Source organism: Opisthocomus hoazin, chromosome 15, assembly GCF_030867145.1.
Source record: "Opisthocomus hoazin isolate bOpiHoa1 chromosome 15, bOpiHoa1.hap1, whole genome shotgun sequence".
Lineage (NCBI taxonomy): Eukaryota > Metazoa > Chordata > Aves > Opisthocomiformes > Opisthocomidae > Opisthocomus > Opisthocomus hoazin.
Window position 1 is genome coordinate 22,200,301 of NC_134428.1, and position 64,985 is coordinate 22,265,285.

At 54.9% G+C, this 64,985-nt stretch overlaps 2 protein-coding genes across 2 annotated transcripts; both read right to left on the minus strand.

The window, feature by feature from the left end:
• Positions 1–26,005: 26,005 nt before the first annotated feature.
• Positions 26,006–51,172, minus strand: FBXL18 (F-box and leucine rich repeat protein 18). The gene is given in 6 exon segments (XM_075436596.1): positions 26,006–31,965; positions 43,745–43,963; positions 46,839–48,379; positions 49,277–49,477; positions 50,956–51,144; positions 51,146–51,172. Coding segments are annotated over 6 exon segments (2,334 nt in total). The 3' UTR covers positions 26,006–31,808.
• Positions 51,173–56,242: 5,070 nt separating this feature from the next.
• On the minus strand, positions 56,243–60,562 carry ACTB (actin beta). Its single transcript, XM_075436364.1, has 6 exons — positions 60,465–60,562; positions 59,348–59,476; positions 58,805–59,044; positions 57,839–58,277; positions 57,350–57,531; positions 56,243–56,993 (listed from the first exon to the last, which is right to left on the minus strand). The coding sequence occupies exons 2-6, from the start codon at positions 59,468–59,470 to the stop codon at positions 56,850–56,852; spliced, it is 1,128 nt and encodes a 375-aa protein (XP_075292479.1). The 5' UTR covers positions 59,471–59,476; positions 60,465–60,562; the 3' UTR covers positions 56,243–56,849.
• Between the last annotated feature and the right edge of the window lie 4,423 nt (positions 60,563–64,985).

The window sequence follows — 64,985 nt, forward strand, 5'->3', positions numbered from 1 at the left end:
CGCCCACGCATGCCTCCCTCCATCCCAGCACAGCAAAATATTGGCTCCCATCCCATCACTTAACGTCAGGTCTGCATCCAAACCCCCTTGGGTAGAGCAGGGCAGAAAACCGCACGGCACCATCCCCTTTACTCCACAAAAACAAGCGTAACAACAGCCAAATCGGGTGATACGGTTCCCCCCCGGCACTGGAAGGGCACCCGTGGGTGTCCCCTGCTGACGGTGGCTCGGCCGTCCCCACCGATGGGTACCGAGGGAACGAGAGCAGCATCCCGGAGCCAAGTCAGTCCTTTAGGTCACGTTAAAAAAAAAAATCAATCACAGCTCTTTGCTCCTCTTCAGCACGAGCTTCTCATTGCTGCGGGATGACACATGCCGCCCCCTCCAAAACAAGGCGCTTTGTTATGATTCTGTTTCCAATTTGGGGGTTGGAAATAATTTTCCATCCCGGCTTCCAAACTAAACCATCCCAAAAAATAAAATTTCAAAAAAAAAAAAATACTAATCTGCTTTCCAGAGCACAGCGGCGGGGTCGGTGCTCTGGGAGAAGAGGGTGAAGGTGTGAAGAGTCAGGAGGGAAAGCTGGTGGTAGCGAGCACCGAGGAGCATCCCTCTCCTTGTCCATTTCCAAGAAAAAGCATTTTAAAAAGCCAGTTCAGTTAAATACAGTGAAAAATCTGGGAAGTGGCGCAGTGCTGGGAACCCAAAGCGTAAATCGGCATCCTTCACCGTTTTGGGTGTTTCAGCCCAAATCTACCGGTGGATCCTGCTCGCTCCCTACGAGGTGGCGAGGAGCTGAAGTGAGATCCCGCTTCACCCCACCCTGCCCAGCCCTGGGGACAGCTGGGACACCCAGAAACGCCCCACCTGACTTACACCCCAGCCCCGTCACCCCAAGGCTGTGCCGCAAACCTCGCCGAGAGGCGTGCGGGGGGGCCCGGTGCAGCCGGCGGCACCGGCAGGCGTGCCGAAACCAGCACCAAGGAGCTGGCGCGGGGCGGTGGAAACGCTCCAAGCTTCCTCCGCTGTTGTGTAAGAGCCACTCAAAAATAATAATCCCTCAAAAATTCAACCCTGGGAGCGCGACTGGGCTGCTTCCCAGGCGGCCGCCGGAGCGTGGTTTGCAGAGCCAGCCCTGCGCGCATGCAGGGGGGAAAAAAGTGCCTTCAGGTGACCAAGCTCCGCGGGAAGGTCGGGATCCCAGATGTTTTCATACCAAAAATCTTCAAGGAAAAGAAAAAAAAAGAAAAAAGGCAGAGCGAGGCACGGAGGCAGAAACACCCGTCATGCCGAGCGGCAGCTAAAAACAAGTATTTTTCCGTGAGTCACCAGTGGAAAGACCAGATCAGGCGTCCCACGGGTGGGCTCGGCCGGAGCCATCCCCATCCCCGTCCCCGCCATGCCAGGGAGATGCTCGGCCGGGGGATGCTGCGGGTGCAGCCCCGGGCACCTTCGCTGCGCCGATCCCAGCCCCGGGGTGCCAGACCCTGCCGGGGGGCTTTGCCAGTGCTGCCAGTAAAATCGCTTTGGGGTCACGCTGGGATGGACTCAGTGGAAAGCCCCAAGCGCTGAGGGCCTCCGGGCGCGGGGCCGCATCCTGGCTGTGCTCAGACGCGGGGAGCGGTGTTCGGTCTGTCCAGCGGTGCAGGATTTTCCCCATTCCCCTTTTCCCGGCCACCGATGTCTCACATGGAGACCCAACCTGCGCCCTTCACCGTGGCCTCGGGGCTGCTTCGCCGCCCGCCCGCTGTCCCGCGAAACCCTCGGGGACGGAGGGAGGCAGCGGCGGGGGGAGAAATAAAACTAAATAAAGAGACGGCGAAGGAGCAACCCTGAAACAAACAGGTTTGATTTATCAGTGGTGGGAAGGAGGCGAGCGTGGTGAAAGGCAGCGCGGGAAGTCCCGGGGATCGTAAATCCCACCGGGAGCGGGTAAAGCCGACGCGCTTCCACGCGCTGGGAAAGCGGGAGGTTACGGGGAGAGCGGGAGGTTACGGGGAGGGCGGGCGGGTAGAGTTTAGGGAATCTGGGGTGGGGTGTTTTTTTTTTAGGTTTATAAAAAGGCAGCGATGAAGGGGAGGCAACGCCGCAGCCCCGACCGCCCTCCCGGGAAGGGACGGGATCGCATCCCGGGGAGGGCTGGAGCTCCGTCCCGTCATCAGCACCCGCAGAAGAACAGCAATACCGGCTGTGTTGTGGGTACAGAAACGGCACGTACTTGTTGCTGGCTGGGTTTCCTGGCAGCCCCCAGCCAGGATTTGGCTGCGCAGGAATTTGGAAGCTGCCTTAAATCTAGACAGAAATGAGAAAAGGCTGCGAGCGACTTTCTGAGCAGAGTTCAGCTGCAAATCTCTGCTCGGTGACGGCTCGGAGCAGGGCAGCGGCCGCGGCCGCCCTCTCCCGACGCACGGGGTTAGGGATGGGATGGAGATGTGGCTGTCAGGGCATCGCATCCCTCTCCATGGGGTCATCGGGGAGGGCTCCCCGGCACCCCCAGACCCCGCTGCCTCCCTCCTCCCCCTCCCCAAAAAGCCTCCTCAGCCACGATGCACCTCAGCATCCAACCCTCCGTCCCACCTCCCCCCGCCGAGACGGCCCCGACGATCGATAGCGCCGGCATGAAACCCCATAAATCCAGCTCACCTTCTCCCCAGGGCTGCCGGCGGCCGCTCCGGCCCCGCGGATGTGCTGGCTCAGCTGCGGACCAGCGCCAGGCTTCGCCCTGACCTTGAGAGTGACGGGGCGGTGATGGCATTGCTGGGAAGACCCACGGTCGGCGGCCGCGCTCGCTGCTTGTTTTGGGGGTATCGAAGAAGAAAGGGGTGAAAAAAGCGGCAGGAGGTGCTGAGCGCTCTAAAAATAAGGAGCAAAACCGCAAAGAAATTAAAAACCACCCCAGAGGCTCCTCTGGATGCTTGGGAAGGTGCTTCCCTACCTCCAGAGCGCTACACGGGTGGCTGTCCGCATCCAGCATCGGTGCTGGGGCCATCTCAGCTCCACACCCCTCAGGAGTCCGGCGCTGGCCCTTCGAGCCCCCAAACCCACTTCCAGGGACCTGCCTGCTGCCTCCTGGCTCCTCGTATTCACGGGAAATTCGGAGTTGCTTGGGAAAAGCCTTGCCCGTGCCGGGGGATCACCCGTATCTGCTCACGAGGGCTCCCCGCCCCGGGCGAGGGTGCTCCCCCGGCCGCAGCTCTCCCTGCAATAACCGGGACGGGAACAGCCGCACCAGCTTCAAGCTGGGAATCGGTGTAAACCACCACCATTCCCAACCCGCTCTGGTTTCCCACCCGGCGCTCAGCTTCCCGGAGACGTCCCCAGTGACAGACAGTACCCATCCCCGCGTCGCCGGGTCAGGCTCGGGGATTCGGGTCACCCCTCGTCCCGGAGAGCCGAGGAGAAGTGGCAAGGCGCTTTCCACCGTGGTGACTTTTTCTCTCCCTCAGGAGAACATTTTTAATTAACGTCGCCGTTACCCCACACGCTTGCTGTCTAAACAAGACCTCTCCTCGGTGGTTTCAACGGCCTGAAACCACGCACTGTCATTAAGACGTCCGGCGGGGCGAAGAACCGGCCTCGCAGTTCTGCCGGGAGGCAACGAATATGCTCTGGATACACCCCAAAAAAACCTCGGCTCTGTGTTTCCCAGCTCCCTTCTCACTCGGGGTTGGAGACCGACGCAGGGGACCCTGCGCCGTGTCCCCTCGAGTCCTGATGCCTGCCCTCAAGGGACTCTCCTGCCTTCTCGCCCCGGAGCCAGGCTCCAGCACCATCCTTTCCCGTAGCACCTGGGACGCGTCACTCGCCATCCCAGCTAGGTTTGAAATATTACTCCTTTAACTCCCAGATTGGAACCTGCAGGGGAAAATCCAAGTCTGAGGGGGATGGGATCCCAGCCGCGGCACTCCCTATTTTTCAGGCATCTCACTCGGCCGCTCGAGCATCGTCGCGGGAAGCAAACGGCTTTTCCATATTGGGCTGTGGCTCGCGCTGGCTCTCGCTGCCGGAGAAGCCCGTCAGCGTTGGGAAAGGGGCTCGGCTTTGCTGTGGTGGAAAGCTGCTTTCTCCACAAAACCTCAAAAAATGATTTCCGTAAGAAAAAGAGATGGTTTGGGATGACTGGGGGATGCTCATCAGGGATTCAGGGCTGGCTTTGGCCCCCCATCAGCCAGCGTAGCCCCCAAAAAAAAAAGTCATTTTTTCTAACGTTTAATAACCCACTGGGAGGAGAGGCGGGAGGGGGAAATCCCTTCGTGCCCTAACTTATGCGCAGACAAGAAAATGTCGTTAAACTAAACCAAACAAACGAATCAAGAGGCAAAGAGAAAAAAAAATCACATCAGCCTGAATCATAAATCCCAGAGAGGAGTATTTACAGGCTGAATTGCCAAGTGCATGGAAACTGCAGCGAATCCGAACAGCAGATCGCCATAAAGGCAGACAACGGCCCTGGAAAAATGCTTTGATTAGGATCTGGGCAGCATTCAGCCCAGATGTTCATTTGTCAATGAAAGAGGGATGGGGGGGAGGTGAGAAAGGCTTTAAATTAATCTTTACAACTAGAAAGGAGCTTGTAATACACACCATATGGGGAGCAACGTCCTTCCAAGCCCCTCGCCGTCCCCCAGCCCGGCGTGGCTGGAGGCAGGCTGGGACCCCCCCGGCCGCAGCGCATCCTCCCCGGCCCCCCCCACCATTTCACCCCCCTGTTTTCTCCGCACACCGAGCACCCCGTGAACCCGAACCACTCGGCTCGTCCCTCTTCCACATGTGCTTTTTTTTTTACCGTGAACAAAACAAACCTCAATCCCACTTATAGCACCAGCTCTCTTTTATTATTTCCCCCCCCAGACCCAGATACCTGCTCCCCCCTCCCTCCACGATCCACATGTGGTTTCTTTTTAACCCTTCTGAGATGGGGGGTGGGGAGGGAGCGAGAGGAGGGACGAGGCTGTTTATTAAATGCCAACCATTCAAATTAATTCCCCTAATGGACTCGCCGACATCACGGTGCGCATTTAAATGAACGCTTTGTCATATTTCATCGCCAACCTGCAGCTCTCTGCAGAGCAAAACTGCTGGAAAGCGACGACAGCGACAAACCTGCCAAGAAATAAAGAAGAATTAAATACGAATCCCAAATGCAACACGGGGGTGACGAGGGGGGTCCAGGAAACCCTCGGAGCGTGGCAGGCGGGGTGCGAGCGAGACCCTGGGCAGGGCAAAAAGAGCCGTGCAACGGCCGCGGGAGCTTCTTGTCCGCGCGGGAGGAGGAAAAAAACCTCCTGCTGCTGGGGCAGAAGGGACCAGAGACCCCCCGCCCGGACAGAGTATTCTGTCCAGTGCTGGGCTCCCCACTTCAAGCAAGATGAGGAGCTACTGGAAAGAGTCAGCGGAGGGCTACAAGGATGAGGAGGGGACTGGAGCATCTCTCCTATGAGGAGAGGCTGAGGCAGCTGGGCTTGTTCAGCCTGGAGAAGAGAAGGCTGAGAGGGGACCTTAGAAATGCCTCTAAATATCTGCAGGGTGGGTGTCAGGAGGATGGGGCCAGACTCTTTTCAGTGGTGCCCAGCGACAGGACAAGGGGCAACGGGCACAAATTGAAGCAGAGGAAGCTCCAGCTGAATATGAGGAAGAATTTCTTCACTCTGAGGGTGACAGAGCCCTGGCCCAGGCTGCCCAGGGAGGCTGTGGAGTCTCCTTCTCTGGAGATATTCCAGACCTCCTGGACGCGGTGCTGTGCAGCCTGCTCTGGGTGACCCTGCTTGGGCAGGGGGTTGGGCTGGGTGACCCACAGAGGTCCCTTCCAACCCCAAACATTCTGTGATTCTGTGACAGAGACCCTCTGCCAGGCCGGCATGAAGCCACTGCTTCCCAGCTGGGGTCAGGGCTCCACCAGAGCCCTGGGGAGAATCACCATGGTGGGGACCAGCCCCAGCAACCCCCTGCTCCGCCGCGGGGACCCGGGGAGGAGGCAGACCCCCCCCACCCATCCCCCTGAGTGATGCATCCCCCCGGCTCCCCGACATGGGGGCTGATGGCGGAGCTGCCCAGCTGGCATCCCAGCAGCACGGGCTGGGATGCTGAAGCCCACCCGCTCCTCGGCAAGTGGCGATGGCCGCAGAGCCAACCGCCCTGGCTCCCGGCAGAGCATCCCCTCTGCCCTGGGACACAGGTTACTCGCCTTGGCCGTGGCTTCCAGAGCTCCCGGTTCCTTCACCAGCCCGACGGAAAGCCGGCGTGCGTACACACACACACACACGCTCGCTTGCTCCAAGCACCAGCTACCTCGCGCTCGCATCCTCTCCTCCCATCTTGTTCCCTCTCTTCCCCACCCCGTTACGAGCTGTCGGGGGGATTTCTTTCCACTTTTGAGGGTCCTCCTGCTTTTCTCCATCCTGCCCTGCTCGGCTTCCTCCGGGGCTGGAGGATGAGGAGGGGCTGAAGCCACCATGCTTTCCCCCACCACGATGGCCAAGGGAAGGGGGGAGCGTTGTGGTCCGGGATGGGGACGCGGGTGGTAGCCCCGGCTGCGGGTTCGAGTGGGCAGGGGAGCAGAGGGAGCAGCAGCGGCGGCGAGCGCTGGCAGCCGGGTCCCACCCCGTCCCCCACCGAGGGCTGAAGGTCACCGAGCACTGACGGCCGAGCAAGCAGAGAGGACGAGAGCAGGCGCTGGCCGGCGGGCTGCGGGCAGCAGGTGGGATGCCGGAGGAGCAGAGCTCCGCTGCTGTGGAAGCAAACGTTAAATCGGATCCGGCTGGTGCTGTCTGAGCTCACGGGGCTTCAGCAGCACAAGTGGGAGTCAGGGGGAGGAAACGGCTCGCGTCGGAGGGGACCACCGGAGCATCCCAGCATCCCAGCAGGAGACTGGGCTTAGGCAGACACGGGAGCTGGTGCTGGTCTTCCACCCCAGGCAGGGCCCCGGGCTGCAGCAGCGATTTGGGGCTCCTCAGGCACACCCGGAGCGAGTGGCTGAGCCCCGGCCCCGGCGCAGGGGCCGTTCAGACGAGGGCTCGCGCTCGGTGACGCCCGTACGCAGAGATTTCTTCCCTACCTCTGTCCTTTCACCCCTGCGCATCTTGGAGCACGGGCGCTTCATGCCCCTGCTCCTGGGGGACCCAGTCCCGTCCCCCCCAGCTCATCCCTAGACCACCAGGGCTGGGGAAGGGAGGGGACACCACGGGCATGGGATGCTCACGGCCCATCCCCAGCCCACAGGGCTGGGATAAGACGGAGCCGGCCAGAGCGAACCAGCCCAATGATGCACCCGGAGAGCAGGGGGTGGACGGGGGGACACGGCTTCCCCCCGTGTCCGTTTGTCTGTCCCTCCGCTCTCCCACCGGCGTGGCAGCCCCTGCTACAAACACAGGCTGCGAAAACATTAATAATCATCATTATAACAGCCCTTTCATTTTTTTTCAACGTGAAAATAAACCGGCGCGGTTTGCAGCAGGTTCTCATTTAGGGAAACATCTGGAGTCAGTGCTTCTCCCCCGAAGGGCAGTGAGGGGTTCAGAGGACACCAGCCCTCACGACAGGGAGGAAGAGGAGGAGGAAGGAGCTGATTGCCCTGTCCTCCAGGGAAGGGGTGCAGCACGTTTCTGTGCAGCATCTGCTACCTGGCCTCAAGTGAGCAAAGCACCCTCACCCCAGGTATGACGGAGGCAAACCCCCCCAGCACGCCGACCAGGAGAACAGCCCCTCCAGCTCCCAGAAGCTGTGGGTGCCAAGCAGGTCCTGCTGATGCCCGAGGTCCCCTCAGGGCCACGGGGACACCCGGGTTTGGCTGCTGGGAAGGACCGTGGGGACTGGAGGGGACTGGAGGGGCAGGGATGCCCCTGGTCCCCTGGGCTGTGGGTGCATGGGGAAATGGGCTTACAGAGGGGAAGCCCACCTGGGGACAGGGGCTGGTGGCACAGCCCAGGCAGGGGTCATCATCCCTTCTTCAAAGTCCTTCGGGACCTTCTTCCAGGTCCTCCGAGGGCCCCAGAGCGGGAGCATCCCCCCAGCCAGCAACACCCACGGAGCAAGGGAAGCCCACCCTGGCACCCCGGGGGGGCTTGCAGGGGAGGAAGGGTCGTGTCCCAGCCTGGCTCTCCTGGCAGGTCCGCAGAAGCTGGCAGGACCCTCACGGGGTGCCTGAGCAGGACTGCGCCCCGGCTGGCCTGTGTCCCCGTCCCCGCACCGGCTGCTATGGCATCTGCTGGGAAACCCTCCATCCCCGCACAGCCCCACGCCATGACCCAGCCCCACTCCCATGCGGAGCCCGGGGGCTCCCAGCTCCATCTGGGGCTCCATGTTTCCAGCCCCAAGACCACCCTGCTCCCCTCCAGCTCCCATTCAGACACCTCCACACCGCCTTCCCCACCGCCATCTCTGGGCAAAGCCCCCAAACCACTGCAGCCAGGGGAGGGGGGAAGCATCCCCAGCACCCAGGCTCCCTGGGGAGGGGTCCCGGTGCTCCCAGGAAGACCAAAAAGCTGAAAAACCTGCTCTAAGGGAGAAAACGCTCAAATCAGGAGTGGGGGTAGGGATGGGGTGGGGAGGGGGAAGAGTTGTTTATCTAGAGCTGATTTTGATATTCTTCTTTCAAATATCAGCAGGATGCTGAGCCTCGCCTCATTATGCAAATAGAAGCAATTAGAGCTCACCCAGGCTCTGCCCACGTGATGGGTTTATGGCACTCGCAGAAATCCTTCCCGCTACATGAGGGGAATAACAACAGCTCCCCTGCACCGGCTCCAGCCCCGCCACGGCCGGGAACGCGGGATGGTTTGGTAAGGGGAGCCCCGGAGTCGGGACAAGCCCCCCTCATCGCCACCCCCGGGGCCTTTCGAAGCCCTGGGGAAGGGCTTTCCCAAGGAGGAGTCTCCTCATCTTCCACGGAGACACCAGCCCCGCCGGCAACAAGTCCTCACCGGCTCTTGGGATGGGAGAGAAGGGGGAATGGAGGGAGAGAGCATTGGGATGGGAGAGAAGGGGGGATGGAGGGAGAGAGCATTGGGATGGGAGAGAAGGGGGGATGGAGGGAGAGAGCATTGGGATGGGAGAGAAGGGGGGATGGAGGGAGAGAGCATCGCTGGGAGCGTCTCTCAAAAGCCTTTTTGTCCACCAAGTCAGAACGCCAGCCCCCAGCCGGGCATCGCTACAGCTACGCTTTGGGACCGGTGTCCGAGCAGACGCGCTTTGCTGAATGCCGGCAGAAAGGGGCAAAGCAAAAAAACACCTAAATTCCCTGAATTTGGCTTAAAAAGCAAAGAAAACCCACCCAGCCCCAGTCCCACCTGGGCTGCAGCGGGATGCCGGCGCGGGGGGCTGGTGGTGGGAGGCACAGCGGCGGCTCCGGTCCCCGTCCGGCTCTTCACCTCCCCGGGGGCACGCGCCGACCTGCCGGGACCAGACACGGGAGCGTAAATCAGGCAGGACTCCCATAAATCCATCATCTTCCTCCTGATTTACATCAAGGTAGCTGGGACGATTTATTCCCAGTACCTGCCTCGAGTTTCCCACCCCCAGAAGGTCACATATAAAAAAAAAAAGACAGGCTCTTTGAATATTGATCTTTCTCCTAAAACTTTTTTTTTTTTTACTTTCCCTCCTCTTTTTGGATACAAATGGAGATTGATGAGCCCAGGCAGGCGGCTCTGCACCTCCGAGGGCAATTTCTCTCTGTGTTCCCGGGGGGAGGAATGAGCAGCGGGATGCCCAGGAGCCCTGCTCCGCAGAAGCCGTCACCCGCGGCCCGGGGAGAGCTCCCAGGCAGCTGGTTCAGCCCGGAGGAGCTTGCTGCGAGACATCGTCACGGACCCTTTTCCAGTGATACCGCATTTAAGCCAGCGAGCATCCCGCAAGAACCCCCCCTGGCCTCCGTCCCTGTTCTGACCCCATCCCCGACTCCATCCCTGCACCCACTGCTCTTCCCAGGGCTCACAGACGGGAAGAGCACCCAGGGAGCCCTTTCCACCTCCCCCATCTCCTTGCACGGCGAGGCAGCATGCGACCGCCGCGGAGAGACGTATTTCTGCAGCCACTTTGCTTTGGGAGCGAGACCCCGGTGCCTGCCCTGAAGGATGGACGTGGAGGAGCCGTGCGCCATGCAGGCACCCGCAGTGCGGCTGGAGCTGCCTCGGGGTGCCCCCACCCCAAAAGAGACACTCGCTCAGAGCTTCTCCGTGCACTGGAAACACTCAGCGGCACCGTATGCGACCCCAAACGCAGCCATGAGGACCCTCCTTGGTGCTACCACTGGAGCATGGGGTCCGGCTCAGCCGTCGGCTGCAGCGCTCCAGGGCCGAGCTGCCTTTTCCTCAAGGACCTGATGCTCTCCAGACCTTCTCCCTAAGGTGCAGACAGGGGCTGGAAAGGGGACACTGATCCTGCAGGCAGGCTGCTTCGGAGGGACTCCTGCCTGCACCGCTCCATCAGAAAGATGCCTTCACCTCCCAGCTGGACCCACACCAGGGCTTGGCCACGCCACGGGGCAGCAGGATGGCTCCAGCACAGCCAAAAAAGAGGAGTCAGCTCCCGACAACCCCAGGGCTGGGCACACAGGCGCCTCTGCCCCATACCTGTGGGTCCATGGAGGAGCTGCAGGCAACGGGAGCTGGGAGCCACAGGGAAAGAGCTGAGTCAGCACCAGGAGTGTCACCCCCAGCCAGGCCATTTGGCAGGCGAAGGTTGGGAGGGAGCTTTTCTTCCATAACAGGGTCGAGCGAATAATTCATCGCGGATAAATAATTCAGCAGGAGTTTAGCCTTCCTGGGGCAGCGGATTGTCTGCGAGCTGTTAGCAATTATCCCGTATTTACTTGCGATCCTGAATTTTTAAGTTGAATTATTCAGACAAGTCGTTGTTGAGCCGAGGAAAAGCCCGGGGAAAGAAGGCGATACCTGAAACGACAGGAAAAATCATCGTCAGGATGAGCCCGTGGCTCGGGAAGACACGGTGTTGTTATGATTATTTAAGCATCCGTAGCGCAAGCAATACCCGGAGCTGCACCGGGCCCCGGGGCCGGAGGCAGCGCAGAAGCCAGCGGAGGGATGCAGAGCAGGCACCGGATCGTTGGGTTCCCACCACCCAGCTCCACTTCCAGCCAAGAACCCCTGGACATCCCCGGGTTTTCTGTCTCCTACCAGCAAACGCATCTGCTGGGAGCTTCGTAGAAGAGGACGCCGAAGGAAAGACAGCGTGAGCAAAATCAAGTCAGATTTCTCTTTGGATGAGTATCTCCAGAATCGTTTTAACGAGGCGTCTCCTCGGTGCGTTCGGCAGCGGGGCTGCTCGGTGGCCCTTCCACAGCCACCCAAGCCCACCCGCACGTGTCTCAGCCCACCCGGAGCCCTCAGCCCGAGGGCTCGGCCCCTGCCACCACACGCGAACCAGCGCTGTCCCGCGGAGACGCTCGGAGAGGGTCTTGGGTGGGAAATCACCCCAACATGGACAACTCAAGCGAAAAAAGAGATTTTCTTGAAGGACGAAGCAACGCTTCCAGCAGCAGAGGAGCAGGATTGCAGGGACGCAGGGAATGACAGCGGCAACAGCCCCGTGCTGAGGCTCCTCGGGCTCCAGCAGCTGGACCCGCTGCTGCCCGTGGGCCGGCTCTTCCCTTGGCCACGGCAGGAGATCCTCCACGGCAGCGATGGCACCGGCTCCTGGCTCTTGCCCAGGCAGCTCCGTCTGCTTTCCATTCCCAGCAGAAGAGACTGGTGAAGGAGAAGACTTCAACCACGCGAGGCAGCCTGCCGCCTTTCCCAAGGCACAGCCACGGATGCTCAGCCAGCGGTCGGGCTGGAATCACCTCTCTCGAACAAGAAACAGCGATAACCTGCCCCACCGCAAGCTACGGGACCCCTAAACCTCTCAGCTGCAGAGAAAAGCTGGGCCGGTGACTCCTGAAAAGACCCAGACATGCTGAAAAGTCTAATAATCATAACAAATCAACAAATAACACATAATTAAAATAAAAATGAATAATAGATATAAAATAAAATAAAGAAAAAATAAATAAAATATATAAAATAAATAAAATAAAAATAAAATAAAATATAAATGTAAATAAATATAAATTATTAAAATTATTACTATAGTTATTATGTATTATTATGTTATAATATTATTTATTATTCTATTATATATGAAATTATTATAAATTAAATAGAAATATAAAGAAATAAAATAATAAATAGATATAATAATAAAACCAGACACTATCTCATAGCTGGATTTTTTAAGCTCATCTTGTGATTTTAAGGGTTTAACTCACGTTTACCGGCTCCGGAGGGCTAGCAACCCAGGAGCCCGGGGCTGGTGGCGACTGTCCCAGCAGCGTGACCGAGGGTCCTTGTCCCTTCCCGCGCTGGGGAGCGGCTTTGGCAGTGCTGGCGGCCGCTTCCCCGCCTTCCCAGGGCCACCCTGGGGACCACAGCAGCTCTCAGTGCCCCGGGAGCGGAGCAAACCCCTCTCCCAGCTCCCTCGGAGCACTGGGGTCCCAGCCCACGCCACCGCTGTCCCCCTCAAAGCACCTCCCCGAGCCGGGAGCTTCAGCAAACTCCTGTCCTCCGCCCACGGCGACTTTGGATGACTCTGAATTAACAAACCCCTCTCTCCGTGAGCCAACCCCGCCAGGCTCTGGATCAATGAAACAGGTAAAAAGAAGAAAAGCCAAAGAAATGTGCGTGACTGTTCCCTGATGGAAGTTCCTTCGCACACAAGGAACACATCTCCTCCAGCCGGGCAATAATACACGTTTCTTCCATTTTCTTTTGAATTTCTGGTCACGCTTTAAAAATTATTTTTTATAAAATAGAAGGAAAAAAACGTGATCCCCCAGGGAGATGCTAACTGGGCAGCACAGTCCCGCGGAGAGGTGTACGGGGAAGAAGGGGGTACCAGCCCAGTGCAAGCTGCTTTCTGGGCTGCCAGTGCCCACCCAAAGGAGGATGAGGCCCTCAGGAGAGTCTTCCCACAGCCTAGAAGGGACTCGCTGGTGGGTGTCACAAGCTGCCTTCCTCCACTTCTCCCTCCTCACCCTCACCTGGCTCCTGCCAGCTCCGAGGACATGCAGACAAGTGGTCCCCAGCCTGCAGCCAGCTCCATCTCAGCTGGCACAGCCCCTACAGACGGCGTCGGTGAGTTAATCCACCTGATTTTGCCCCAGATTTGACGAGGGAGTGATTTATCGCACACCGCGGACTGGCAGGGGTGGCAGCAGGCAGGCAGCATCCCTGGCACTGGGAACAGCCCCGGGGCTCAGGCTGGGAAGTCCGAGACAGTTCCCTCCTCCCCGCTGAGGCTGCCCAGGTGCCTGCATGGGGCAGGGGCTGGGCGGGAAGGCTGGAGGAGCCACGGAGCGCTGGGAAGGGGAGCCAGTGGCCAGGAAGGGCAGGTGGGGACATCGAGGACCCCCCGACCAGCTCACACCAAGCATATCTTCAGGTGTCAAGTGGGTTGTTGGGTCATGCTTCTCCGGCGCTTGCCTGGTCTCGCTGTCCACTGCCTTGGCTGTATCCTCTTCCCTCAGGGTACTCTTTGAAGGACAAAGAAGGCGTCGCCATGGATTTTTCTCACCAGTCTTCCTTACTGGAACCCACTGCAGAACAAGCAGGGGCCTCCATCTTTCCTGGTGTGTCACTCTGTACGATGGCCACCAGCTCCTGAGATCGCGTCCTGCCACGCCAGGTGGGCATCCCGAGCTGTGTCCCGAGTGCCTGCTGCTGACCAAGCGGGAAGGCCCAAAGCCCACGGTCAGCCCACGCGCCCTGCAGGACCCTCCAGGTGGATGGCAGGAGGAGCCTTTCCTAACAGCAAGATGAGAGATGACCATTTCCAAAGACGACTCCTAGCTCCGTCCCACGCAGATCACGCTTGCTCAAGGGTCCTTCCCGCTTACCAACTCTTCCCCCTCCACCACCCAAACATGATCCACCTCTTCACCTCCAAAACTACCACTCCTCCTCTTCCTCTCTGCCATGTTCCCATTGCATCCACAGAGGCTCCTGGCACCCACTGCAACACCAGCCTGTGGAGCCTGAGCCCAGGCTGTGACCATCTTCACCCAAACCCCACCTCGAGGGTTGGTTGTTCTGCTCCGATGCTGGCTCTGTGAAGGTCGTTGGCTGCCGGGAAGGCTGCCCAGGAGCGAGGACAAAGCCACGTCACAAGCTGTGGTAGTGGGGACGTCTGCCTGGGAAGAGAGTAGGGGACAAGACCCAGAACAACCACAGAAGCAACCTCAGCATCTACCCCACCGCCTCACCACCTGAGCCAGGGGCAGCCCGGCTCGGCCCTTTCCCAGGGCTGGGGTCTTCCCTGCAGACCCCTCCAGGGCAGAGGCTCCCGTTGATGCTGAGGGATCCCACGGGATCTACTCGGCCACCTGAACACAGCCAGGACCGGGGTTGGCACCTGGTGGTTCCTCTGCCGAGTGCAGGAGCTGCAGGAATACACCATCCGGGAAGGAGCCTGTGGTGTGTTGGGGAGCAGCCCACAGCCCCGGGGAGACCTGCCTCGTCCCATCCCATCCCGTCCCATCCCGTCCCATCCCACCCCAATCCGCACGAGCCAGCTCATGAAGAATGCCCCGCGTCAGCGTTTCGCCAGTGATAAACAAGGGAGGAATGTGGTGGCTCTGGGATCTGCCAGGCTTCTCCATCGGAGAGGAAAAACGAGGGCTCTGCAGATGCTGGTGTCCTCGCCCCTGCCAAGGCTCTCCCTCCGCCATCGCCAGCCTGGGGGTGACAGCAAGGGCACCCAGAGCTGCCTTCCAGCTCCTGGCCTTGCTCGGCCCCGAGGAGGAGGAGGAGGGTGATACACAGCCAGGCACCCTCAGCACCCCGGGATGCAGGGAGGGGTACAAATGGGGAAAAAAAAAAAAGGGAGCTTTTCTACAAAACCCAGCTGATGTGCAATGATAGAAAAGGGTGGGGGGAGAAAAGCAGCAGCCAGGATTTCGGAGAACAATGTGGGGTGAAAAAAAGGAAAAAAGGGAGGAAGACAGACGAGCACGGCTGAGTCGCCCATGGTTGTCAGCCCTTTTCAGGGGGAGGGCGGCGGGAAGGTTAGTGATCAGCCAGATCTGAAAGCAGACAAAACTATTTCCACATGCCAATAAAACCCCGAGCACGAAGGGTCTGCAGGGCTCTGGGGCCCCCGCGCTGCCTCTAAAACAAAACAGAAGAGCAGAGAAGCTCACCCAGGCAGGAGCTTGCACATGGAAGGGAGCGCAGCGATGGCATCTGACCTTTCCTTCCCCATCACCCTCCCTCTCCTTGCCTGCCGCAGCTCATCCCCCCCGGGACTGCTGGGTCTGCATCAAAGGGACACATGGAAAAGCAACGGGGCAGCGCAGGCATCGCTTAGTGGGACCGGTGGTGCTCATGGGGGTCTGAGGTCTTAGTGGGGCCAGGGATGCTCCCACATGGGTCTGAGAGCTGAGAACCTCAAACTCATCACAGAATCACAGTATGGTGGGGGTTGGAAGGGACCTCTGGGGATCATCCAGTCCAACCCCCTGCCCAAGCAGGGTCACCCACAGCAGGCTGCACAGGACTGCGTCCAGGTGGGTCTGGAATATCTCCAGAGAAGGAGACTCCACAGCCTCCCTGGGCAGCCTGGGCCAGGGCTCCGTTACCCTCAGAGGGAAGAAGTTCTTCCTCATGTTCAGACAGAACTTCCTCTGCTTCAGCTTGTGCCCGTTGCCCCTTGTCCTGTCGCTGGGCACCACTGAAAAGAGTATGGCCCCATCCTCCTGACACCCACCCTGCAGATATTTACAGGCATTTCTAAGGTCCCCTCTCAGCCTTCTCTTCTCCAGGCTGAACAAGCCCAGCTCCCTCAGCCTTTCCTCACAGGAGAGATGCTCCAGTCCCCTCATCACCCTCGTAGCCCTCCGCTGGACTCTCTCCAGTAGCTCCTCATCTTGCTTGAAGTGGGGAGCCCAGAACTGGACACAGTACTCCAGATGGGTCCTCAGCAGGGCAGAGCAGAGGGGAAGGAGAACCTCCCTCGACCTGCTGGCCATGGTCCTCCTAATGCACCCCAGGATCCCATTGGCCTTCTTGGCAGCCAGGGCACACTGCTGGTTCATGGTCACCTTGTCACCCACCAGCACACCCAGGTCCCTCTCCACAGAGCTGCTCTCCAGGAGGTCAGCCCCAGCCTGTACTGGTGCATGGGGTTGTTCCTCCCCAGGTGCAGGACCCTGCACTTGCCCTTGTTGAACTGGTGTCTTTGGTAGGCTCCAACACGTGGGGTTGGGGAACAGAGGGCTGAAAGCATCCCTGCTGCCACGAAGCCAGCCCTTCCCAGCAGCTGAGCCGAAGCAGTCCCCTCCCCGAGGAGGCTGATGGCCCCAGCCCTACCCATGCTGAGATGGGGACATTCTCCAAGCCACAGCTGAAAGAGACCTGCTCCCACCTGTGTCCCGCCATGTGGTGACCTTGCCTGAGCCTTTAACTCGCCCACAGCTTAGTCACCGCAGCCGTAAAACCTGGTGCAATCACTGAGACCTTGCCAGAGAGGAAAGCAGCTGCCGCCCAGAGCCGCCATAAATCACCGCACCACCGAAAAGCGCGGCACCCCCCTCCCCGCTCCCCGGCCGTAAATCTGCAGGAGCAGAAACCGGAGCAGCTTATCGGGAGAGGCCACATCGCCGTCCCAGCCCAGCTCAGCCCTCCTGCTGGCCACACAGGTCCCCCCACCACCCTCCCACACCTCCCCGGGCAGAGGAGGGGGATGCCAGGTTAAGATGAACGCCCAGCAGCACTCGCAGCCGTATCGGCCAGGCAGCAGGCACCTGGCATGTCCCCCAGCCCCGGTGTCGTGTCTGCCTCCATATCTCCACACCCTTCCTGCCACTCGGGTGGACGATGGCCAGGATTCAAGGCCAGTCCTTCAGCCTGGAGAAAACCTCTTCATCCTTAGGCCACCTCCTCAACAAGCAGGAGGACCAGACAGCTGGGAAGTTTTCCTCTTTGTTGCAAGGGTTTAAGAAACCTTGGACACCTCAGTCCTACAGAAACCTCCTGTTCTCTGGTGGGCACAGCAGCCAGGACCGAAGGGCAGCGCTGCCATCCCCTCTGGACGTGGGAGCGGAGGCCATGGAGGAACACGTCCAAGGACACACCAAGTATGGTCCTCGTGTACTTCAGGCACATTCGGACAGTGCAGGGTTTCAGTTCAAAAGGCAGCCTGGAAGTCACTGCCACACCGATCTGCGCTCACACGATGCCAGCGCCCATCTCTCCAAGAAAGGCTTCACCTTCGCTACGTTAAATAACAGCGCAGAAGAAAAATTGGGCATGGGTCTGTGCCCTGCCCCATTGCCCCATCCCACCGAGGCAAAACCGTCAACTCCAGCTGCCCGGAGCTACCTTCCCCATCCCATGGATTCCACAGGTTTCACCCGAAAGCAACCAAAACTCATCTGCTCCAAAACACTCCCCCCGCGCCTCCACTCCCATCCTCCCTCCCGTGCTGGTGACCCGGGCGCTCTTCTGCCCAGGTCCTCCCGGCGTGCCCCTCACCGCAGCATCTCCACGGCCAGCAGCGAGCAGCAGCTCTCCCGTTTGCCCTCTCATCCTTCCCCAGAGGCAGCAAAGCGCCTGCGTCCGTCTACACGCACCCTTCAGCACGCAGCAGCCCCCGGTTAAGGCCATCTACTCATTCCAGCGTAAATCAAGGTTTTGTGAGGTGCTCGCTTCAAAGATGGCATCTTGCCCCGAGAGCGGAGGGCACTGACTTGGCGGTGGTCTGTGATCCCAAGGTGCTTTGTGCTCCTCCTCACCGAAGAAACATCACCATCAGCATCACCACAGATCATCTGCAAATGCCCAAACCTGCCCGGCGCGGCACCCAGAGGCCAAGCGATGCTCCCTGCACCGCAGCGCATCCCTCCAGCCCCGACCAGCACACGGGGCTCGCTGCCGCCCGGCTGCCCATCAGCCTTGACCTGGCCTGATCCAGGCACCAGGTGATGCTGGTGGGAAGGAGAAAGCAAACTGGGAGTCACGTGGCATTCCCAGAGGACCAGAGCACAGTGGGAAGACCCTGAGTGTCTCGGTCTTCTTCAAAAAGAAGCAGCTCCCGGCAATGGAAGGAGTGATCGCATCCTACTGCCGAGAGGTGTGAAGGGCTGCCCACGCCACCTTCGCTCCAGTCTGCTGCAACTTATGAGTCCTTTGAGTCACGTACACTTAAATCTTTCTTCAAGTCTTTCAATGATTTCTTTTTTAATCCGAGACTGTAAGCGGAGCTGGACTCCCGTGGTTAATCCAGCGCAGGGTGGTCCCACCTGCTAACAGAGCTCCACGGAGGCACCCAGTCTCCATCGCCTCCGCACCCCCCACCTCGGTGAGCTGCATGTGGTGTGTTGGCCATCAGGAGCAGCCGGCTCTTACCGTGCACGTCTTGCGGCCCAGGGAAGGTGGTACGGACCCTCCTCGGTAAGGGAGATGCGCAGATGTGACCACCTCCACCTCCAGCCCAGAACGTCGAAGGAGGTGGCTCAAGGAACTGCAGGATTTGGATAGATGTCAGTGAGATGAGACAGGCGTTAGTGAGATTTGAGCGGTGTCACAGCACATCACATGAGATGTGACCTCCATGTCACTTGCACATGGAGGGCAAAGGCTGTCCCCACCATCAGGAAAGGGGAAAGCAGCTCCAGGGAGCAATGAAAGATTGCTAGGCCAACGTCAGTAGTAACTGGAGGCTATCAAGCCCATTTAGAGAGACGCTGTGTAAAGCAAAAATACACGTGGGACCAACATTTTGTCACCTACACCTACAGAGAGTAAGATCTTACTGGATTTCCCCAGTGTCACCTGGCTTTCTTGAGAAAGGGAAGATCAGCCCTGGGATCACAGCTGGTCCTGGCACAAACCCAGATGTCCGCAGCAGCAGCTCTGAGAGGAGCCAGTGGCCCCGGGGAACTGGGTGGCCCCAAGGAGCAGCGTGATGGAAGGGAGGTGACCACCAGCAGCACAACGGGGAAGGTGATGCGCTCAGCGAGGACAAATTTTGGGCATTAGAAGGCAGCGTGCATGGAAAGTACTGAGGCAGGGACAGACCCAGGTGTGTTGGGACATCAGGAGCCGATCGAGAGCCACTGATGGGTCAAAAGGCAAATGCAATTTTAAATTTGAGAAGTATTTTCAGTGAAGGCAGAGGAATACAAGTGCTGTTAGACTAGACACTGGGGGAACTTCATCTGAAAGGCAAATATTTCAAGGGGAGTAAAATCTTGCGCAGGGCAGAAGACCTCATCCAGCTGAAGGTCGGCACTGACCCAAGAGGAAGGGTACAAACCAGTGTGACCTAAAGAGGGTGGGAATTCAAAGCCTGCTCCCAACCATCAGAGCAAGGAAACGCCGGCACAAACCCACCTAAGAAAGGCAGCCGTGAAACACGGCTCAGAACGCAGCAGGATCCGTTCCCCTGACACGGTCACCACCAATAACAGGAGATGACAGTCAAGCCGGAGCCTGAACCCTGCTAGAAATGAAGAGAGACGCGTTCTGATTAAAGCAACTGGGTGCCCGGTTAAAGCCTGATTGCAATAGGCTGCTCCCGCGTTTGCTGACCAGCTGAGCCGTGCCGCTGCGGAGCTTGTAGGGCAGGGGTAGGGTTACGCTGGAAATGGGAATGTTCCTCAAAATCATATGCCCTGATCCCGAAGGAGTCAGTCACCCTCCCCACGGCAAACAAGCCTGCAGAAGTCAACAGGACAAGAAAGAAAACGGTAATGAGAGATTCGGAGTTTGAAGGTACCACCGAAAAGCAGGTCCTAGGTGCAGAGAAACATTACCCTGAGTCTTACAAGAATAAAACCTGGCGCAAACATCAGAGCTTCTGCAGCAGGCTGGTGAAAGCCCTGCCCTTTCCCACCACCCTCGGTGGCCCTCGCTTCTCACCCAGATGAACCTAGTGACGTGCCATACCCAACATCTGCAAACCATGGAAGAGCTGGGAGGCTGGAGACACAAAACACCTTGTCATCACTGGGCTCCCCAGTTCAAGAAAGATGAGGAGCTACTGGAAAGAGTCCAGCGCAGGGCTATGAGGATGAGGAGGGGACTGGAGCATCTCTCCAACGAGGAAAGGCTGAGGGAGCTGGGCTGGTTTAGCCTGGAGAAGGCTGAGAGGTGACCTTAGAAATGCCTACAAATATCTGCAGGGTGGGTGTCAGGAGGACGCGGCCAGACTCTTTCCAGTGGTGCCCAGTGACAGGACAAGGGGCAACGGGCACAAACTGAAGCAGAGGAAGCTCCAGCTGAACACAAGGAAGAACTTCTTCCCTCTGAGGGTGACGGAGCCCTGGCCCAGGCTGCCCAGGGAGGCTGTGGAGTCTCCTTCTCTGGAGATATTCCAGACCCGCCTGGACGCGGTGCTGTGCAGCCTGCTCTGGGTGACCCTGCTTCGGCAGGGGGTTGGACTAGATGATCCCCAGAGGTCCCTTCCAACCCCCACCATTCTGTGATTCTGTGATCACGCTGGGGACTATCAACTACCATCACGAACGTGGTCTGTGGAGCTCCGTAGGGCTCACGTGCCTTCAGCCCATGGGCTTCTGAGAAGAAAGCTCCGATCCCAGAAGGGACCTCAGGAAGCCACCCAGCTCCATCCACACCATGGCAGAATCTGATGCACCCCAGGCTTTGCTGGCTGGGAAGTGCTGGTGCGAAAGCCGTGCTGCGCACAGCCGTCCTGCACAGCCACTGCCCCCCTCGAGGGAATGGAAACCACCGCAGGGTTTTATGATGGCATTAAACTCAATGTTCCAAGCACCTCTGGTAGCGCAGGACCTGCTCAGAAGGGTTATTCCAGCCTGAAGGGCAGATTTACCAGAAACAAATCCAAATGGAGAAGCAGCTGCCGGGCTGTTTGCACACCTGCCAAGAAATGTTGAGGCCTCCAGCATGAGAGGGGCAATAACTTGTTTCTTCCTCTCTCCTTTCTTTTTCCTAGTAAATTAAAAATAATAATAATAGCAGTGAACTCCCCTTGGCTTTATCCTCTCCCACCAGAGCAGACTCAATTAGCAGCTTCCCTGGGTGGCAGAGGTGTGGTTTGCTCCCAGAACGGGACGCATGAAGACGTAGGGCAGCGGGAAGTTTCCATTTTCCCCCCGACCAAATCCCCCTCCGCAGCCATTCCCACCGCTGAGGATCAGATAAGCTTTCCCACTTCGCTTCCTCATGACCAGGTTCGGGTGGCACAGTGGTTTGGCTACAGAAGCCCTGAAGACACGTTCACCACCAAACTTCTTTCTTCACGCGAAGTGGATGCCGTCACCCATCTACGAGATGCTCTGCAAGCCCAAGCACCCCCGAAACGGTGTTGGTACCCACTGGCTGGGCACAAGCTGCTTCACAACCGGAGCCGGCAGCTGCTGCCGCTGATAGCCAAAGTGCCTCAAAACATCCCAGGCTCAAAATGAGTTCCCCCAGTACTGGTGGGCAGCTGAAACCTGAACAGGTCCCGTATCAGCAGCGCCAGTCCCCAGCGCGGGACGTGGCTGGAACCTCGTGGCATCCAAAGCACTCGGCTACAGCCGTCCCCATCCCGGCACCGTGCCCCACACGAGGGGCAGCTACCACCCCCCGCAGCGGACCCCAACACGCCAGCCGTTCCCTTTCCACCCACGTATCGTCCCCCCGATGCTCTCAGACGGGTCCTCACGCCGCTTCCCGGAGCCGAGCTCCCGGCGAGGGCTGCTGTGTCCGCGCGGAGAGGCAGCGATGCTCCGCGCCGCCCACGCCAAGCCCTCCGCGTCCCACCATTTCTATTTGATTCTCTTTTAAAGGGGCTGGAACACAGCGCGTATTTATACTTCAAAACAGCCTGTTTGTGTAATTGCCCAAAAAATAATAAAAAAAAAAAAAAGACACAAAACAACCCTGCTACAATGACTAATTAGCTTGCTCCTGCCTCGTACCCTGTAAACAAATGTATTTGTAACCAATTTGCAAGCACTTTGCATAAGGGGCCCAGAACACTCGTGCCTGTTTGATGCATTTTGACATTAATTTGATAATAGCGGCTTAACAAGGAATCCAGGCTCCCTAGCTATAAATATGCTGCTTTTCCACTTCCTTTTATCTGCGCAGCGAAATAATGTTGTTTTTCCCCCTGCTGCAATAACCACCATCCAGCCCTTTCATGAATGCCCTTTATGTCCTTTAGCATTTGCAAGGCTTTTCTTTTTTTTTTCTTTTCCTTCTCCTCCTGGAGAAAGTAAAAGGGTTTTAACAGTTGTATTTTTAATTCCTGTTCATCGGGGGGAAGGAGAAGAGAAGACAGCGATGGTACTCTGATAATGCAGCTTCCAGGAGACGGGGACGAGAGACTTGTTTGTTCAGAAATACTTCTCCATCCGTCTGTGCTTCATAGGAAAGAGAAAGCTCATTCTTTTCCTCCTCTTCCTCACTCACCGTGGCTCTCCCTCTCCATTCCAGCCTTTTCTGGCACACCAGAAAGCAAATTCAAGCACAGTGAAGTGGGAACAGGACACTGGGGTCCACTCTGATGCCAGCCAGAAAGCCATCATGGGCCCCAGCCCCAAAGAGTGGCACTACAGGGCCACCCCACGCCAACCTCTGCTTGATGGGACAGTCCACCCTACCACGAGAACCACCATGTGTCCCATGGGACAGCACAAAAAGGGCTGGATCACGGGGACTGAACCGGGGCCACAGCTCGTCCGTGCCCTGAGGACACCATTCCTCCTCTCCTGCTTGTCCCTCCCAAAGCTCTCCCCGTGGTCAGAACCTCGCTCGTGTGGAAGTTCTCACTCACGCACGCGTCCTCCACCTCTACCTCGCCTGTCAGCCCCCAGGCAGAGGCTGGCTCTGGGGCCTGGGAAGTAGCAAGCACAAAATTACCACCTTGGAAATCATCAGCTATGTCCTGCGGCCACAGAAGAAGCTTCTGGGAGATGAAGCAGCTTGGCCTTTTTCCTCCACACTCCCTTCTCCCCTCCTTGGAGCCAGCGATGCACAAGCTGCTCCCAGACTGATCCAGGGGGTGAGAAGTCGCACTCAGAGCACAGACCCGTAGGACCTCTCCTCCTGCCATCCCAGGCCTAGAGACCTCCCAGATGAGGTCCCAGCAGATGGAAGGACAAGCGTTCACGCTTGCAGGCTGAGAGCAAGGGTCTGGGAGGTGTTTTCTCCAACACCCTGCAGACCTGCCCCCTCTGAGGTGCTCCCACCCAAGAAGCATCGAGTGCTGAAGAGCAGCTGGTGGGAGATAACGGCTATGAAAAATAGACCAGGTGGACCGGCCCAGAGAGCAGCATTAGCGTTCATCCACACTTCCCGTTCTGACCTGCAGTGCTCAGCTATCCAGCACCAAGAGACTCTGCAAACAAGAGGACCAGACCTCCAGGCAGAAGAGGACTGGACCATCTGGTCCATTAAAACGTCCTCCCCAAACCCTCAACTGCAGCTGCTTCCCATGGCTAGAGATGCTGCTGGTGCTTCGCCCCGGCCTCCTCGCTGAATCTCCAGGACTTCTTCACACCCTGAGTGCACCAGCCCCCGACGCTGACATCCCTCTGCCCACCACGTGCAGGCTGCAGAGCTGTGGCGTTGGCCACAACCTGCTGCTTGCCCAGCGGGCTAACACTTGCTGCCCAGCAAGCCCAGTTAAACCAAGCAACAAAAAGCCAGTTGGGCAGAAAACGGAGGCAGAGAAGCAGGGAAGGGAGCAGGGGACAGCCGCTGCCCCGCTGCCCAGCACTTCAGCAGACGGGGGAAATCATTAACGACCCCGACCCACGTGTGCGAGGTCGCCTTTCCCCTTCACACGGCAAACAAAGGCACGGCCTTGTTCTCCACCAGCGGGTCCCACCCCACTGTCCGCACACAGTGGGGTCTGGAGGGTGAGGAGGATCTGGGAACTGTTCTCCGAGGTCTGTGCCTCCGCACGCTGCCGCTAGCCCAAAGCTCTCCGACAGCCCTGGGACTATCGAGCGTCTCCGGAGGCGCAGGGCTCCAGCCCTGCTGTCACCCACCCCCACTGGGAGACAGCAAGAAAGGAAAGCGAAAATCCACAGGGCAAGCCGGCAGCCTTCACAATTTCACAGTTTTCTTCTCTTTAGACCCATCTCACGTTGCCATGACCTGGTTTGAGACACTTGTCCAGCCTCCTTCTTCCCCACAGCAAGCAAAGTGCCTCTTGCCCCATCTCCCCGACTCCCCCTTGCAGGGATCAATGCTCTGTTTGCCCAAATGCTGGCTGTATGGACGAGGGCAAAACACGAAACACACCGAGACACTCAGCCGGCTGCAGATCTCAGCCCCGCTTCACCGCTCAATCCTTTCACTCTTCTGCTGCAGTTCTGCCTCCTGGAACCCAAGTCGTGTCCCTCCTTGCCAACAGATAAGCTAGCAGAGGGCACGAGATCGGTACCGAGCGGGAATTGGGCTGCTCCGCGTGGGCCTTCCCCGGGTTTCCTCCCACTGGCGTATCGTATCGACCACGGCCCTGCCAGCCATTTCCCCCTTAAGTCCTCCTCTGGGATCGTTAATGCCGAAACCCCGCGGCAAGCCCCGGCGATAAGTTGGAGGCTTAGCAGAGTCCAAAAGCACATTCTTTCCTCAGCCTCCTCCCTCCTTATCTCTTTCCTCCCTCCCCCAAAACCACGTTTAGATAAAAGTTATTGGAACAATAAAATCCGTAACTTAAACACAAGCGCAGGAGGGACGGAGGGAGGGTCTACGCTCCGTGCCCTGCTGAGCAGACCTGCCAGAAAAACAACACAGAGCCCGTGTTCCTCTGCGAAACAAAACCCAGTGCGGGACCTTGGATCACTGCGGGGAGCGACTGCAGCCACGTGCTTCGCTGCACTCCCGCTACAACTCCTGCACAGACACACTCACCTTTCCAAAACTGATCACACGCCGATTTTGAGTCACCTCCTAGCGCTTCGCTTACCTGGGGTGAGTCGATTTGAGCACGTGGGTACACCAAGCCTTTTTTTTTTTCCCCCGTGAAGCTGTTCCCAAAGCCCATGTCGCTGTCCTGCGCCCTAGAGACAGCAACACAAGAGACAGCTCAACGGGACACACGTTTTCCTGAGCACCGACCAGCCTTCGCACGCAGGCAAGCCCAGCGGCTGGTGCTGCCCCAGCGGCAGCGTGCGTGGGGCTGTGGTCCAGCACATCAGTCCCACTCCCCTCCACCCCTTCAATATCTGGTGGCAGTTCGCTGTCACCCACCACCACAGCCCTCTGGGATCCAAGGACCGCAGCGGCCAGGGCTGCAAGGGCAGAGCTGCTGCTGCTTCATCACGAGCAGCCCGTGCTGCCCGCTTCCAGCACAGCAGCTTCCCCTTCTCACAGCCGCGGCCGTCCCAGCTCAGCTGCACCCATGCAGTCATGGCGGCACTAACAGGATTTTGGCCTCCCCAGTTCACATTTAATCAGACCCCTGATTTCAGCCCTTGGCTTCAGGCAAAGAAGTGGTGCAGGTCCAGATCGCTGCCCGAGGGTCGGAGCGGTCAGAGCAAGGCGCGGGTTGCAGCCTTGGGCTTCTCAGGGAAATGGACCTTCTGCAAGTCCCCTTGGTTCACCTACCAAGACTTCTGCAAGTCCCCTTGGTTCACCTACCCAGGGATGAGGGTTGTTTTGTCCCACAGGAACACGGCTCAGCAGTCCAGTGCTCGGAGATCCATGGAAGAAAAGCATTTCCTAAACACAAAGTCGCTCCTCCTCTAACGTGCAGCTGAGCCCACGGCCACAAGCACCACGGTGCAGGGAGCGGCATCCGCAGACCTGGGGGGACAGGGCTGTAAACCCCACCAGCGCTCCCCACGGGTGACACTTCCACAGCTCCCAGTCCAGACTGGGGCTTCACCCAGGCACAGCCCTGCCCACACACCTCGCCGCAGCAGCTCACCTCACCTCGCTCAGACTTCCGATGTGACACCACAGCGTGCCTCCCAGGAGCACGGCTTCGGTTTTCCAGGGAAATCGGAGCCAGGAGGCAACGAGAGAGACCCGGTTCGAAATCAGTTCCACTCTTTATTGGAAGTTTTACATGCCACCAGCGCACATGAAGGTTGCACACTCAGAATTCGACTCACTACTAGAACACAGGGCCGGATGCAAACACAAGCGTCAAACGAGCGCACAGACGGAGGAGCCCAAACCCAGGAGCCTGTCGGCCGTTGCTGCGCCGCGTCCCGATGGCACTTCAGGCGTCAGAGGCCCGCCCGTGGTTTCGAGGGCCACGTTCCTTCGCCATCTCCGCGGCCTTGGGTCAGACCGGGGTCTTCTCTCCCAAGGCAGCACCGTTTTCTTTCCACAGGCTGAACAAGCAGTTCTGGTGACATCTCTGCCAGAACCTGGGGTGTTGGGAGACCAACTGCCCATTTAACGCTTTTCCGAATTCCCCTTTCTATCAATGCCAGCAGTTTGTACAACAAGAAACAATTTCCACCCGCTGTTTCTAGGGAGAGACAACAGAAATAGGGACTCTTACACTGACATTTTATTTTCAAAGAAAGTTTTGATAGAAAAACATTTTCCCCAGCAGCCTTGGGCAGGGAGTTGCAGCTCCCACTTCAAAGGACAAACTTCAAAACCAAATCCAGTGTCCTAATGGTTTTGTGCTACATTACTTAATTGTCATACAGCTAATTAGCAACGCCTGATTTCACATTCTCTGTACATAGATGAAGTTCACAAAAGAAGGGGCTACTTAAAACAATAAATAAAACAAGGCACCAGGCAGCCAGACTCCAACAACATTAACATAAAACGTTACACTTTACCATTTAAAAAACTGAAATAAAAACCCCATCATGATTAAACCTATATTGATCTCTCTCCCTTCAGATCTCAGAGCTTTGAATCTCTGCAAGGAAGGGGGGGCAGAACGCAACGCAGGAAGCGGGGGCTTAGCCTGCACGTCTGTGTATGCATTTCGCCAGCGTGCAGCAGAGATCTTTAAAATTCTAATTATTTCCCCATCACCAAGTAAGATCGGGATCAATAGATGGTACAAACTGACCCCTTTCCTCGAGTGTCAGGGGGAAATTAAAAAAATAGAAAGGGGAGGGCAAAACCAGCGCGTCAGAGGTCAATGCCACAAAACAATAGATATTGATGTCTCCATTCATTTCAAACAGCGGAAAGGTCAATGCCTCCCTTGCTTCATGTTTTATGGCTGAAATCCTGCTGCTAACAGCAACAATGTTAGTAGTCAGACCTCATCCATCCTTTTTTATTATTATGATTATTTCTAACCAGGTTAGCCATTTTGAAAATTTGACGAAAGCTGGGAAGCGGCAGTGGGGGTGGGGGGGAGGGCAGGAGGAGAAGAGGGGAAGCTGCCCTGGAAATTAATGGAAGGGATGGTTTCCATTAGTTTTCGAGCCCGCCTGTCCCCCTACCTGTGCTCCAGTTTGTCCCTTGCTGCCCCCTAAAAAATGAAAAGGGCCTGAGGCAACATCCCTTCGCTATTAATCATTATTCCCCGTACAACCTCCCAATTGGTTTCTATGGAAATGATTCTCCTGCCAGAGTGCCCCGGCTGCCTGCGCATCTGATCAGCGAGGCAGGAGAGCCGCGATGGCAGGAGGGCTGCCTCTGCGGCAGCTCGCCTGGCTCCCCGCACAGGTCTCCCCGCAGACGGGGGACGGGAGCTCTGGCTGGACGCTCTCCGCTGGGACCGGCCAAGGTGGGATCGCACCTCTCTAAAGCAGATGAAACAACTCTGCTGGCCCGGTCAACTCCGCCAAAGGAAAAGCCCCGCGGTTCTGCAGTCGCGGGGGGAAACCCCATCCCAAAAAAGGGCTGCTGGGAGGAAGCACCCGGCACCTTACAACGCACAGTCCCTGTTCCTGTACGCTGCCCCGGGACTATCACGCCTCCAGAGATCAGCAAGGAGCGGGGACTGATCCTGCTCTGCTCCCCTGGGAGCCTCACGCCTCGGCAGAGCAGGAGGTATCATGCAGACTGCAGTGAGCGGGGCCGCTGCTCTGCTCCCCTCAGCCTGCGTTCGCAGCCCCGACCCTGCCCTCTCCTCCCATTGCAGCATCACCTCGCTGGGGGGGGAGAGCGGTTCGCACCCCCACAACCTCCCTTGGGCCCTTGCACAAGTGGGGAAACTGAGGCTGGGTCTCACGGTGCGTGTCTGGCTTCCCATTTGAGGCCCATGACACGGTCCTGCTGTGCCTCCTTTCACTCCCATCTCTGCTCCCCCTGCTGAGCCATCTCCCTGACAGTCCAAGCTCTCCTGAAGGGAGCAGCCACTAGCACACAGCTCCCTTTCCAAACTGAGCAGCGGACATGCTGCCATTTTCTAAAGAGACCACGACATCAGCTTTGCAAAACAGCTGAGGAAGCAATCTTCTAACCTACAGTCCTTCCAAGAAACCTCCTGAAACGCTGATGACTTGGGCCCACCAAATTCCCCCCACCAAAACCACCGTCACTCTTCAAGTCTAGACCCTCCCAGCCCGCAGGAACCAAACGCCACGTCACTAAACAAGGCTTTGGATGCTAGAAAACCAGCAAACAACTTCTGATTTTACCCATTAATGGCACTTGCCCCAGAATATCATTCTCCCAAAGAAGCATGGACACCTCGTTAGTGGTCAAAGCAAGGATTGCTTCTGCAGTCCCCGAAGATCGGAAGTCTGATTTGGAGTGCGGCAAGAAACGCGCCAGCGGGGACTGGGAATCCTGCAGAGGCAGCCCCTGCGAGAAGGGCACCTTCTGTGATTGAATTAATTTATTTTAGACTACGGACAGTGGCATCAGCAGGCTCAGAGATCACCTCATTAGATGCTCACAGATAGCGGGAAGGAGATTTCTGGAGAGATGGGGACAGAGACCCGAGAAAAGGAGGGGGAATTTCATACTAAATAAAAGCTAGGAACAGAACGCCCGTCTCTCCGTTCTCCTCTCCTCCTCTAACACCACATGCCGGAGTCTCAGCACTGAGTGGGCTGCGAGTCCCATATATTGCTCTGCTCAGAACATATGGTGCTATGTTTAATAGCCCAGCTCTGCCAATTGGGGACTATTAGGGTGGGTTCTTTTCCCAGTGTAAATGTTGCAGAATATAAATTGTAATTAACACCGATGCCAAAATAGCACTTAGAGAAAATAAGCACATTATTAACATCTGGTGAATCCTGCCTGGAGTGCAGAAGCAGCGGAAATTCTCACTCACCATAAGAGGATTTGTAGTAGAGGCATCAAGCATTGGCCCGGAGTTGGGGAGTGGGGGGTGGGAGGAATTTTTAGCTTTTTATCACTATTTCTGGTCCTGTCTTTATTACCTGTGAGTGATCTTTCCTAGTCCCGATTATCAGGGGTAGCATTGCCATCAGAGCTTCTGACCCGCCGTGAGTACAGATGTCTAAACATCATACCCAGGCAACAGAATAACGGCGTTATAAAACATGCCTGATTGCCTGCTCCGATCTAGCGAGACAGGAGGCAGACGGGTATGGCTTTGCCAAGCAAAAGGTCCGAGCACGGCACGTTTCCTCAGGTTACTCTAACCCCCAGGATCCAAGGGTTAACCCCACCACTGAGCAGTCCCTTGTCCCCCAGCCCAGGTTTTCCAGCGGGACAGGAACAGGCGAGCTGGCGGTTCTGCCAAACTCTTGCTGGTGCCACAGTGTGTACGTGGAGGGGAAATCCCTGCTGAGGGTGGGAATGGCCAAGCTGCTACAGCATGTACCAAGCGTCGGGATCCCTCGCAGGACAGAACACTGAGTATCAGAGAGCTGGCTCCATACCCTCAGCCTTCCCTCTACCCTGCCCTGAGGCTAGAGGCACAAGGAGGAGAAAGCAGCTTTGCTAACGCTTCCAACAGCTCCCTGCCTAACGGTCACCATGTATTCCAGGATGGAAACACGGACAAAAACTAGGCAGAGCTGAGGTGGCTTGAACTAGCCAGAGCAGCGGCTCGCGTTTCTGCCAAAAAGTACATCCAATTTGCTGAAGTGAGGGAGGAGGAGAGAAGAAAGATGTTGGAGAAGGAGAGAGGGATTCAAACAGGCGAGCAGTATGACAAGAGGTAGAAAGAATGACCTCGCTGGGAGAGCGGGAGAGAAAACAGTGGCAGGATGCCAAGAACAGGGCACCAGCTCCTCGCACTCACCCACACGCTGTCCAACTTCAGGCAGAGTCTCAAATGCTTCAGGAGCGCTCGCAGCTCGGCTGCAGCCCTTCCCAGAGGAGCACGAGCTGGCCTCACCACCTTGTTACCGGCTGCAAACCAGAGACCGCTGCTGGCACCCTGTCCTGAGTGGGGAAGGGAGAGAAACTCGGGGCAGACAGCAAAAGCACGCAGGGGTTAGTTTTAGCAACACACAGACTTGTGCTAGCAGAAGGCTAACATTAACCTGTCTGTTAACACCGCAACCTACCTGAGCACAAGGGTTACCACAGTTTGGCTCAAGATTTACAGGAGCCAGACAGACTTCCAGGCAGGTTCACACCCGACTGATGGGAAAGTAAGGAGGGAAAGTCCTCCAAAGCTGCGAGATGCATTTTGCTCTCAAATCTATCCCATCGGATCAGGCTTCCTACGAACCGCTGATGGCAGAACACCGTTTGGGAGATGGCATCTTGTGTAGGAAATGCTGACAAGAAGATGGGGACATCATCTTTGGACGACTCTGGGTCTCCCCAGAGAAGCACTGCTCAACACATTTGGGAGTGTTTAGGAGATTACAGGTGGAGAACTTCAGACAGCTCCAGCTGATAGCTGTTTTGCAGAAGACAGACCCAGTGCGCTACCACAAAGCACTCCAGCGAAAGGGAAATCCGACTGCCACCCAGCAACGTCACTCCAGGAATTCATAACTTGGCTTTTGGTACAGCTGTCTGATGCTTTCAAAAGTGCTCAGTAAATAAGGCAATATGAAAGTGATCCAGACCACTACTGACGCCTGAGGAAGTTCTGTGGAGCAGAGAAGCTGACTGAAATCACACTGTGAAAATACCTCATAACATCTCTAAAATTAGCATGAGCTGAAGGCATGGGATCTAAGGACAGAACTGGAACACTACATTCCATCGACACTGCAGGACAGACTGCATTTAAATCAGATCTGAGCCTCAACTTATTCACAGTAGGCACCATCTACCCTAGGACAAGGATTTCCAAAAGAGCTGAGAACTTCTTCCACCAGACCAACCAATGGAAACAGCAAGAACACACCATGGTCGAGGCGCTAATGACCTTAATCTGTTATTCAAAAATAAAAAAAAAGAATCCTTGTGGTACTTCTAAATAAAAAAAAAACCTTTAAATGCCTGTGATTGCATGTGTGTCACTACAAAGGCATATTTTGTAACACAGAAAAGATGTGGTGCACTTCAGTTTAGCACCACATTTTTGTGCATCTTAGCTGGCTCAGACTTTCTACTTTGCCAAAAACAGACCGAAGCAAAGAATGATTTCCACCAATATCACAAAGCACACTGCCAAAGTACACAGGAGCCCTTGGGAAATACACCAGGCGACACAGGGGAAAGAGCACTGTTAAGTCAGTTTCTCTTACCTTTCACTTCAGTAAAATAACAAAGCAATTCATATTAACCGCAAGGAAATACTCATCAGATTCCAGAAGCCTTTGAGACAGGGTTTTCAGATGCAAGCAATATCCAACAGATGTTTCCCCACTGCAAAGGACCAGCTTTTTTTATTTTGCAATTGCACCTATTTAAAGTGATTGTACAGCATCCAGTGAGCTGGCCAGAAGCTGAAGATGGGGATTCCAGGCCAGCAAGAAGCTGTTTCACCTGTTCACGTCGACTGACCTCTCTGTGCCGTGACAGTCACCACCACAAGTTGGGAGGTTCCTCAGCCACTCTGCTTTTAAACAAGGTAATTTCATCCAAATGCCGCATGGGGACATCTCTGATGACCTCTGTCAAGTCCTCATGAAGCAGAGGGAAAATGACAACATTTAATGCAGGGCGGTCCGCCTGGAAACTAAATCAGAGACAGGTTATCAGCCGAGGAGAAACACAAATTCTCCAGTGCAAGAGAAGGGGATTGCAGGGATACAGATCATGCAGTGGTGAGGGCAAGGAAGGGTTGTTCAGAGGAGGCAGGAGGGGCAGCTGGAAGTCCTGGTCTCCCACTCTTTTCTCACGTGTCAGCACGGAGAGCAGGCTGGGCTTGCACTTTTCAGTGGGTCTGTTGAGCTGGCACATGCCCATATTGGGCCTAACATGGGGAGGGAGGAAGAAGTTTTAATAAACAAATAAATCAATAAATCACAACATACAGGTATTCCTAGAGGACCAGACACCCCAAGAGCTTTGCCCAAGCTGGGTAAGGTGCTCAGAGGTAACAGTCTACACCACCTACAAACCAGTGGCAAGCTGCAGAGCCATTAAGAAAACCAGGCCAGCGCAGTGCCAGGCATTCCCTCCGGGCCGAGCCTGGGATTATCACTCCGGGCTGGGTTGTTCTGTAGCAGAGTCTACGCTCTGCAATTAGAGCAGAAGCAAGCTTAGAAAGCTCAGATCTGCAGATAAGCATTTCACACACACACTGCAGCCTCCTTTTTAATCCAAGCTGCAGAAAACCTGTCTTGGCATTACAGCAATTTTACCCTAAAAGAAACACACACAAGTATCCCTGTTTGCCACTTGAATTTTGGGTTCCAGTTTCTGAATCTACGGTCGCAGTGTTTTGGTCCCCTCTTAGAGAAACCTGCATTCTCCTCCTGCCCTCCCAGCTCCTCTTGCCAACATCACACCACCGGGTCTGCCTTCCAGCACCTTGCAAGCGAGAGGCCTGATACGACAACATAAAAGAGGAGCAGCAGGGTGATAACTACAGAGCAGAGGAAGAGAACAGCAAAAGTTAAAGCCATTTATACAACGTGAAAAGAGCCATACAAAAAGAGTCCAAGTCCCCATCAGCAAGTACTCTACATGACAGCAACCTGGTGAGTAAGAGAACATGGGGAAAGAGAAATAGTGTTACTCAGTGTAGCAATACACGAGTTCAGTCTTTTAAAGCTGGGAGGTAAAGGGAAGTTACGCTATAGCTCGAGTTACACCCTGAAGATTAAAAGACTTGTGACTATTAGCCCCATGCCACCAAGAAGCTTCCTCTGAACCGTGTGACAGGGTTCACTATCACTCCAAAGGAGGCAGAGTCAAACCAGCAGCATCAGTCCCTTGAGGCTGAACCAAGTTACGTTGGGTCGAAGGAGGAGTTCACTGCTCAATAAACTTCTCTTCCACAGATGTGTGTCTGGAAAATTCCCAGCTCATCTCTAGCACCAAAACGGACAGATTTCCATGAAACAGAGAGGGAACAGCTGGAGATTTGGCTGCTGGAAACACACATGAAAGTCCCAGGTAGCAATACAGCAGCTGAAGAAAAGGCCACGAGAGACTGGCATTTCCCAGGGAGACAGCAAGGATGTTCCCATCCACAAACAACTTGGAGTAGAGCTGCCAAACACGTAGCAGAGGAACTCCCGTTCAAGGACAGTTGCTCAGTCCTGGTGGGTTAAATTAATTTTCCTGAACCCAAGTAGCTGCAGGAGTAAGGATTTCCAGCATCAAAACTACCCGGGGCAATTTCGTGTCTTTCTGCATCACAGACCTGCCCTTCATGCCTCATGCCTAAGGGCTGGTGGAAAAGGACACTGCTCCTTGGGTGGATCTGGGGGCTGGCGTAGGAGCTGAGCAGCTCCTTACTTCCACAGTGCTGCCTACAAGAAATCAACCCGCAAATAACCGCTGATATGGGAGGCAGTTGGTAAAGTCTGCAGTGAAACTACATAAAATACAGCAAATGTTTCTTTGATAGTCCCTCCTCTGCCTCAGCTCTTCATGTTTCTTATCCAACACCACAGTCCTGCAGAGAAAATCCTGTTAATAGACCAAGTTTACTGAAGTTCAGCTAAGAAGAAACAGCCATCTCCCCGAGGCAAAGAAACCTCTGCTTCTTTCTTTATATATAGACTCTCCCAAATTAGATCTGCATGCTGCCTTCTCGCCATATACAAAATTGTAGTTTATAAGCAGCCTTTACATGTAGCTATAAAAATGAGAACCTAGACAAGTTTACATGACAATCTGCCACCAAGACAACCGAAAACCCCAACACAGCAAGCATACCTTCCAAAGAAGCTGGATTTATATTTATATGAGAGGTTTGAACTTAAGCTTTAAAAAAAAAAAAAAAAGAAAAAAAAAAGAAAGCTTTATAATTTCCCCCCCTCCCAACAGGAAACTGTATGTTACTGCAAACCTTGTAAATTCCATACCCCAGCAAGTTGACGCCGGAGAATTCTTTCCATGTACAATTTGCGTGATTTAAGGAAAAAAAAAAAAATCAAATGCACATGGTTCACTATTATTCTCAGCTAAATGTGCGTGCAAAGCCTCTCCTTTAACTGCCTGTAAAAAAACACCCTGATTTTAACGAGCAGCTGTCATAATGTTAAACTGGGATTAGCAGTTCCCAAAAGCAGACTCCCTCTGCAATCTACGCTCCTTTAGTCCTCCCCCGGAAGGCAATTCCTTTCTTCATACACCTGTCCAGGTGGGCTAGATTAAGTGAGAAGCACTTAGAGCACTAGTTCAAAAGGCCCCAGGCATGGGGAGGAGATACCAAGAAGGGGAAGAGATTGAGTTAATGAGTTGCAGAATAGCTCCTGTAATCTTCTTGACAGTTCTTTCCTCATTCCACACCTGGATGGACTTCAAACTGGATCTACCTCTGCAAGCGCATGGCTTGTAAAATTAAAACCCGAAGGACGGAGAAGGATGTTGACCTGGGGAGACAAAAGAGCTGCAGTTTCAGACATGAAACCCTGCTTTTTTTTTCCAAGAGAGAGAAGCCAAGGATGTGCTTGCCTGCTCTCTCCTACAAAACCTCCAGACTAAGCTCATCACAATTAACTAAATGAAAGCAAGTTTTCTAGGCAACTGACTAGCAGCCCCTTCAAAACAGATCTTTTAATCAGAAACAACCACTGGGATAACAAAGAAAATACCCCCCGCACACATTCTCCAGCATAGCCTCTACTCCAGCAGACTCAACACCAAACCAACAACCACCCAGCGGGAGCTTTTACAAGGAGGTCTCTGAAGTGTCCTCATTTGGATGGGGATGCGTAGTGGGCCTGGCTTCAGCAGCTGACTGGAATCATCCATGGACCTGGGAAACCGATAATGAAGCGCGCCCTGTGTCACAAGTTCCTGCTGGCATCAGCAGAGGCATAACCTCACTCAATAGTTAGATCTTGCATGTGGCCGAAAGGGTTAATCCCGCTTTGTTATTTGCCTGCAAAATTATCCCAGAACAGGTGTGGACTGGACACAGTAAGGTTATTTTCAAGTGAACAGCTTGGTAAATAGCCTAACACTACGGTCTCAATTACTTCCAACCAGCGTGGCAGGATCCAATATGTAGGTCAGGGACAAAGTCAAAAAGAAAGAGAAAAAGTCTGAAGTAAGGCTGCACTTTGATCAGATTTCCTCGATTTTAGCAAGACAAAAGAGTCACTCCCTGGAATGCAGTTATCTCCTGGCAAACACTCTCAGTGTGTGTTTTCAGACATACCTCTCTGGAGAGGCCATACCTCTCTGGAGTCCCCAGAACTCCACCTGCTGATGGAGCTGAAGGGCAGCCCAAAGCCACCGCAGAATCCCACCAGCCAGCCTGTAACGATGGATGATGCCCCACCGTACCTCTCCGCACCACAGATCCCAGGAGATGACAGCTCCGCTGCATTAGGTGCTGCTCAAACTTACCATCTCTTGCTCGTAAGGAAAGGGTAAGGCAGCATTTGGGACCGAAGAATATATTTCCCCTTGAGATTTCCAGAGAAACCTGAGAAAAGCCCCATGCCAAATTCCGACGTTTCAGCACATCCCACTTCACGAAAGTTGGCAAGCAGGAATCAGGGCACACAAGGTGGTATAATTAAGCACTGGCAACAAAAGCAGCACACAACAGATAAAATGAGGAAATGTGGTGTATCGGGAGTGGATCAAGGCCAGGTTTTTTTAAACCCACAAACTGAGAGGAGCTTACGGGAAAAGAGGCTGTAGAAGAGGAAAGTAAGGAAGAAAACGAGGAGCAGCTTGATTTGGGGGAAGGGAGCACAGCGGCAGCAGAGCAGATGCGGTCTCTGGTTTGCACAGCTCTCACAAATGCAAACCAATCTCTGTTGCAGTCGCACACCTTCTCCCCCCTCCATTTAGACTTCCCCCACAGGCTGTTGAGCTGCTTCTGGAGAGGAGCAAGCTTCCCAACAGAAGAGAATTCAGACCGAGTCACTTTCTGCCATGTATGCAGTTCTTCTACCCACACGCACAAAACCACGTTTATCCTCCGCCAGGCACAGCATAAGTTTGTTTTCGCTGGAAGACTCGCTCACGTCTGAAAGTTCAAATGTGGCATCTGTCCTGAAAGCTTCAGCCAGCGTACCTGAGCCAGGCTGGAAACTCCCATCCCTGGAGCATGGCATGGTGGAACGGAGGAAGTGCCAGGACAAGCCGGCGCAGCTGACGAGCGGCATGACCCGACATACACACGCTTTTCTCATCTTTTCAGGAAGGCCAGACATACTCTGCCAATTTGTTCCACTGGCCATGCCCTGAACTCCGTACCAGGAAACGGCAAAAGTTCTTTACCGTGACTGCCAAGAGCATAAAATGAAACTTCTCCAGAGCATCTTCTAGCCATGCCACAGAAACGGTGGATGGGATTCCCTCATGCCCCTTCCTCCATGAGCAGGGAGGCCCCTTGTCCCCCAGAAGCCTCTCGGGGGTCCAAAGCCTCCACACACTGACTCTAAAGGAGACCCACTCCTTAGTGCCATTCTCACTTCCAGCTCTGCCAGAGTACCAGGGCTGAGCAGACTTCATCTAATCTCAGAAATGGGCTTCAGAAGTTCCCCGGGAAAGCTGCTGTGATTCCTCAAGTTGCTCTTAACTCCACACAGTGAGATACTTCCCTCCATTAACTGTTTTTCTTCGAAGGTATCTTCCACCCCCTCCTGCCTACACAAACGAGCTGGCGTTCTCCCGAGGCCTGCGATTTCCCCTCACCTGAAGTCCCATCGCTATGGCCTCCAACCTGAGACGAAGGGGCATAGATGGGACGCTGGGAGGCACTCGCACACGACGCTGCCAACTCTCGATTACTTTCAACTCAGCATCCTCTGCCGCTGCATTGTGTCACAGGGAAGGAGTAATACACGTCAGACTCATCCCGAGGAGAGACAAATTACATCTCTCTGCTGTGGTTTCTCACTGTAAGCAATGAATGACACTCCGCTACTTCTCCTGTGAACAGAGGTTTATATCAAACACGCTCGCAGACTGAGGTTCTTGCATTATTTTGCCAGCTGAACTCTGCATCAGTCAAATGTGACCAGACAACGAGAGGGGGAGGGAAGGAGAACCCAAAGAGTGATGCCAGAGCACCCAGGACACGTCCTAGGGGAGTGCTCTGCCAGAGCCAGCTGAAAGTTATTTCCTAATCTCCTCCACAAATTAAAAAGCTACTGCAATAACTGCTCAATTAGATTTATTTTACTATGGAAATGCTTTAAAGCTGCAGTTAATGCTTCCGTACAGCCTTTTACACCCTCATGAAGAGAAAGCACGACAGTACTACTCCAATATTATTTCTCAGCCGAGAGAGAGGAGGACACTCCTTGAAAGCCGTTTCATGCACAAACCGATCTACCCTCCAAGGAAGGTTTCAGGACTGAATTCCCTTCAAAACACACGAGCTAGCAGTTAGAAGCAGCCGTGTGGGTCAACCACAGGAATGCATTTAAGAAAAGTGTAAGTCAGTGCCCCCAAAAGAAGATACATTACTATGCCGAATTGGGGATGGTCCCACAAGCCGTGCTGGCTTGTGAAGTCTTTGAACCCACCCATAAACAACATCCCTGGTAGAAGCAAAGGTGTCTGGACCACACCTCAAGCAGATTCAGCCTTCGCCAAGCCCGCCAACAAATTCTTGGGTAACGCAAGCTGACAAGGATGCAGTTTGTTATTCAGTCTGTGACAGAATGATTCAGGGGTTTCTAAGAGCAGGAAATGAAACAGACAATGAAAGCTGGAACAGGATGCTAATGATTCACTACACCAGCCTAGCGATGCATTAAGTCTTCTGCAATCAGACGCAGGGCCTGAGCCCGCAACATGCTTAGGCTAGCGGAGGGGGATTGGCAGCTACCGTGCTGGCTCTGGGATCCAGGGAAGCCAGCAGCGTACTGAGAGGGACTTCTTCAAGGTCAGAAGGAAGAAAAGGCGGTGAAGGGATGCAAAAACAGCTTGAAAATCTCGAATCAGCCCTAGATGGTAATACCAGCTTTTTTGCAGTGTCAATACAATTGCAGCAGTCAGGTGGGCAGTGCAGGAGGAATGCTGGAGGACTCTGCTGAATTCGAAAATGATCTTGCTCTCGCTTACTGCCCTAACAGCCTCCTCCCACCCAATCTAACAGTAAAAATGATTACCCAACGGGGCTTTTCTGAGGCCAAGTCCACAATGAGTACTCAGGAAAGAGGAATACTGCACGGACACGCAGGGCAATAGCGACATGGGAGGGGGGAACGCTTAGCTCCGAGGTGAGTAACAATTAATTTGTGATAGCTCAGTCCTGTGCTAAATGCCAGGAGAGGGACTGGCTGGCTCAGCACTTTCCAAATACCCAGTTTCATGCCCATGCTCCCACCCGGAAGCCCTGTTTCTGCAGCTGAATCCCAGGAGGGTGTTTCATCCCTTCAGTGAGCATCATGGCTTGCTCAGCCACACAGAGCCACTGGAATACTGGAATCAGCAGTTAAAGAAAAGGTAAGATCCAGCCACGAGTTTCATGTTAAAAAAGGACAATAACAAGCTGAGGAAAATTTAGATAATGCTACAGAAGCTCGAATAGCAAGACCTAACTCAGACTGAAATAGCTATTCCTGGAAAGTGGCAGGAGTCCTATTGTGAAGTTCACTTCAAACGAAGCAGAGCTTGTACCGGACACTGGCAGAAGGAGGAGGGCTAACTTCATGTTTCTCTGGGTCCTGGATCCTCAGAACAGGCAGATTGTCCTAAAATAGTAAAATTCTCTGCACTTTCCAGCACTGGTTAACCCTCAGAGTCGCTTGAGTCCTGAGGCACGGCACCGCAGTGTCGCTTTGCGAAGCCTTTTGCTGCAGACAGGGAGCCAGCGTGGCTCGGGGAAAAGGGGCCGAGAGCTCAAGGTAGGACTGCCAGCCCCCGACTCCCCACCCCACATCTCTCAGGGGATGCTGCAGCATGACCCCAGCCCACCCAGCCCTCTGCACCTTCTCCCCGCAGCTATCGGACCCCAGGAGACGACAACAGTGCTTTTGGGAGATGTGAGCAGCCAAGCAGCCCAGCTACCCACCCACCTCCCCAAAACCCACGTCGGCTGCACCACAGTCGTTTGCTTCCTGACCACGCTCTCTACCACGGCTTAACTTGGATTGCATTTTTATAAATCACAACTCACCTCTACGCCTTGACACTTTCCCCGTCTGTATGAAGAATCCCTAATGACACCGCGCTCACAGAGGTTTTTTGTTTTGCTTTGGGTTTCTTTTTTTTCTTTTTTTTTTTACTGTTGCTTCCTTGATCTTTTCCAAGGTGTTTTATTCAAGGACTTTTCAGAGGCTTGTACTGTCTCATGTTGTAGAGTCCTTAGAATCATTATAATGATAGGAGCTATCTATACACTTCAGCTAAAGCCAACAAAATTCTAAAGGAACACACTGGAAAACAAAATCTGTCCTTGAGGCCAAGGGGATATTTGCCAAAGCATTTCGCATCCCCTCTTCCAGCCTGTTTTCTCCTGGTAAGCTTCACCAGGAAAGCAACAACTTCTGCACATTTGTGAAGTGCCCACTAACCACGCCGTGTAGCCGTGCAATCCTGAAGTAATCCAAATTCCTTGCCCGCAAGATTTCTGGACAGAGAAATACAAGCATATAAATACAATCACTTAGCATGCAACACATCAGCAAGCAGTGGGGCACCTTCCATAGGTCACAGCTCCATCTACTGACTATTTCACTACAGAACAGTGTGGAAACAAACCCTCGGGAGCAGCTGTTGGAAGCCCGGACCAGGCTTTGGACACAGGGCTCTTTGCCAGCGTTTAGAAAGCATCCCAGCACAGCAACTCAGCCCAAAGCGGAGCAGCAAATCTCCTTTTTTCTTTTTTTGCAAAGAAGTGTCTTTGCACAGCAACAGGTCTGGGGTCACACGTGGACCTAGAACTGCGAGTCCCTGAGTGGTGGTATTTTAGTGTATCTGGAATTACCTCTGCAGTGGTTTTAACCGAAGAGTTATTTAAACACAAACAACACGTGCTTGGAGCTCAGCACTTTGGCTAAGTCAGGGTGCAAGCGTAAGAGGGAAAACATTGTGTTCGTTAGATCCGCTGCTATCTGAAGTGTGGCAGCAGCTGAGCACCATGTGACAGGGGAAAAAAAAGGCATTTTACAGAGAAATTGCGACTAGACCACTGTCACATGTGAAATCTGAGGAAGATCAGGGAAGTGGATATGGATCACTCAAGCCACATCTCCCACTCTAACCACCAGGCCTTTCTTATGTGCACAGAGCATCTCCCTGAACCAGAAAGGAGATCACCCCTCCCATTCACACAGAGGAAAAAAATAAAAGAAGAATAAAGAAAAACCCTGCAATGATTTATCTGCCCAGAGGGAAACAGTCTTCTCTAAAGCTCAGAGGAGACCTTGCCCTTGCAAGCCTCTTGTTTGCTGATGAGGGCTCCAGATGAGTGCAGTTCTGCTTACTGTGCTCCCTTGCAAAAGAGGCAGAACTGAATCAGAGGCTTTTAATGACTTAAATACGTAAACTAATCTGTCCCAAATAGCAGCAAACTCCAACCAGAAAACTGCTCACAAGAAAGCTGGACACCACAGGACCCAGTTTAGAGCTATCACAAGACTAACAGACACGAGAGCAGCTCTCCTTTCAGGCCAGCAGAACAGAAATACGTAATACTACGCTTATTTTACTGTCAAGGGGAAGAGTTTGAGAATCACTTCAGGCTTTAAGCCATCGGTGTAATGCGGGAGACTTAATACCCAAGCTCCCATCACCACATCCTGTATAGACACCATCATCCAGTACAACACGGCAGCTGAAACCAGTCTGTTCTCCCCAAATCAGGCCCAGCCCCTTCTGTGATCTGAACCCTCCTGTGCATCCATATCTGAGAAAGGATGGCCCTGCACTAGACGGCATTTTCAAGCCCTCCCAGCTCTACCACCCACAGCAAACTACTGGTGCACGCCCAGCCTCAGGCCCTTCCAGTTCCCACTCCCATTCCTTCTCTTTTTAGAGGCACTGGGAGAATGGGAATCTCTTTGGCCCCATCTCCCTGCTCAAAATCAGCAACCATTTGGCTGCTCTCAGCCTAAACGAGACCATCTCTGCAGCCCTAAAACAGGCACTCTAACCCTTAATGGGACCAGAGGAATATGGATCGATTCCCCCTGCACAAGGAAGGGAGCAAACAAAGAAAGACTCACAGCATTGCCTTCCCTGCTCTCGCCTCCTCCTTCCCACTCAGTCTCCATGTTTTCCCTGAACACGCAGCATCTGCATACATTCCAAACAAACAAACACAAACCCGAAAAAAAAAAAAACCAAAAAAAGGATAAAACACCTTATTTCTCTCTGGCACAAGGATATATAACTTCAAACTTGCTGCCCAATGGACTCTTCCAATTTAAAACTCAGATTAAAAAGACACCAGCAGCACATTTTTAGAGGAAGTCATGCTGTGTGAATTAGAGCCTTATCCACAGGCTTAAGCAATGACCTAGCTCACACACGGATTTTACTGCACATCTCTGCCCTTGGAGTAGGAGACAAAACACAGTCAAGAGAAAGCCAATTCCTGACCCCATCCGAAGGCACATTTGTGGAAGGATGAGAAGGGGATCACTGGAAAAGTCACGTGGTTAAAGACTCACTGATGGCTCACGGAAGACTCCAGGCTTTGCTTACACATCGTTTTCTGTATTTTGTTCCTTCTGTTTTATTGCTAGAGACAGTTGCATGAGAACAGGATCTTTGTTGCTTAGGAGAGCATCTGCTCCCACTGCTTATCCTCCTCCTGAAGTCATAATCTTACGTGACATCAAAATCGTTTCCAGAGCCACCAATTACAGTGTCATAGAGGATTATGACTTCAGGTGTAGAATCTGCAGTGGGAACAGATGCTCTCTTCAGAAAAAAAAAAAAAACTACACACAAAACCTTCAGAAATCCTGTTTCCATATAAACGTCTCTATTAATAAAATACAAAAGAAGAAAAATAGTATGACAGCCAGAACGGTTGCTAAATATAAAAATAGTTTTTAACATTTCCACAAGGCATCAGCTGCTCTTTGGAAAGTTTCCAGGGTTTAAATTATTAAGAGGTACAGAATGTAGTGAGAATCCATCCACCACAGAGAAAAAGAGGGAGAAAAGACTGCAGAACAGCATATTTCTGCTCAGCAAGTGGACATTAACATTTTGGCCAGTGCCGCACCTCAGAGGGGAGGGCAGAATCAACAGCAGGAACTGCAGCTTCTCGGTTCTTTCTAAGGATCCCCAAAGCACAGCTGGAATCCACCAAGAAATGTTTTTACAGATATGAAGCCCTGTGAAAAACAAACCCAAAGAATCCTTGTCACATCACAAGGTATTTACTTAGATGTTTCCAACAGTCACTATCCTAGAAGGACACAGAGCCTTTCGGAGGCCGTAGCAAACAATCTCGTGTGCAGTTTGGTAGGTAGCTAATATTGTCATGGGCTCTTCTGGATTTGATCCGCGGAAACAAGCCAAGTGTAATAAGTCAGTTTGAAGCCGACGAAAGGCTGGGGGGAGGAGCACCCTTTAGGATGCAGTAATAATGCCGTGTGATTTGAAATTTTTATTAAAGCTTAACAGGGCAAAGCAACAGTAGGTGACAAAGAAAACACACTGAAGACGGCGAAAAAGCCTTATAGAAAAAAAAAAAATAATGGAAAGTCTGTTGTATGGGAAATATTTTGTAAGATGACTGCCACTATTAGAAGATTTCAAAATGCCAAGCGTAATTAAAAGCTCTCTTTTCAAATGCAGTTCACGGCTCACACACAAACGTTTCCCACCACGTGAGCCTCAGAACACTGCAAGGGGCCAAGCAAAATGCATTTAAGAACTGCCAAACGCGCAAAGGCAGTTTGTACCAATTCTCCCCCCCCCCACACCCCCTGAAGAAAAACCCTTCACAACAACCCTTTAAAGGCTTTGAATTGCGCTGCCAGGGGATTATCAGTAAGTGACATTTACAAGTGATTAGAGGACGGAGAATTATCTTAGTCACTTGTGGGAAAAGAGGAAAGCTTCAAGGTCAAATCTCTCAGTACTTAAAATGTCGGCAGATGTTTTGTTTACACAAAAAGTGTCATTTGATTTATGATGGAGCTTTACATCCAGAACTTCAATTCAGCCAACAGAACTGCAGAGAACATGGGTGGGAACGGAATCAAAAATTCATATAATACCTTCAAATATTTCACTGATTCACTCTTATTAAAGTAAGAGGCTAGTTGATGTGCCAAGCGGTTACACAGTACCTATTAGCTTCTTGGAACAAGTGCTCCGAGCCATATAAACCTTGGCAAGCAAGGAAATGGAGATAAATCTTCAACAGCTCCAGAAATCCCCCATCAACCCCCTTCCGCACTCACCTCCGGACAATAGATTGCTGGAGATTTTTGCAAACGGTAAGAGATTCTCCCATAAACATGTGGCACATGACGACCTCAAGGCAGTTGGCCATGAATGACATCACTGCGTCAGACTGCAGAGTCCCACTCCGGGAGACGATGCAAAGCCGCTGGAGAGAGGAGCAATGACTCAGTGCCTGGAAGAACTGGGCGCCCGCACAGAAGTACGGCTGTTCCAGCCTGCAAGAATAAACAAAAACAAGTCAATGGGCAATTCATGCTTGGGCCGCTTTCGGACAAGAGGGAAGACAGCACATTCGTGGGGGGCTGGCAAATGGAGCAACCAGCGTCCCCCAGTGCCTGTTCCCCTCACACACGCGATAACCTTCTACCCGCTTGTGCCAGCGGTACGGCACAACAAACCCGGCACTGCACGCTCAGACCTCTTCCTGGCTACTTACTCTTGAACGGTGTGTGCTAAAGGACAGGGACACAAATAGGCAGAAAGACCCTGAACTGCAGAATTCCAGTGCCCACAGGGAGTAACCTTAGTTTTGCAAGTTTTCCACAAAGCACGTTGGTTAAGATGGGTCTCAGACCCGACCAGCAAATCCATTTTGGTCTCAGGACAAGCACAGCTCAGCTTTTGCTGCCTGAACACCCAGTGAGCAGCTGATGTAGATTTAGGAACTTGCTGCTCCAGCGCACCAAACACTGCTCAAAATAGTCTTCTTCAGTTTACTGCCTAGAGAGAAGCAGGCATGAAAAATTCACAATGCACACATGGTGATGCAGAACTTGGGCCTCTGAGCCAAGAAAGTGACCACAACCAGCCATCCCCGGCCAGAGGATGGCAAAGGATCAAAGCAACTGCTCTCCCGCAGGAAGAAGAATCATCAATTCAACGTTTATCTTAAACACTTGGCCCAGAGAAGAGACACAGGGTCCTCTATCATGGCTATTCACAATCTGACATCACAGCCCAGAGCAGGACAACAAAACGACATGGCGAAGCCACACCTGACCAACAAGGGGTCTATGTTTTCACTAGCAGCATAACTGGATGACTCCCTCACAGGATCCAATCTGCAAGGAAGCAGAATCTTCTCGGGGCCAGTGTCACCAAGAGAGTACGTCTGCTTAGGGCAGATTTACTGCAGGGCCTCAGAGCACGTGGGAATCCCAGTCACTGGGCCAGCAAGGCCAAGAGCTCTAAGAAGGTTAATCCATTCCATGATAACAAGCTGTCGGTCCCAGTCTGATCTGGATAAGCTCTGCATAGGCTTTTGTAGTATGCAGGGGTATCTCAGCAACTTAATCCTGTTAATTGATAAATTCTGGTTTAGTCTCAGCCTGCGACTGCTGGTCAGGTAGCACTGCCTGAAAAGATCCCAACAGTCCACGACCACTTTGGGGAACACCTGAAAATTAATATTAAGGAAATGGGAAGCCTCTTCAATTTTTTAACAGCATTATTGATCCATTATAAGTTTAGGACAAAACGCACAGAAGCCCCCGCAATCTCGCAGCAGGTTTCTCAGTTAATCTCTGCAACGACAGCCATACTTGCAATACTGCCTTTCACTCGCTAGATGACAATGTTGGTTTGGAATAGCCCCTAGGACTAGTTCTCAGCCTGGAAAACGGGGAGGGGAAAAAAGGGTAGAAGCAGCAGAGAATTAGTCAAATGAAAAGGGAACTACATTAGCAAGAAGTGCTAAACGTTAAAATCCTCTTAAACCTATATAAAGCCTTAGACTCTACTCAAGAAAGAACAACAAGAAGCAAGACAGCTCACATCGACACAAAACGCCTGGCTGTTAGAAGGAGACACCCTTGTTCGTCCTTTATTCAAGGCTCTACGCTGCCTCCCATCTTTCACTCTTGGCCTCCATTTCAAAGTCTCTGGAAACTACAGGGCTTAGACTGAGTGAAGCAATGCTGCACACCCACACCTCCTCCCCCAGACCTTAGCTCTTCCATGGCTATGTCAAATACTGAAGGTTAAAGACACATTCGTGTGACCCAAGCCATAAAGCAACTGAATTTCCAACAGCTGCCATCCCTTGGATGAGAGACCAGCATCCTCCTTGCCTGTTAGAAATGGGAAGCGGTGGAAAATGAAAACCCTCCTGAGGTGTTTTAGCCACCCTGGCTCCTTCACTATAGCAATGGACCAGGAACATGCACACAAACACCAGTCTCGGCTGATGAGCAGTAATTTCACTCACGCTGTCTTTGTGGTGACAGGAGTGACCTTGCTGTTACTACTGTTACTACATTTTAGACCCATTTTGTGAACAGAGGATGACAAACGGGACTGACAAGTCTAGCAGTTTCACCAACAGAGCTGATTTAGGGAAAAAAAAAAATTTAAAACCCCATCCTTCTCAAGTAATGACATTTGTGTTCATATGGACCGGTGCAAGGAAGCAGTCACAGTTCATGCCCTTTGCTTTCATAAGCACTTTCTGGCTACTGTGAAAGCTCCTTTATGCACCCTTGATGATCAGATCCTTGGTAGGATCTAAAGGACCCTACCAAGAAAGGAACATAAACAGGAAAAACTCTAAATCTGGAATGCTTTCAATATACTGTTAAGAAAAGAAAAAGAAACAAACAAAAAAAAACAGGCAAGATTTTAATACAAACCAAGGGCAGAAAAATATCTCAGTGGGAAACCTGAGGAGAACTCTACGTTTTTTAGACATTGTAGGAGTGTCTTCCTTCCTGGAAATTTAAAAGACGTATGTGTACACAAAGCCAAAAAGTCAGCAAAAGCGTGTAGTGTTTAACCTAGCCCCGACCAGCTGCTAGCTCCCAAATATGCAGCATCCACTCTTCCTTATCTAAAAGGAAGGCAGTTGCAGCATAGAGACTTTTTGCTCTGCAAACACTGGTTAAAGGGCATATCCTGAGCCCTCAAGGACAGCATGCGATGCCTTCCCGTCCTCCACAGTTCTGGAAGGAAAATACCCAGCTTTCAAGACACTGCAGCTACTTTTGACCAGCACAGGAACACTCGCAGTTTTAACGCTAGCCACAACAAACCACACGCTACACTTCTGGAGATCCACAAACAAACCGGAGGTGTTCAACGGCAGCCCCTCCTCACCTGAGATCTCTCAAACACTTGCAGTGTTTCAGCATGTCCATGAGAGCAGACGTATAGACCACTTTCCCCATCATGCCCAGGTTGGCCAACGAAAGAGTCCGCAAATGCTGGCACTGCAATCCAATGTTAATAAGCCCAGAGCCAGTAAGAATATTTGGCAGTTGTGCTAAGGTGAGGCTCTGCAAATAAGTCAATTGGCTAATGGCAGCCACCTCCGAATCCCCCACGCTTTGTGCCCGGACACAAGGAGGCAACGAGTTCCGAATTGCTGGCTCGTTACGGGGCATGGCAGAGGAAAAACTGGACCCAATTATTTCCAAGGTTTCCAAAAATCGGAGGCTTCTCATCAGAGCCCAGAATACCGAAGACTCTATCTTCTGGTTTGCCTGGTCCGCTAAGTTCCTCGGGTATGTCTGTATCCCAATCCGCACTTTTCTTCCAAATGTTTGGGGCACCAAATTAGACGCTGTGGGAGGCTTTTCCACGTTTGCGGTAACATCTGTGATGGAGCAAACCGGTAGCGCTAATGAGAGCAGGTGCTTTAGCCTGGACAGAAGTTGGCACAAGTGATTCCCTATGCTTTCCGAGCTGTGATGGTGAGCTGCAGAGAGGTTGAGGTGCCTCAGGTTACAGCAAGACACTACCAGGCTTTCCAGAATGTTACTGTCAATGTCATCTTCTGCTTTTCGAAACAAGGACTCCGGAGCCAAACAGTGAACGCAGCCACTGAGATTCAAACTGGTCAGGCTTTTCAGATCCTTCCCACCGTTAATAACCCTCTGGATCAGGTGACCGCCAGATAAGGTGCATCGGCTAAAGCTGAAGTAGAAAGGGTTGTTGAACTTCAAGTGTTGCAGGAGCCCAGAGCCATTAATCCAGGCTTTGGGCAATTGTAAAGCATCCAGACATACATTTCGAGCCATAGAGTCCAGGAGGTTTTTAGTGGCTCCCGTCTCCGCAAAGCTGCCGGGGGCAGAGATAAGGAAGGCGTGAAGGTTCTCAGGTGTCCGGTCACTTAGCACCGCCAAGTAGAGCCTCACCACCTCCTGATTAACGTAGCCAGGAGCCAGCCTGGCATAGAAGATGCGGAGGTTCTGGTAATGGGGCACATTGCTCTCACCTACCATTAGCTGCCCGGAGAGCATAAAACCTTCTCGCGAGCGATCAAGGATCTCAAAATAAAGCAGCAGTTTCTCAAGGCTAGTGCAGCATGGAACGACACCGTATGATGGCGTGTAAAGGGTTTGCTTCAATTCCGAGACGCGGCTAAGAGTGGCCTTACACTCACTGCTTAGCTGACTGGCATCGAAACCTGGATTTACATCTATCGCCAGGGAGCGCAGGTGCTGGAGCGTGGACAGCATCTTTGAGAGACGGAGCGAGGTGATGTGGCACCCAGACAAGTTCAGTTTTACCAGGTTCTTGCATCGTGTTACGTGATCAATAGTGGAGCTGGGCAGCCAATAGCACCCAGCCATGTTCAGCTGGTAAATCTCTTTTCCGATATCCCTCATCAGTTGCTTCACTTTGTCTTTGTTTACCTGTACTCAAACAAAACCACATTCAATGAGATATACAGCAATGGTGTGCACTGACTCAGTTTCCCACCTGAAGATGGGGATAAGAGCGGTTAGCACTTAGGTTACGTGGCTCATCCAAAGGTTTCAGGACGCTAGCCCAGTCTAACAGTTATCATACTGCTGGTAGCTGGCTTAGTCTGCCACGCTACGGACTCTAAGATTACGCTTATTTTAGTTTCTTACTCTGTGCAGTTCCACATTACTGACTGCGAGGCGAAATCTGTTCAGCAACTGACAGTGGAATGGAGGACCACCTCCATTTTCTAAAGCAAAGCTATTTCAGCAGAACTAGCTATCTACGGAAAGTCAAATTGAAAGAATAATGTTTTGATTCTCCTTCATCCAGTTTTTCCTCTTTTGGAAATGAGTAAGAGAGGCTTCCCCTTACCTGCGCCTGGTGATACAGTCCTCATAAATCGTATCACCCTTCATTCCCAAGGTTTATTTTTTTGTTATAACACATACACATTTTCTGGTTTAGCTGACTGCATGCCTGACAGCAATATACACAAGATTTTTTTGCCCAACAACACGGAAAATATGTGTTGAGAAAATGGTAACTTCACACAACCACAGCTACAAAGGGAAAGTCACGTTTACTTTCATTTTAGCTTCCAGAAACACAGAGAAGATAGTTTTCACTGATGGCATCTTATACAACTACGGGAGCATAGAGCTGTTCTAATAAAGCATTCTGGAAAACAAATGCTTTTATAAAACAGTTTATTGTTTATTTGATTTCAGAGTTCAAGAGCAGTTTGTTTACGCAGACACATTGGAATGTTATACTTCTCCGCATTTTTGCAGAAGTCAGATACGTCTTCATAGCTAACAGAGGAAGCAAGCTACTCTCCCCACCTTATAGTCTTTCTGAAGCAAAACTGTATGTGTTAGACTCTTGTCAAGGCAAAGCGTTGCGAGTTTCCTGCAGGTTCTCCTGACGTTCAGGACAAGGTCTGTGCAAGGGACGTAGCTGAGGATGTGCAAAAGGATCTCATCCGAGAACTCCATCAGGTTGACGCCATTGCTTTCCTCCTCGTTCTCCCCACTTACAATCTCCTGGGGGGGGTGGGGCGGGAAGAAAAAGAAAAAAAGAAAAGCACCTAGCTCAGAAACTTCAGCAAAGCTTGTGAGAAAACAGATACTCCAAGTCTCATAAAGATTTATAAAGTGAGACAACACAGAAATGCTTGAATCTTTAAGTACTTCCACCTGGATGAAGAAACCAAAAGTCTTCCCTTAGAAGACAATACGGAGGTAGTGCAAAACTTCACACAAAGCCACAGTACATTCACTCGCTCTTTCACCATCGGCTACTTCAAAACGAGGAGAAAAAAACGTTTACATTCATTCCAGTTTTGCCACTTACTTTGCAATTGGAAAAGTGAACCGTCCCTGATTCTTTTCTGGCTACAATGCAGCAGTCTCCTTCTACACCTTTCCTCTAAGCGTCCTCCGTTCCGACAACCTTAAGCATTATACAACCATGCAGATGTATATACACACACACACACACAAACAGAACCGCAGCCCAGCATCGGACCACCCGCAGCGATTCCACAACCTGCTGCCAGTAGGTCGAGGGAGGCTCCCCTCCCCCTCTACACTGCCCTGGGGAGGCCCCATCTGCAGTACTCTGTCCAGTTCTGGGCTCCCCAGTTCAAGAAAGATGAGGAGCTACTGGAGAGAGTCCAGCGGAGGGCTACGAGGAGGAGGAGGGGACTGGAGCATCTCTCCTATGAGGAGAGGCTGAGGGAGCTGGGCTTGTTCAGCCTGAAGAAGAGAAGGCTGAGAGGGGACCTTAGAAATGCTGATCACTATCTGCAGGGTGGGGGTCAGGAGGATGGGGCCAGACTCTTCTCAGTGGTGCCCAGCGACAGGACAAGGGGCAAAGGGCACAAACTGAAGCAGAGGAAGTTCCAGCTGAACAGGAGGAAGAACTTCTTCCCTCTGAGGGTGATGGAGCCCTGGCCCAGGCTGCCCAGGGAGGCTGTGGAGTCTCCTTCTCTGGAGATATTCCAGACCCGCCTGGACAAGGTCCTCTACAGCCTGCTCTGTGTGACCCTGCTTGGGCAGGGGGCTGGACTTGGTGACCCACAGAGGACCCTTCCAACCCCTACCATGCTGGGATTCGAGCCATGGCGTCCCCCGAGGGGAAGGAGGAGCTGGTCCTACCTCACAGCAACCCCAGTAAACCCCCCCCCCCAGAGGAGGGCGATCTCGGCGCCCGCACCCAGCCCCGTCAGGCGGCGGCCGGCCCCGCCTCAGGAACCGGCTCCCAGGGGCAGCCCGGCCCGAGCCGCGCGGGGAGCGGGGCCGCCGGCACCTCCTGCCCCGACCGCCGCCATTTGAGCCCCCCTCACCGCCCCCAGGGTCGGCTCCAGGCCCTCTCTCCTCGCCCCCATCTGAGCAGGGCCCGGCTCCCCCCAGCTCACGGAGACGGCGGCGGAGGACGAGCCCCGCCACAGCCCCGGTTAACGGCCCGCGGGGGTGCCGGGGCCGAGAAGAGCCGCCCCCCTCCGCCCGCGCCGGCTCACCTCTCCACAGCGGAACATGGCGGCGGGACCCCGTTCACCGCTCAAACCGGCCGCGTCCCGGCCTGGCTCCTCGCCGGCCCGGCCTCCGCGCGGTCCTTCCGGCGCTGCCGTGACCCGGCTTCCGCGCCTCGCCACACCCCCGCCGCCATCTTGAGCGTGGCTGGGGGAGGAGGCGCCGGCCGCTCCCCGGGCGCCATCTTGAGAGCGGCGCCGCCATGATGGGAGTGGCCGGTCCATGTGGGACACTGAGTCGCGCCGTTCTCCTCACGGCTTGGGCGGCTTTGAGGGCTTCTTCACCTTGAGGGCGGCAGCTCTCTGCCCCGAGCCGGTGCGGAGGCGGAATCCGGCTTGTTGAGGGCCCGGTTGCCCTGCCCCAAGGCCACCGGCACTGAGGCGTCGGGGACGGCAGGAGCCAGGCGAGCGGCCGCTCGGCCTCGTCCGCCCCGGGCAGCTCCCGGCCACGGGCCTGCTGCCACCCCAGCAGCTGACTCACGCCGGGCCCACACCCCACGGAGCCCTGAGTCGGCTCCGAAAACATCAGTCCGCCCTGCGAGGAGCCGCGGGGCGCGGCCGTGACTCACGGAGGGGCAGAGGGAGCCCGGTCGTCAATCAGGGCTCTAACCAGGCTAAATATTACAACTGTGTCCGCGGGGGTGAGGTACGATCCTTCGCTTCACTGGAGGGCTGAGCAGAGGTGGCCCCCGGCTGCTGTGAGCACGGCCACCGCACGCAGCCACGTCCGAGGGGAGCAGCGGGCTCGGCGCGGTTGCTGTTAGCTCCTCGTCCCAAATCTCAAGTACAGGCAGGGCCAGAGCGCTGGAATTTCCAGTTACGTGGACGCTTTGGGAATTTTGTTCATAGAAAATGTGTTTTAAAGATGACCCACAAAGGAAGATGAATAGGTTGCTGCTTTCCTCCTGCTTGACTGTTGCCATTTAAGGCCATGAATTAGGTCAGGGGCAGACTGGGGTTTTCACTCAGAAACATCAAGCACTTACAGTCTTGATTACCTATTTTGCTTCTAGGCCTGTGAGAAGGCTCTGTAGTTGAAGTGGAAAACACCTCTTAGCCCGTAAATGAGAGAGAGCCTCAGTAAGAGCATCTGTACCTGCTTTGTTTGTCATGCATTTCACTTAAATAGAAGGTAACGACAAATTAAATCCAGAGGCCCTTCAGTCAAGACCGACTTGTTTGACATCTGGGAAAAATACCAACCTGCCATATTTGCAGTCATCAGGGAAAGCAGAGGCTAGGGTGGAGGAGACCTGCATTTCCAATGCAAATGGTAAATAAAATCATCACCAGGGCCCATAAGCAGAGCAAAAGCCCTGCCCAGGGAGCCAGGTCGGCTGGAGAAGCCTGCGTTGGGACTAGCCACGGGTTCCCGCCAGCCCTGGGGCGTACGTGGACCAGACAGCAGCTGATGACCCTGAATAAGAGCTGGGAACAGAGATAGGTGTAAGAACCTCCCAAGGAGAAACCAGGCTCGCAAGGTTTTGTAAGAGGAGCTGCACTTAGATTCATGATCCACCAAATAAATGAGCAATGTGGCGGTGTAGATAAGACATGGAGGTTGAATGCAAGGCAGCAGCAGGACATCAGATGGGCGGTAGAGGAGGAAGGAAATGAACAGCTACACCAGACTCTGGCGTTTCTCTTGGTGGTTACCGGGAGGTGGCCGGACGGTGAGAGGAGAAACCCTCCCTGCCGCGCTTTGCTGCAGGAACGCTCCTCTCAGTGTGGGCGCTTGGGAGCCCTCTGTGAAGGTGGGTTCAGTTCAGAGCTGGGCCTGATCTCAGGGCAGACTTTGACCGTCTCATGACTAATACACAGTTTTCTTAGCCCAAAGAAGGCAGGCACATATCATGCTGTCCCAGTCCAGGAGGGCAAGCAAACAAATTAATGCTAATATCAAGATACTTTGCTCTGTATAAGCCAAAAGCTCTTAACTGTTCCAGGCCAGACTGACCTGGGGAATTTCCCCCCCCCCCTGGGAATTCTTGGGTCATTTCTCTCCTCTGATTCTTGTTAAGGCTGATACAGTCTGGACGTCTCATCTTTTTGTCAGCATGACTAAAGTCCAGCGGGACTACAGTGGCCAGAGCACTCGGTGAGCTTGGGTCACCTGCTAGCTCCACTGCCGTAAGTGATTTTCAATACTTGATACCGTTTAATACCATCAGGCCTGCTAAAGCAGATTACAGAGGGGTATAATGCAAGTCAGGGCAGGCTCCAGGTCAGCAATCCCTCTGCAAAGACCAAAGACCAGGACTCCTCCTGCCCCAGGCGCAGCCGATACCCACAGTCCCATCCCCGAAGCGACACCTCGGAAAGCCCATTTTCTGCAGCTGACGCTTTGCACCCTCGGAGGGGACTTCTGCAAGGAGGCCAGATGTGTTCAAATGCTCTGGGATTTCCTGGGACTTTTGCACGCCGGCACCTCTCTGAAGCAGCACACACTCTCTAACATGAGAACCGGACACCCCCCACCCCCCCCAACTGGGGACCGTTTCTGGTCAACACTCCCTGACACAGCTAAGAGACAATGAGGCCCTTCAGGGCTAAATCCCGAGAGCTGCAACCATCTCCTTTGCCAAGGACATCACTAATTCCTGGTGGTGGCTTAATGCCATAAGCGGCTCCGTGAGGTGACTTTCCAGGTCACCAGCTAATTGAAGGTGAAGTGCCAGTGACTGTCTCCAGCAGGAGCGAAAGTTGGGAGCTCTGGGGGAAGAAAGGCCGTAAAATGTGTTTGCTCAGCTCCCTTTAGCTGAGCCAGCTTCCCCCCCAGGGCAGCTAAAGGGAGGCGAGGAAGGGCTGGGTGGCTTGCAAGGATCTACAGCCGAGTCCCGCCGTCTCTGCAGCCTGAGAAATCCCGGTACGTCACCGCTGCTGAGCCAAGCCTGGCCCGTGGGTGGCCATTTTAAACCTCCTGGTCCCCTCACAACCCCTGGCTATTTGTGTGCTGGAGCGGAGGAGGAGGTGGTAGCCAGGGGACTGCTTACTCCCTACACATCTTCTCCTTTGAGTCTTGCTCGTGGCTGGTGGGTTCAAGAGCCAGGAGATGGCTAAACCAACTCCTCTGCTGCCCTTCCTGTGACAGGCCCCTCGGCATTTCCCCACCTCTGTGAAACAGTGAGGGGCGAACCCAGCCCTCCGAAACCCGATGATGGAAAACCTGTGGTTAAAAAAAAAAATCCCCCCTCTTCCAGCGCTTGGCGTTCCTGAGAGGAAACCACTCCGGGCTCCCCCCTGCTCGCCGGAGTTGGGAGCAGTGAGTAATGCTCGCAGGCTTCCCTGCCCGGCACCACATTCTTTTCTCCATCATGTAATGGCCCAGAGGAGGAATAAACGGAGCCTTGCTGGAGCAGCCTGCAGAGAGCTGTGCGTGCCGCAGCCTCGTGCCAGAGAGGCGTCGGGAAGGGTTGTGCTGGGCTCAGCCCCGTGGTTCTGGGGGGCTGTTTGCCTAGAACAGTAAGTGAAAGAGGAAGAAAGGAGAAAAAAAAAAACCCACCCTGCAAAGCGTTAACTACCAGAAAGCCTCGCCTGCTGTGCTCTGGAGCGTGAAGATCAGCCCTGCTCCCCTGTGCCCAGCGGCTCCCCACCAGCCCGTCGCTCGCCTGCTCCCTGTGCCCGCACCTCTCCCTGCCTGAGCTGCTCTCAGCCCCCGGTGTTCTGCTGCGCTGGGATTTCTCCCTCACCGCCACCGTCATCTCTTCTGTTCTTTGTGTCTCAACACATTTTTCCACAGCTCCTAGTGACCATTTCAGGGAGGGCTGAAGGAAGACGCCCCATTTCCCTATTGCTTTCATCTCTCCTTGCCTCCTGGCCTTTTTCCTGCCCCACTCCCTCTCCAGGAGCTGCCATCGCCTCCTCCTCACCCCATTTCCCCAAGACCTCAGGTTATAAGCCCAGTTTGGGCCTTGCTCCAACCTGTTTCACCTCCCCTGTTGCAAACTGGTGCTTCCAGTAGCTCATCTGCCCGGCCTGGTGTCTGCACCTACAGCCCTGCCGGGCTCCTACAGCACCCGGGAGGAAGGCTGAGGAGATGAAGGGCAGAAACCGGCAGGTCCACCCTGCATACAGCATGATGCTGGAGCAGGATCGGGCCAGGTAGAGGATTAAAGAGCCACCGTTCTCCGCCTTTCATCTGCTGTGAGCATGACACAACCACGGCCATTAGCTCTTCAAAGACAGGCAGGTTGGAGGAGCCTGGGGAAGGCAGCTCACCTGCGAGTCAGGCCCCAAGGTCTGGTCTGCCTGAGCTGGCAATGCGCAGCATCACCCGGCTTTGCTCTCCCTGGTCCCTGAGCAGGTCCTCTCCGTCTCCTTCCTTCCACAGCAGTGGCTCCAGCTCCTGGGGAATTTGCTGTGCCCAGCAGGGTCTTGGCTCCCAGCACAGCTTCGTGAGGGTCCCCACTGTGGCTGCTCCTTTTCATGAAACTGGAGAACTCCATGCACCCAACAAGGCTGGAGCTTCAGAGAAGGTTCAGGAGCCCAAAAGCTGGGGCAGAGCCAAGAAGCCATGCAAACCGCTTTCCTGGTGGAGACTGGGCTAGAGGCAGGTATCTGCACTGCCCACAGCGAGTCCTGGAGCTGCCGGTGTCGCTGGCCCTGCGAGAGTATCCTCCCTCCCACACCCTTTTCCCAGCCCCACCCCTGCCCAGTGGCCCTGCTCTCTGAAGTCTTTTTCCACTTCACCAAAGACTTTCTCTCACTTTCACCTGAAAGCTGCTCCACCCAGCCAAGTCTGCCAGGGAGAATAAGTCTCCCCAGCCTGAACCCAGGCCTTCATCCCAGGGCAGGCCAGGAGCAGGACAGACCAGCTCATGCTCCTGCTGCAGGGAGATGAGGGGACGCTGCCCCACCAAACCGTGGAGCAGCCCAGCAAGAAGCCTGCTGCTCCAGCATCAACGCTTGCAGTGCCAGCACCACCCAGCTTGGTTTCACCAGGCCAGAGCCAGTCAGTCACACTGACCGAGACAACACTCACCCGAGGCAGCACTCCAGCAGGCACAGTTGGATCCCCGCTCAGCCCAGCTCCTCCAGCAGCTCCCCACTGCACACGCTGGCATTGCATGGAGAGCTCCAGCCCAGGGCAGCCTCGGAGACCCACAGGCCTGGCAGGCTCAGCTCTTCCCTCTTCTATCACCAGGAGCCACCTGGCTCCCACAGCACCCAGCCCCAGGCAGATGGCTGACCCGCACAGCCTGGCAAGCCTAGATCAGAGCATGCAGTAACCGCCAACAAGTGGCACAGAGGAAAGAAAATGAACAATCAACACCAGTCAAGCCTCTATGGTGTGCACTTTTATTTGAACTGGTCTTAAGTCAGTGTACAGGTAGCCCCTCCCTCCTCCACATACTGGCACCACTTCTCCTAGACCCTGCGGGGGACTGTAAAGCCTTCATTCACATCTATTCACTGGGGAACACAGCCCGCTTGCTTGACAAATCGAAGAGAAAAAAGGATCAAGTGTGTTTTGTTTTTAAGGCGGAAAGATACAAAAAGACACTTGTTGGGTTACATAATTTACAGACAAGCAATTATGACCTAACACCAGAAACTGGCATCGGCTCCCTCCGAGCTGGGCTGCTGCCTTCACAGAGGCGAGTAACTTCCTGTAACAATGCGTAACAATATTTGGAATGACTATTAAAAAAAGAAACAAATGTACAATCAAAGTCCTCAGATGCATTGTAGAACTTTGGGGGCGTTCGCTCCAACATGTTTCGTTTTAAGACTGCTGCTGACACCTTCACCGTTCCAGTTTTTTAATCCTGAGTCAAGCGCCAAAAAAAAAACAAATAAAGCCATGCCAATCTCGTCTTGTTTTATGCGCATTTATGGGTTTTGTTTCATCACAAGGGTGTGGGTGTTGGTAACAGTCCGGTTTAGAAGCATTTGCGGTGGACAATGGAAGGTCCGGATTCATCGTACTCCTGCTTGCTGATCCACATCTGCTGGAAGGTGGACAGGGAGGCCAGGATGGAGCCTCCGATCCAGACAGAGTACTTGCGCTCAGGCGGGGCAATGATCTGCAGGGAAGGGGAGGGATCGGTCAGACACAGTGTCACACCCCCCGCCCACGCACAGCCCCGCAGCAGGGAGCTGCCTAATTCCCTTATCCAGCCTTGGCCAAGATACCAATGAAGTCCAAACAGGCTTAAGACACAACCTCACAGAGCCACCTCCCTCCTCCCCGCTTTGCAGCCAGTATTTACACTAATCCCACTGTGCAGATGGTGGGTGGATGCTATCTTCTCCAGAGCAAGGCTGCACTAGTCACAGAACTACAGCATCCATCTTCTCTAGCGGGAGTCTGGCTTACCCCCCCTCCCCCGAACTTCCACATGAACAGGGGTGCTGAGAGGTTCCCCTGACCCCACCCTACCTTGATTTTCATTGTGCTGGGTGCCAGGGCTGTGATCTCCTTCTGCATCCTGTCAGCAATGCCAGGGTACATTGTGGTACCACCAGACAGCACTGTGTTGGCATACAGGTCCTTACGGATATCCACGTCGCACTTCATGATGGAGTTGAAGGTAGTTTCATGGATACCACAGGACTCCATACCTGTGAGGAAGAAGCGGTCTCAAGTCAGCACGGGCTCAGATGCAGCCAAGGAAGCCTTAGGAGCTACTACGGGCAACCAAGAGACCAGCAGCCTCTCCAGTGGGAAGGCACTACAAAGCCATGACTGACAGGCTCAGCCTCTTGTCCTGCTGTCCCAAGTCCCTCAAACAGCTTTAGGCTGTGTGGAAAGTGAGGCTAACTGGTGGGACAGCACAGACCCTGCCACCAGCTGCCACCGTCCCCAGGTCCCCCTTTACAGAAAGCAATGTTGAGGGACACAGGGTACAACAGAAGAGTTGGGACTTACCCAGGAAAGACGGCTGGAAGAGGGCCTCAGGGCACCTGAACCTCTCATTGCCAATGGTGATGACCTGGCCATCAGGGAGTTCATAGCTCTTCTCCAGGGAAGAGCTAGAGGCAGCTGTGGCCATCTCCTGCTCAAAATCCAGGGCGACATAGCACAGCTTCTCCTTGATGTCACGCACGATTTCTCTCTCGGCTGTGGTGGTGAAACTGTAGCCTCTCTCTGTCAGGATCTTCATGAGGTAGTCCGTCAGGTCACGGCCAGCCAGATCCAGACGGAGGATGGCATGGGGGAGGGCATAACCTTCATAGATGGGCACAGTGTGGGTAACACCATCACCAGAGTCCATCACAATACCAGTGGTGCGACCAGAGGCATACAGGGACAACACAGCCTGGATGGCTACATACATGGCTGGGGTGTTGAAGGTCTCAAACATGATCTAGGGAGAGAAAAGCAGGGGTTGTGTTAACAGCAGAAACCAAGCTCTCACCACACGTCTACCCTAAGTCCATGCAAGTGTGGTTTTACTTTTGTCCCTAGGTAAGAGACTTCTCTCCACTCCCCCTCGAAGTCCATGCTTATGTCACCTGGTTCCCACCCACATCTGCCAGGTCAGAGTCCGAGCAGGGACACCACCACCAACCCATTCCCACATCACAGCAAGGAACAAAACAGATGCCAAGTAAACTACAGTACAGTCACTCGAGGCTGGTAAATGGATTAGTGGGTCTAGGCAGAAACAGCGGTTAGACAAGTTGCTAGTTCAGTCTCAGAGAAAGCCAGCTTAGAAGAGCAAACAAAACCTGTCAAGGTCCAGCAAAGAGGAGACTCAGGTCAGGAAAGGAAAACCCTGTAAAGATGGCAAAAAGGGAGAATAGTGGTGAAGGAGGAGAGGACAACATGGAAGAGGAGAGCTGGTCTGCAGCCACATCTGCTGTAGCTCTAAGCCTCAGAGTTTTTACCCACCTGTGTCATCTTCTCTCTGTTGGCTTTGGGGTTCAGGGGAGCCTCTGTGAGCAGCACAGGGTGCTCCTCAGGGGCTACTCTCAGCTCGTTGTAGAAAGTGTGGTGCCAGATCTTCTCCATGTCATCCCAGTTGGTGACAATGCCGTGCTCAATGGGATACTTCAGGGTCAGGATACCTCTTTTGCTCTGGGCTTCATCACCAACGTAGCTGTCTTTCTGGCCCATACCAACCATCACACCCTGCACAACAAAGAACAAGAGGTAAGTCCAGCTGAAGGGCAAGCCCCACTGGGTGGATAACCAGCTTTTCCCAAAGCTGGGTGGCCAGTTACCATCCCCACTCTACCAAGAAAGGCATTCAGCCAACGCTCCACCACACGCTGCAGGAGAACATGTTCCCCACCCATTGTGTTGCAGCACAGAAGCCTCTTGGCTTTATAAAGCCAAGTAAGAGGGCTTCTTGGTGCTCGGTGCCTCTAGGGGAACTGTTTCCACCAAAAAATCCCACCCTTTAGTCCGGTAACAGGCACCCCATCCACGTACCTGGTGTCTGGGGCGACCCACGATGGATGGGAAGACAGCACGGGGTGCATCGTCCCCGGCGAAACCAGCCTTGCACATACCGGAACCATTGTCCACAACGAGGGCGGCGATATCGTCATCCATGGCTGGCTGCGGAAGGAGAGCAGAGGGACGGGGACATGAGCACCACCGGCCACCGAGCGCGGCCCCGCGGTAGCGGACGGGGAAGGGCCTCCCCCCCCATTTCCTCCCCGCACCGCTGCTCCCGCCGCCCGCTAGAGGGTGCGGCGCCTCCCCGAGCCCGCCGCGCGCGCGCTCGGGACAAAGGAAGTCCCGGCGCCCTCGCGCACCATTACCATAAAAGGCAACAGCTGGAGCGCGCGGCGCCGGCCTCGGGGCCACGCCCCCCGCGCCTCGCCCCGCCCCGCGCAGCGCCCCCCGCGGCTCCGGCGCCTCAGGGGCACGGGGGGGCAGACACCGCGCCCAGCGGCACGGCGGGGGGAGGGGGGTGGGTGTGTTAAACCCGGGGTCTCACACGATCGCCACCCGCCCCGTGCAGGCGAGCTCAGCCCCGGCGCCGCCGGTTTAACCCACTGGCACCGGGGTGGGGAGGGGCTGCCGGCACATGTGCCAGCCTGGGCAGTGTCGTGCAGCCCACACCGGGCACCCTTCCCCCCGCCAACGCAGCTTTTGTTCCCGTGCGACACGGGGCTGCCGCCCCCCCCCCCCCGCTCTCTGCAAGGAAAAAATAGCGGCGCTGCTCAACCGCGCCACCGCCCCCCCCACCCCTCAGCGAGGGACAACGCCCCCGGGCCCGGCCGCGGATCCCCCAACCCCCCCCACCGGCGGCCGGGGGAGGGGAGCAGCGCAGACAAAGCCCCGCACTCCCCTCCCCCCCGCCCCGGGACACAACAGCCGAGCCGCCCGCCAGCAACCCCCTTAAAGGGGGGGGAACTCAGCCTCAGGGGCGACAGACGGGCGGACCCCCGCGCCATTACCAAACCGCCATCTCCTACACCCCCCACCACCCGCACCACACAAAGGGCGCCGCGGCAACGCGCTCAGCTACCCAAACGCTGCTAAAAACAGCGGCTTCGCGGGGCGAGGAGCAGGCCCCCCCTCACCCGGTTCCCCTCACCTTCGGGGAGCGGCGCGGTCGGAGCCGGGGGCGGGCGGCGCGAGGAGGCGGCGGAGCGCGAGTGAGCGGGCAGAGCTCGCGGCGGCTCCCGCCCGCCGCCCGGCCCCGCCTTTTATCGGGCCGCCGCCGCCGCCGCCTCGCCATAAAAGGAAACTTTCGGAGCGCGCCGCTCTGATTGGTCCGCGCCGCGCCTCCCCGCCTCGCGCCGCCCCGCCCCGCCCGGCGCGCGCGGCAGCGCCCCCCCGCCCTGCGAGGAGAAAAAATATTGGGGGGGGGGGGGGAGCAGAATTGGGGGGGGTGTCTGTGTGTGGGGTGTGGGGGCAGCTCCCCACGCCGTTCCGCTCTGCTTTGCTGGGGAACAGGGACGGCCCCCCCCGTGCTCGGCGCCCCCCCCCCCCCCGAAGTCCGGAGGGGAACGGCCGCGACCCTCACACAAAGCCACACCCGGGTGGGGGGGGGAGCTGCAGCCCCCCCCCAGGGAGGGGAAGGGGGTTCCAGTAGCGGCAACGTGCTGCAGGACCCCCCTCCTGCCTGCTGCTGCCCACCGCTGCCCCCCGCCCAGGCCCTCGGGCCTGGCGCCTGCACCCCCAGTAACCCCCCAGTTAAGGGGCCAAGCCCCAGTAACCCCCTAGCTGAGGGGCCAAGCCCCAGTAACCCCCCAGGTGGGGGGTCAAACCGCAGTGACCCCCCAGACGAGGGGGTCAAACCCCCCAGCGGGTCCCGGCCTGGGATGGGGGGGCCAAGTTCACCGCTGAGGCCAGCAGGCGACAGGGCTCCCGCCAGGCCCTCGCCCCCCGAGCCCCCCCAGGGAGCACCGCTACGGGCTCTGTCGCGACAGCGGCGGCGACACCTGCGACGAGCAAACGCTGCTGAGCCAAAGCGGGGGGGCCCCGCTCCCCGTCCTGCTCCGGGGCTGGCGGGGGGCACCGCCGGAGCAGCCCTTTGGTCAGATTTGGGCAATATTTGTTTTCGTCCGCTTTGATCCCGCGCTCGCCGGGAGCGGGAGACGGGGCTGCGATTCCCCCCTCGGCTGTTGCCATCGAATATCGGGTGGGCATCGAGGCGAGGGCAGCATCCGCGGAGCGACAAGAGGGCTTTGCGCCTCCGAAACGTCGCGTGATACGCGGGCTGATTAATCGAGTTAATTAAGCAGCCTCGTCAGTAAAGCAGCAGCAGCAATCTGTCGCCGGTTGGAAGCGCGCGGACTTCGGCGCGGGGGACCTTGGACGTCTAATCTCAGCGGTCTGAAAACAGGGGGAAAAAATTGAATTCACTGGAAGAAAAAAAATGTTAAAAATGCCGGTTGTCCTCGGGCACCCCTCGCCGGGCACCGGTGGGGGGGGAGCCAGCCCTGCTGTCAGGTCACCAGGGAGCTGCGGAGGATGGGGCCTGGAGGATGGGGATCCCTCCCCGGACCGCCAGCCGCCCTCCCCAGCGTGGGGTCTGGTGGGGGGGAGCCAGGCGTTGTTCCCCCCCACCAGGATTGCTCCATGCTGTGGGACGAACAGAGGAGGAGAGCGGCAGGAGGAACCTGCAAAAGCCACCTGAGATGGAGATTTGCAATGACCTGGGGAGGGTGGAAGGGGACAGGAGGAGGTGGGACACCAGGGATGGATCAGAACACAAGGAGTGGCCCTTTTCCATGGGACAGTACCCCCTTCCCTAGGAGAACCCGGTCCAGGAGCTGGTAGAGGTGCCCCAAAACCCAACACCATGGCTGCTCCCAGATGGGTGCTTCAGAGGGGACAGTGTGGGGAGGAGACAGGAGCCTTGTGGGCTCTGCTGGGCCACCCCAGGGCCATGCCTCGTCCGTCACTGCAGACTTGGCCATGGTGATGGACCTGCCCTACCAGGCCACGCCATGGCCATGCCTTGTTCCCTCCACACTGGAGATGGACATGGTGATGGACCTGCCCTGCCAGGCCGAGCCATGGCCATGCCTTGTTCCCTCCATGCTGGAGATGGACATGGTGATGGATCTGCCCTGCCAGGCGACACCACAGCCATGCCTTGTTCCCTCCATGCTGGAGATGGCTGTGGTGATGGACCTGCCCTCCTAGGCCACCTTGGTACCATGCCATCCCCTCCACGCAGGAGGTGGCCGTGGTGATGGAGCAGAGATACCACAGCACACGGGGACCATCCCTGTGGGAAGCCCTCAGAGGAAGGGGACCCAGCCCGGGCGAGCTGGGGTCTCTGCAGGGCCGCGCTGGAGCAGAGCTGCCCTTGCATGGTCGTTTCCCTGCCACCTTGGGTGGATCGTGCAAGGTCTCTGTATCGCAGCTTCCTTTGCAGTAAAATGGGAGTCATCGCTGTTAATTACCGACCTCACAGGGAATTAATTAATGTTTGTGCTCCACTTTGAAAAGGCTGATTATTAATTAGAAAATTATACGTCAAATAAGGGGAGCCACAAGGCATGGGTAGAGCTGATGGCCCTTGCGGGTGCAAAGCGTGGTCCGCAAAGGCGCTGATAAGGGGTCTGCAGGAAATAGCAGTGGGAAGAAGCCCTGCGGTAGCACTGGGACGATGGGTTTGGGGTGGGGAACGTCAACAGGAGGTCAGGACCAGGTGAGGAGGCCACCGTGGCTCACGGGGTCTTGGTCAGTGGGACGGGGCGTGCGTCAGAGGGGTGGGATGCTCTGCTGCATCCCGGTGAGCCGGTCAGGTGGAGCGGGGCTGGGGACCCATGGACGCAAGAGAGCCCATTAGGTGGGGAGCGGAATTACCGGGCAATTAGCGTCTCTTGATTATTGGACTGAATCAGACGGCAATCAACGCGCCAGCATCCGGAGGGCAGTAACACCGGCCCCGCGTCTCCCGGCTTTCGGGGGCGGTGGGATTTGGCCTCGCTGGGGGTGGCAGGATGTGGCCCACGGCACACGGCCGGGCACCGCCACTTCCTCCCGGCCCGAGGACGCTTCGATAGCGAAGCCACCAACCCTCCCGTCGCCATCTTCACCGCCCAGAGCGTGCACGGTGTGACGGACCAAGCCTGCTCCGCAGGCCACCGCTCCGGGCTCTCCTCCCGTCTGCTCCTGGGGTGTTGCAAGAGCCGAGAGGAGAGGAAGGGGAACCGAGCACAGAGCTCCCCGCCCGCCGCGGTGCCCTTGGGCACGCGTTGCAGGCTGCTGAGTTTCCCTGTTTTGCTTCACTTCTCCCTGCTTGTCCTTGGCACTCGGCTCGCCCCAGCTCCGGACAAAACTATCTGGGGGAGGATCCTCCTGCCCTGCTCCGGCTGATACGGCCGGGCTGGAATTTTTGCACTTGTGGGACAACATCTGAGGTCTCCTTTCCACGCGTTTCTTCCAGCCCTTCCCCTGGAGCAGGAGCCCCTTGCTCACAGAAGGACGGCGTCCTCTCACATTTGGGGAGAGGAAGGTCAAGGCGGGGAGGGGGGAATAATCCCAGCAGCTTTTGGGGCTGGCTTGAGTTTCTGCAGATCCCCTCCAGCTCCTCCATCGCTGCGCTCGCTGTGTGCTCGGGCCTCCGCTCTCTCCCTCCTGCTCCTGTGACAATGAGGAAAGAGGTGGAAACTTCGGAAACCAGCCCAGTCGCTTGAAATCACCCTCCTGCAAAAATCACGGAGGTTTTTTTTTCGGGGCGCTGCCTTTCTCCTCCCTTCCCACTCCCCGAGGGGAAGAGCGAAAGGCGCTGGCCACATCCCCTCTTTCGCAGGCACGGGGACCGTCCCAGCGCCTTCCTCTTTTCCAGTTCTCTCCTTGCAGCATCAGCTCCAACGGGAATTGACAGGAGGTAAAATCTAAGCAGGAACCCCAAGCCCATCTCCCCCTTTGGAGGTGTTGGGAGACCTCACCGCAGCCCCCACCTCTCCCTTTACGGGGCCACGTCCAGCATTAAAACCTGAAGCAAAGCAGCCCCTGACATTTTCCCGGCTGGTTGCGTTGTGTCCCCGATGCCAGCTCATCCCCAACGAGCTGCAGGTTCTCCTCTCCCCCTTTAAGCATCGCTCTCCACTCTCGTACATTCCTCCCCGAGGTTTCTGCTCCTTTGTATTGATCCTTGAGCTCGCTCTGATTTATCAGCGCCTTTTGCAGAGAGAAATGAAAGCCTTTCCCCCTGCAGACCTCCATGTGCAAGGGACCGTTCTCCCCCAGTCCGCTGTGTCTGCACAGATGGACGAATGGTGCATCAGGCGTCTCTCCCATCCACAACAGAGATAAATCCTTATATCGTATCGTGCTGGAAAACTGTATAAATTCACCATTTTCCATCTTCCGGCCACCAGTGGACATCCTGTGCCAGGTTTTGCTGAGGCTGTTGGAAAGGGCACAGCCCTGCCCGGGCAGCTGAGGTGGTAGAAGGGGACACGTGCCTGGTTTACAGCCTGCTGTCCCTGATAACAGCCGTACCTTGGAGGGGTTGAAGCCCTGAGCAGCGGTTTTTCTCCCCCCCATTTCCCCAGCCGTGCCTGTCCTCTCTGCCTCCAGCACCATCTCGCCGTGCCCCCGTGCCTTCCCCAGCCCCCTCGCTGCGTACCCCCTGGGCTGATCCCCACGC

Bases quoted from the DNA above. Each gene is read 5' to 3' on its own strand.
- ACTB (XM_075436364.1), bottom strand. From the start codon at position 59,470: ATGGATGACGATATCGCCGCCCTCGTTGTGGACAATGGTTCCGGTATG. The intron at 57,532-57,838 runs GTAAGTCCCAAC...TCTTCCTCACAG, and splicing joins CTTCCAGCCGTCTTTCCTGG to GTATGGAGTCCTGTGGTATC. The intron at 56,994-57,349 runs GTAGGGTGGGGT...CCTTCCCTGCAG, and splicing joins CCAGCACAATGAAAATCAAG to ATCATTGCCCCGCCTGAGCG.